Source organism: Bufo gargarizans, chromosome 4 (assembly GCF_014858855.1).
Source record: "Bufo gargarizans isolate SCDJY-AF-19 chromosome 4, ASM1485885v1, whole genome shotgun sequence".
In the NCBI taxonomy this organism is placed as follows: domain Eukaryota; kingdom Metazoa; phylum Chordata; class Amphibia; order Anura; family Bufonidae; genus Bufo; species Bufo gargarizans.
In genome coordinates, this window is record NC_058083.1 from 480423748 (window position 1) to 480490111 (window position 66364).

The following is a 66364-nucleotide window of genomic DNA, read 5'->3' on the forward strand; positions in this document are numbered from 1 at the left end:
GACCTCATGCAGGATCTTTCACTAGAGGTAGCAGATCTCCGGAAAACTGTCTCTCAGTTTGAGGTGACCGTTTCTGCTTGCGTTCATGGAGTTTGTTCTGAGCCTAAGATCTCGCTCCCGGATACGTTCTCCGGGGGTAGTGAGAATTTTGTTCGGTTTAGAGAGGCTTGCAAACTCCATTTTCGCCTACTTCCCCATTCCTCTGGTGATGAGGAACGGACGGTGGGGATCATCATATCGCTGCTCAGGGATAACGCTCAGTCCTGGGCCTTTTCGCTGCCGGTGGGGGCACGGCCCCTCCGTTCAGTGGATGAATTATTTTTAGCCCTGGGTCAGATATATGATGATCCGGATCGTGTTGCTCTGGTTGAGTCTAGACTACGTCTTTTATGTCACGGTAAACAATCCGCAGAGATATACTGTTCAGAATTTCGGAGATGGGCAGCAGATACTGGTTGGAATGATGCTGCACTCCGAAGTCAATTTTGCCATGGTCTTTCAGAGGGATTGAAAGATGCATTTGCCTTTCATGAGAGACCTACCTCCTTGGACTCGGCCATGTCTCGGGCCGTTCGTATTGACAGGCATCTTAGAGAGAGAGGAGAGATCACTCCTTCCTGTCATACTCAATCCCAGGACAGTGCGGCGGTCTCATTCAGTGCACAGGGGTCTCAGTCGCTGTCAATCCCTTCTGAGCAGAAGCCCATGCAGCTGGGGTTGATTGCCTCTGACAATAGAAGATTCAGCCCTCATGGGAAGGTTTGTTTCTGTTGTGGAGGTATAAATCATTTGGCAAATGTTTGTCCCTCTAGGAGATTCAGGCAGTTTTTTGGGAGTAATAAAGAAACAAAAAGAAAAAAATCCTTTAAAAATGTTCCATCTGTTACCATTGGCAGGGTTGAGGCGGAAATTGAAGGTTTTCCGTTTGCTTGTAGTTCCCGTTTTGTCCTGCCTGCCAGGGTGGCGCTAGAGAGCAAGAACATTTTTTGTGAGATTTTTGTAGATAGCGGAGCAGCTGTCAATCTCATTGATAATCAATTTGCGATAACTTATGGTTTCCAGGTATGCACTTTGGGAAAGGATATTCCTGTTTTTGCTATTGATTCCGCTCCACTTTCTCAGAAATCATTAAAGGGCATAGTTCACAATATCCGTTTGATTGTGAGTGATGCTCATGTTGAGGATGTGTCATGTTTCGTCCTTAGCGGGTTGCCTACTCCTCTAGTGTTGGGGCTACCCTGGCTCACTAAACATAACCCCACCATTGATTGGCAAGCGAGGCAAATAAATGGTTGGAGTGACTTTTGGAGAGAGAATTGCCTCACGACATCTGTTTCTGAGGTTTCTACTAAGACTGTACCATCTTTTCTCTCTGAATTTTCGGATGTCTTCTCTGAGAGTGGTGTAAAGGACTTGCCCCCACACAGGGAGTAAGATTGCCCTATTAATCTCACCCCAGGCGCCAAGCTGCCTAAATCTCGTTTATACAATCTCTCCCAACCTGAAAGGGTCGCTATGCGTGCTTATATCTCTGAGAGTCTGAGAAAGGGACACATACGACCCTCGAAGTCACCTGTTGCCGCTGGTTTTTTCTTTGTTAAGAAAAAAGATGGTTCTTTAAGACCATGTCTGGATTTCAGGGAGCTGAACAGTATCACAATTCGTGACCCTTATCCGCTTCCTCTGATCCCGGACCTGTTTAACCAGATTGTTGGGGCTAAAGTTTTCCAAGTTAGATCTAAGAGGGGCATACAACCTGGTCAGGGTCAGAGAAGGAGACGAATGGAAGACGGCCTTCAATACCCCTGAGGGCCATTTTGAGAATTTGGTTATGCCTTTTGGTTTGATAAATGCTCCAGCCGTTTTTCAGCATTTTGTGAACAGCATTTTTTATCATTTAATGGGGAAATTTGTATTAGTGTATCTGGATGACATTTTGATTTTTTCTCCTGATTTTAAAACTCATAGGGAACACTTACGTCAGGTCTTGCTCATCCTGCGGGAGAATAAATTGTACGCTAAACTGGAGAAATGTGTGTTTGCGGTTCCAGAAATTCAATTTCTGGGGTTTCTTCTCTCCGCTTCTGGTTTTCGCATGGACCCCGAGAAGGTCCGCGCTGTGCTTGAGTGGGAGCTTCCTGAGAATCAGAAGGCGCTGATGCGTTTTTTGGGCTTTGCCAATTATTACAGGAAGTTTATTTTGAATTATTCCTCTGTTGTTAAACCACTCACTGATATGACTAGAAAGGGGGTAGATTTTTCCTCCTGGTCGGTAGAGGCGCGTAAGGCCTTTTCTAATATCAAGGAGAGTTTTGCTTCCGCTCCCATCTTGGTACAACCTGATATTTCTCTACCCTTCATAGTTGAGGTTGATGCTTCTGAGGTGGGTGTGGGTGCGGTCTTGTCTCAGGGTCCCTCTCCTGCCAAATGGCGACCGTGTGCCTTTTTCTCGAAGAAACTCTCCTCCGCAGAGAGAAATTACGATGTGGGAGATAGGGAGTTGTTGGCCATCAAGTTGGCTTTTGAGGAATGGCGCCATTGGCTAGAGGGAGCCAGACACCCTCTTACCGTGTTTACTGACCATAAAAATCTGGCCTACTTGGAGTCAGCCAAGCGTCTGAACCCGAGACAGGCCAGATGGTCTTTGTTCTTTTCAAGGTTTAATTTTGTTGTCACGTTCCGCCCTGGGGTTAAGAATGTGAAGGCGGATGCCCTGTCACGTTGTTTTCCGGGAGGTGGAAATTTTGAAGACCTGGGTCCCATTTTGGCTGAAGGTGTGGTGGTCTCTGCTCTTTATCCTGAATTGGAGGCAGGGGTTCAGGTAGCCCAGTCAGAGGCTCCTGATCTTTGTCCTCCTGGGAGGTTGTTTGTGCCTCTCGCTTTAAGACACAAGATTTTTAAGGAACACCATGATACTGTCCTTGCTGGGCACCCGGGGGCAAGAGCCACAGTGGATACTCATCGGTCGGAGATTCTGGTGGCCGGCGCTTCGTAAGTCGGTTGAGGGTTTTGTGGCAGCCTGCGAGACCTGCGCTCATGCCAAAGTCCCTCATTCACGGCCATCAGGTCCTCTCCTTCCCTTACCCATTCCTTCCCTTCCTTGAACACATCTGTCCATGGACTTCATAATGGACCTGCCTCGTTCCTCGGGGAAGACTGTGATTCTGGTGGTGGTGGACCGTTTTAGCAAAATGGTGCATTTCATCCCTTTTCCTGGCTTGCCCAATGCTAAGACGCTGGCGCAGGCATTTATTGATCACATTGTCAAATTGCATGGTATTCCTTCAGACATAGTCTCTGATAGGGGCACGCAGTTTGTTTCCAGATTCTGGAAGGCTTTCTGTTCTCGCTTGGGGGTTCGGTTGTCATTCTCTTCTGCTTTCCACCCGCAGTCGAATAGCCAGACAGAGCGCGTCAATCAGAATCTGGAGACATATCTGCGCTGTTTTGTGGCGGAGAATCAGGAGGATTGGTGTTCTTTTTTGTCCCTTGCTGAGTTTGCTTTAAATAACCATCGTCAGGAGTCCTGTGATAAGTCACCATTTTTTGGTGCATATGGGTTTCATCTGCAGTTTGGGACATTCTCTGGAGAGGGGTCTTCTGGTTTACCTGATGAGGACAGGTTCTCCTCGTCTTTGTCATCTATTTGGCAAAAGATTCAGGATAATCTAAAGAGCATGAGTGAGAGATATAAGCGTGTGGCAGATAAGAGACGTGTGCCTGGTCCGGACCTGAATGTTGGTGATCTGGTGTGGTTGTCTACTAAGAATATCAAATTGAAGGTTCCCTCCTGGAAGTTGGGTCCTAAGTTTATTGGGCCTTACAAAATCTTGTCTGTCATCAATCCTGTTGCCTACCGTCTTGATCTTCCTCAGACTTGGAAGATCCATAATGTTTTTCATAAGTCCTTATTAAAACCTTATGTCCAACCCATTGTACCCTCGTCTTTGCCTCCTCCTCCGATTGTGGTTGATGGTAATCTTGAATTTCAGGTCTCTAGGATTGTGGATTCTCGTGTTGTCCGCGGTTCTCTTCAGGACCTCGTTCATTGGGAGGGTTATGGCCCTGAGGAGAGGATGTGGGTCCCAGTGACGGACATTAAGGCCACTCGTCTCATCAGAGCTTTCCATAGGTCCCATCCTGAGAAGGTGGGTTCTGAGTGTCCGGAGTCCACTCGTAGAAGGAGGGGTACTGTCATTTTGTGTTTTCTTGTTTCCTGTACACCTTCCGCGACAGGTGTTTGTACTGCCCTGGCATTTCAGAGTATCCGCAATCATTACATGTATGGCCAGCATTAGGAGTTTCTGCTATTCTCTGCCAAAAAATGTGCAAAAAAAAGAGGGGAAAGGCGTCTGCCAGGACATAGGAGCTCCGCCCAACATCCAAACCCACTTAGCTCGTATGCCCTGGCAAACCTGATTTCTCCATTCACATCAATCGATGTGGATGAATAAATCATTGCCGGAATTTTATTTGATTTTTTTATATACAAAGTGTTTGCCAAAGCATATGAACACCGCCCCTTAGCTCATAAGTCTCGGCAAACGTATCTTTTTTACTGCAGAGGAGAAATCTCGTCTTGCAGCGCCGCATACACCGACTTTTGTGTAATCTGACAGCAGCGCAATGCTTCTGTCAGAATGCACATCAGTGCTGCAGCTGGTTGATCGATTGGTCCACCTGGAAGGTAAAAAAAAAAAAAATTAAGTACAGGAAGCCGCTGCAATTGATAGAAAAATATCAAAACTGATTTTTTTATCGTCGCAGCGCTTGTGTAGTGATTGTGCAGTGCTAAAAAATAAATACATTTTTTGTCACTGCGGCGGGGCGGGCGTGGGTGAACGCACGTGTGGGCGACCGATCAGGCTTGATCGGGCAAACACTGCGTTTTGGGTGGAGAGCGAGCTAAGGTGACACTAATACTATTATAGATCTGACTGTGATCAGTTCTGATCACTTAAAGATACTATAAAAGTACCAATGCTGATTAGCAATTCAGCGAATCAGTGACTGCGGTGCAGTGGGCTGGGCGCTAACCAACGCTAACTACCTACCAAAGGGGCCTAAACTAACCTAAACCTAACAGTCAATACTGGTAAAAAAAAAAAAGTGACAGTTTACACTGATCACTTTTTTCCCTTTCACTAGTGATTGACAGGGGTGATCAAGGGGTTAATTGGGGTGATCTGGGGCTAAATATGTAGTGCTTGGTGTATTCACTATGATGTGTGCTCTCTGCTGGGACCAACCGACAAAAAGGACCCAGCAGAGAGCACAGAAGCCATTTAACACCTTATATTTATAAATATAATGTGTTATATGGCTGGTGGTTCGTTATTTTAAAAGTCACCAACCTGCCAGCGCTGATCATTGGCTGGCAGGCTGGTGACTCCTTGTGCGCCTTTTGCCGACCCGCACTGCGCATGTGCGGGCCGGATATGCGCGTCATCCCTGCGTTAGGCGGTCGGGAGGTGGTTAATAAATACTTGGCAAAAGAAAGACAGCCGAATGAAATACACCAGTCTAGTTTTATGGCCAAAAACAGATGAGCTTGATAATTGGAGTTGGGAGAAATAACTGTCTGTGGAATAACAGCTCGACTGACAGGGGTTTTCTGGAAGTTCAATATTGATTGCCAATCCTCAAGTTAAGTTATCAATATCGTATCTGTGGGGGTCCAACTCCTGGCACCCCCACTGCTCAGATGTTTGAAGAGGCTATGGTCTACTCACAGCCTATCAAACACAGCGCCTTACACCGTATAATGGCTGTGCTTGGTATTACAGCCCAGGTCTAGTCAGTTGAAGGGGACTTAGCTGCAAACAAGTCATATGGCCAATGAATGTCACGTCACTGGCCTAGGGCAAGCGCTGCGACCTCTTCAAATAGCTGATCGGTGAAGGTGCCGGGAGCTGGACTCCCCACGATCAGATACTGATAGGCCATCAATACTAAACTCCTGACCCCTTTAACGTTATATAGGCAGCAAAAAACCATATCACCTGTCTGATCAAATGACGCACACTGCAAATGTGACAACGCAATAAAAAATATTTCACAATCCCAGAGATACACCTGGATTTTTATCTATTTACACAGCACGTATTCAATGTTCTCCAAGGATCACCCCCATTTTCAGTGTTTTTATTTTTCAGAATAGACTTTGTGGAATCGCTGTCAGAATTCTTAACAAATTACAAAAAAAAACAGCAACATCGTCTCAACACTTGTGAGTCAATACAAAAATTTAGAAAGCATGAAAATCACATTCCTCAACCAGAACGACTAGCCAAGTATATCCAAAATATCTATAAATATTCTCAGTACATGAGATGCTTAGTATGCACAGGTGTACATTCAACTTGTGATTTTTCTTTTTTGTATCCTAAAAAAGGGAAAATATTGCTTGCCGATCTAACGCTACGTACAATGGATAATAAAGCAACAAAGGAAGCGTCATAAAGGTGTAGACAACATACTGTGCAAACAAACAATCTACATTCTATGCAAATACCCTGACGATAGAGAATATATCATTGTGCTATGCTAATTCACTTCAGTGCAAAAACAATGACTTCACACAAAACCTCCTTTATTTGTATGAACGCTGACTTTTTTTTTGCATTTAAGTTAATAGAATGAAGCGCAACTACCCTGAAAATCGTGAGAAATGCACTAGTGTGTGCCGTGGCTGACGAGCATGGAAGAAGTGAGTGACAACTGGGTGACGATGACATGATCATGACGCAATGGTGATGAAACAATGGCAAATGTTTTGTTAATGGGAGGAGGGCTTGATTTTAAATTAAGATGTAAACTTTTTAAAATAATGGGAAAATGTGTGAACACATAGGTATATGTTTTTTCATTAAAATTAAATTAAAATTTACATATGACTGCAGTCAAAGGGGCTGTCCCATCTAGTCGACATCTTCTCTAGCCAGGGACCCTCTGATGATCGGGTTGTGATCACCAAGGAAAGCTGTGAGTGTCTACACGTCTCTCCTATGGCGGCCACTGCAGGAGAAAAGCGGTATTACACATATGAATGGCGAGCTGAGCAATACAAGGTCACGCTAAGTCCTCCAGAGCAGTGCACACAACAACTCTTTGTCTAGCTAATAAGGGGGGCGTACTAAGTGAAGCGTGTCTTATAAGGATAATTTAGGATGAATGGAGATATATTTTACATTGTAATACTGTAGTGTATATGGCTGGGACAACATGAACAAGTCAGTAATCTGTACCTGCCCACCCTGGAGGCAGATGCTTGGTAGGCTGTTGTATTTGCAGCATATAAGTAATCTCGGAACATAGAGCATAGAAGTAGAGGGGAAATGAAAAGCTTAGAAATATTGCTTAAAGGCGTTGTCCAAGTTCGATAAGATCTTGTGAAATAACAAATTAAGTCAAACCCCTTTTCTCACCTTCGCTGATGTCATCTTCCCGGCTGCAGGGGTGACGTACCGTGCAGCCAATCACTGGCCTCAGCAGTACACAGGACATAACTGCTGCAGCCAGGAAAACAAACATGACCGGAGTGTAGTGCTGGATGTGGCAGGGAAGGAAAGGGGCGAGTATCTCTTCTTTTGTCCTTTTTAGCACATCTAAAAAGGCTACCCGAGTTTTTATTGAACTCAGACAACCCCTTTAAGACTAGAAATGGGCTGAATAATGTCTGACCCAGCAGTAGAAAATCTGTATGCATGTCGAGCTATCTGTCTATGAGTCAGGAATAAATACTGGCCCTATACTTGCTGCCACTTCTGGTGCATGTCCCCCCCGGTGTGTATACTGTACATGCAGGCAGCACAATATTTATGACCTGTATTCAGCAGCCAGTGATTAGTGCAAGGGGATCTTGGGTAATCAAAACTTGAACTGGAAAATGGAAAAAATAAAAAAAATAGTTTTTTTTTTTCTTTTTTGTTCTGTTCCATTTTTGCGTTCACATCTGGATACTGAATTACAGTTTAGTCACTTCCTTGCCATTATATTATTATGATAATGCAGCCTGTTGGTTTGCTAGAGCATTTTTACATTGCTACGACAAATGTATTCATATCTTGCTCTTGAGGACCTTTCACCTCTTCTGACATGTCTGTCCCCCATGTAATAACAATTCTTTAGCATCTATTCTAATGCCTCAGTAATGTCCCTGTATTTATAATTTTTTTTGTTTAAAATTATTTTATTATTCCTGCAAAAAGTTATGAATGAATTGCTAGCAGTTTACAACGAAGGTCTGGCTGGTTGTTACCAGTTTGGGGGGGGGGGGGGTGTCTCTGCACTCAAAATAGGTAGCACTGATTGGATAGTGTCGGACTGTACCCCCTTCCCAACTAGTGACACCCATCTGGACCTTCACTGCAAACTGCTAGTAATTCATTTATAACTTCTAGAAATAATAATAAATATACATAATATATATAAAAAATATATGCGCCAGAATTCTTAGTTACTAAACAGACAAGTCAGTAGGTGCAAACTCTGTAAGTAGGTGCACTGGGACTCCAAAAACACAGATTTTTCTTTTTTTTTTGCGGCATAGGTATGGAAATTTGTTGATTTGGCTCTCTACGGTCCAATATTCCTATTTTAATAGTTCAAAGACTGAGAGCAGAGCCAGGAAGTGTTGTCTTGGACATAGGTACCGAAGCTGTCATCATAGATGATTGCAGCTTCAATCACCAGTAACATATTTTTCAGATTTAAGGTTATTTAATATGGATAGTAAGTTTCCAGCTCTAGGGAAATGCAAATTCATATTTCCAATCTAACAGTTTGCTGCAATGTAAGAAAAAAAACCTATATAACAATCCAAATGTGAGATACATCTTTACTCAACATTCACAAGAACAGTGTTCCCGTTACTGACTGGCTTTATTGTGGGCACCATGAATGGGTAAGTATGAAGACGATGCACAGATGAGAGATGACCTCCTAAACGCCATTTCATCCTATTACGCCAAGTAAAAATAAAAAAGTTACAAATAATGAAAAATAAAATTGAAGAAAAAAATGAGCTGCTGCGTTATGAAAAGATTATTCCAAGCCAATAAATTTTGATTTTACAGACAGCCACCTCTGATATGGCAAAAACAGAATGGCCGACGGTGGCTCCGTTAGTCCTGCAGTCCCACAGAAATCACTGCAGAGGGAGTGAAGGCTGTCTCCTCACGTGCTGGAGGTTCGCTCTCAGTCCACTGCTGACATTAGACTCTTCCCAAAAGATCAACCAAGTTTAGTAAGCTGAAGGTCTCCAGTGATCTTAACAGTGTCAATAGAAGAAAGTAGTTCAACACGATGGTAAAAGTCAAAAAGCTGGTGTCCATCAACAAATAGCCTGAAACGAGGATGCTCGCAGAGAATCTCTACCTACAATGAAAAACAGATACAGGAGTTAAAACATGGTGCCGTAAAATTGAAAATTGCTTAATGGGGAACCAAGTCAAAACTATTTTCTAATATATCATAGACAGACTATACAACCCTTAAAGGGGTTTTACTGTTACACAAAAATTTAATTACACCTGCATTCAACCATACGGCATTATATACAGCAAGTCAGATGCATTTTGCGGGCCGCAGCACGACCACGGGCCACACACGCCAGTGTGAAAGAGGCCTAAGTCAGATGCATTTTGACTCCTCCGGCGTGATTGCGGTCTGTGACCTACACCCTGTGTTTACGTCCCAGCTCAAGACTCACGGGGAGAGTCTGTAGCATAAGGTACAGTCCTGATCAAAAGTTTAAGACCACTTAAAAAATTGCAAAAAATCTTATTTTACATTGTTGGATCTTAACAAGGTTCCAAGTAGAGCTTCAACGTGCAACAAGAAGAAATGGGAGTGAGACAAAACATTTTTTGAGCATTCAATTTAATGAAAACAACGAATAAACTGAAACAGGCTGTTTTTCAGCTGATCCAAATTTTAGGACCACATGCCTTTCAAAGGCCAAATCTGTGCAAAGATGTGGATTCATTGTCATTTTCTGTCAGGTAGTCACACGTTGTGATGGCAAAGGCAGAAAAACTCTCCCTTTTTGAACGTGGTCGGGTTGTTGAACTGCATAAGCAGGGTCTCTCACAGCGCGCCATCGCTGCTGAGGTGGGACGCAGTAAGTCAGTCATTTGGAATTTCTTAAATGATCCTGAGGGTTATGGAACAAAAAATTCAAGTGGAAGACCCCAAAAAATTTCATCAGCACTGAGCCGGAGGATCCAATTGGCTGTCCGTCAAGACACTGGACGAGCCTCGACCCAAATTAAGGCCCTTACTGGTGCTGACTGCAGCCCCATAACCATCAGACGGCATCTGAGACTGAAGGGCTTCAAAAACAAAAAATGTCTTCAAAGACCTCGTCTCCTTGAACGCCACAGAACTGCTCGTTTGGACTTTGCAAGAGAGCACCAAACATGGGACATTCAAAGGTGGAAGAAAGTTTTATTCTCTGATGAGAAAAAATTTAACCTAGATGGTCCTGATGGTTTCCAACGTTACTGGCATGACAAGCAGATCCCACCTGAGATGTTTTCTACGCGCCACAGTGAAGGTGCCATAATGGTCTGGGGTGCTTTTTCCTTCAGTGGAAGCTTCGGAAGTGCAGGGGCGTCAAACGGCCACTGGCTATGTCTAGATGTTGCAGAGAGCATTCTTCATGACTGAGGGCCCTCGTCTGTGTGGTAACGACTTTGTTTTTTTAACAGGACAACGGTACAGTACACAATGCCCGCAGGAAAAGGGACTTCTTCCAGGAGAATAACATCACTCTTTTCGCCCATCCTGCGTGTTCCCCTGATCTAAATCCAATTGAGAACCTTTGCGGATAGATGGCAAGGAAAGTTTACAAAAATGGACAACAGTTCCAGCCAGTAGATGGCCTTCATGCGGCCGTCTTCACCACTTGGAGAAATGTTCCCACTCACCTCATGGAAACATAGAAACATAGAATGTGTCGGCAGATAAGAACCATTTGGCCCATCTAGTCTGCCCAATATATCTGAATCCTATGAATAGTCCCTGGCCCTATCTTATATGAAGGATAGCCTTATGCCTATCCCATGCATGCTTAAACTCCTTCACTGTATTTGCAGCTACCACTTCTGCAGGAAGGCTATTCCATGCATCCACTACTCTCTCAGTAAAGTAATACTTCCTTATATTACTTTTAAACCTTTGCCCCTCTAATTTAAAACTGTGTCCTCTTGTGGTAGTTTTTCTTCTTTTAAATATGTTCTCCTCCGTTACCGAGTTGATTCCCTTTATGTATTTAAAAGTTTCTATCATATCCCCTCTGTCTCTTCTTTCTTCCAAGCTATACATATTAAGGTCTTTTAACCTTTCCTGGTAAGTTTTATCCTGCAATCCATGTACTAGTTTAGTAGCTCTTCTCTGAACTCTCTCTAGAGTATCTATATCCTTCTGGAGATATGGCCTCCAGTACTGCGCACAATACTCCAAGTGAGGTCTCACCAGTGATCTGTACAGCGGCATAAGCACTTCACTCTTTCTACTGCTTATACCTCTCCCTATACATCCAAGCATTCTGCTGGCATTTCGTGCTGCTCTATTACATTGTCTTCCCACCTTTAAGTCTTCTGAAATAATTACTCCTAAATCCCTTTCCTCAGATACTGAGGTCAGGACTGTGTCAAATATTCTATATTCTGCCCTTGGGTTTTTACGCCCCAGGTGCATTATCTTGCACTTATCCACATTAAATTTCAGTTGCCAGAGTTCTGACCATTCTTTTAGTTTTCCTAAATCCTTTTCCATTTGGCGTTTCCCTCCAGGAACATCAACCCTGTTACATATCTTTGTGTCATCAGCAAAAAGACAAACCTTACCATCGAGGCCTTTTGCAATATCACTTATGAAGATATTAAACAAAATTGGTCCCAGTACAGATCCCTGTGGAACCCCACTGGTAACATGACCTTGTTTTGAATGTTCTCCATTGACTACAACCCTCTGTTGTCTGTCATTCAGCCACTGCCTAATCCACTCAACAATATGGGAGTCCATGCTCAATGACTGCAGTTTATTGATAAGTCTTCTATGTGGGACAGTGTCAAAAGCCTTACTAAAATCTAGATATGCGATGTCTACTGCACCTCCACCGTCTATTATTTTAGTCACCCAGTCAAAAAAATCTATAAGATTTGTTTGACATGATCTTCCTGAAGTAAACCCATGTTGTTTTTCATCTTGCAATCCATGGGATTTTAGATGTTCCACAATCCTATCCTTTAATAGGGTTTCCATTAATTTGCCTACTATTGATGTCAGACTCACTGGTCTATAGTTGCTCGATTCCTCCCTACTACCTTTCTTGTGAATGGGCACAACATTTGCCAATTTCCAATCTTCCGGGACGACTCCTGTTACTAATGATTGGTTAAATAAATCTGTTAACGGTTTTGCCAGCTCACCACTAAGCTATTTTAATAATTTTGGGTGTATCTCATCAGGCCCCTGTGACTTATTTGTCTTCACTTTAGACAGCAAACTTAGAACATCTTCCTCTGTAAAGACACATGCATCAAACGATTTATTAGTCATCCTTTCTAGTGGAGGTCCTTCTTCTTTTTCTTTTGTAAAAACTGAACTGAAGTATTCATTAAGGCAGTCGGCTAGCCCTTTATTCTCTTCTACATACCTTCTGTCCTTTGTTTTTAATTTAGTTATTCCTTGTTTTAATTTCCTTTTTTCATTTATATATCTGAAGAATGTCTTATCCCCTTTTTTCATAGACTGAGCTAGTTTTTCTTCTGCCTGAGCTTTAGAAGTTCTTATAACTTGCTTGGCCTCTTTCTGCCTAATCTTGTAGATTTCCTTATCTTCATTGCTCTGGGTTTTTTTATAATTACAAAATGCTAGCTTTTTATTTTTAATGATTTGGGCCACTTCTGCTGAGTACCACAGTGGTCTCTTCCTTTTTTTGCTTTTACTGACAAGTCTAATGCAATTTTCTGTTGCCTTCAATAATGCACCTTTTAAGTAGTCCCATTTCTCCTGGACTCCATGTAATCCGTTCCAGTCTGATAAGGACTCATTTATGACTAATTTCATTTTTGAAAAGTCTGTTTTTCTAAAATCTAACGCTTGCTTGCATCAAGCATGCCGAAACGAATTTTTTAAGTGATAAACAATAACGGCGGAGCTACTCATTGCTGAGTTCATGTTTGGAAGTTGGATTTCTGTTTTGGGGGGCTTTATTTTTTTTTTTGGAGGTGTGGTCCTAAACTTTTGATCAGCGGAAAAACAGCCTGTTTCAGTTTATTCGTTGTTTTCATTAAATTGAATGCTCAAAAAATGTTTTGTCTCACTCCCATTTCTTCTTGTTGCATGTTGAAGCTCTACTTGGAACCTTGTTAAGATCCAGCCATGCTAGATATGATTTTTTGCCATTTTTCAAGTATACTGTGTCTGTATATTATGTCATTGTATAATACTGTTGAGGGGGTCCTGACAAAGTCTTCTATTTCTCCTCCTGGGTCGGCCCCTTCTGAGTTCAGGCCCCAAAGCAGCCGATCCCCCTATAGCTAAGCCCCTGCTTGCAGCCTTTTAAAGCCACTTTTCTGGAGCAAGGGAGATAATAAATCTCCCCCCTATAGGCCTCTATAGAGGCGTAGCTTCTCTTCTCGGTATATGTCAGGCAATACTTCTGATACATCCAATGGAAGGCTCTAACATGATGTGAACAGGGCCCTAGCTTTGTGCATGTGCAGATAAACTGCCGACAACTAAAAAGTGCTAACACCTGGGCTATACCTGGCCCCGCAGTATAAGGCCTCATGCACACAAGGCGCAGCAAAGATCTGTCCCATCATGGGTGTCCTTGTTTATGTGAGGATCCACTTTTCCTTTAGAACCTCTGAAATTACGGAGAATATGGGCCAATGTATGACATCCATTGAAGCATGATGTGCTGTACACGACCCTACTGGAATACACTAACACCATTAGTGATCCAAGTGGTATGATATGGTTATGATCACAGACCGAAAAATACAAAAAACACACATAAAACGTGTTGATTAGTAACAAATGAATTAGAAAACCTATTTAGTATTAGTAAGGCTATATTCACATGACAGTGATGAAAAAACAGCCGTTACAAACGGCAAAAAGGTACGTTTTTTTACAGCTGTTTTTCCACAGATGCCTTTCTGAAAAAGAGTCCCTTGAATTGCATTGGGGCTGTGAAAATAGACAAAATTGGACATGTCATATTGTGTGACAGCCAGTATTCATGGTCCGTTAAAAAAACCGGACATGTAAGTATACTCTAACATTTTTTAGTCGTGTGAATAAGACCTAAGCACGAGCACTGTTGTGGAGTACAGGGGAGGTTACTAGGTGGTATAAATTACAAAAATAAAGTGCTGAAGAGGCAAACCTTCATCTCTGTACCATTCTGGCGCTGCCGGCGAGAGATGTATTCACTGCAGGAGAAAAGGCTCTTAATTCAGTCTAATTTGTGTGCGAAGTGCGTTCACTTCACACGATGTAACCGCTCTCACAGAGAGAGAGGAACCTACTGAAAACGCCATGAAACCTCCAGCTATCACTTATAATAACCCCAGTGTTCAAACATGTATGTATACAGAACAGATATACGACAGCACATACACTGTACAACACAGCACATACGCTGTACAACACAGCACATACACTATACAACACAGCACATACACTGTACAACACAGTACATACACTGTACAACACAGCACATACGCTGTACAACACAGCACATACGCTGTACAACACAGCACATACGCTATACAACACAGCACATACACTATACAACACAGCACATACGCTGTACAACACAGCACATACGCTATACAACACAGCACATACGCTGTACAACACAGCACATACGCTGTACAACACAGCACATACGCTGTACAACACAGCACATACGCTGTACAACACAGCACATACACTATACAACACAGCACATACACTGTACAGCACAGATATACAACACAGCACATACACCTCACAACACAGCACATACACCTCACAACACAGCACATACACTGTACAACACAGATATACAGCACATACACTGTACAACACAGCACATACACTGTACAACACAGCACATACACAGCACAGATATACAACACAGCACATACACCTCACAACACAGCACATACACTGTACAACACAGATATACAGCACATACACTGTACAACACAGCACATACACTGTACAACACAGCACATACACTGTACAACACAGCACATACACTGTACAACACAGCACATACACTGTACAGCACAGATATACAACACAGCACATACACTATACAGCACAGATATACAACACAGCACATACACTGTACAGCACAGATATACAACACAGCACATACACTGTACAGCACAGATATACAACACAGCACATACACTGTACAGCACAGATATACAACACAGCACATCCACTGTACAGCACAGATATACAACACAGCACATCCACTATACAGCACAGATATACAACACAGCACATCCACTATACAGCACAGATATACAACACAGCACATCCACTGTACAGCACAGATATACAACACAGCACATACACTGTACAGCACAGATATACAACACAGCACATACACTGTACAGCACAGATATACAACACAGCACATACACTGTACAGCACAGATATACAACACAGCACATACACTATACAGCACAGATATACAACACAGCACATACACTATACAGCACAGATATACAACACAGCACATCCACTATACAGCACAGATATACAACACAGCACATACACTATACAGCACAGATATACAACACAGCACATACACTATACAGCACAGATATACAACACATACACTGTACAACACAGCACATACACTGTACCACACAGCACATACACTGTACCACACAGCACATACACTGTACCACACAGCACATACGCTGTACCACACAGCACATACGCTGTACAACACAGCACATACGCTGTACAACACAGCACATACGCTGTACAACACAGCACATACGCTGTACAACACAGCACATACGCTGTACAACACAGCACATACGCTGTACAACACAGAACATACGCTGTACAACACAGCACATACGCTGTACAACACAGCACATACGCTGTACAACACAGCACATACGCTGTACAACACAGCACATACACTGTACCACACAGCACATACACTGTACCACACAGCACAGATACTCCACCGTATGGTAGAATGAGGAGAAAGAAATGCTCACAGAGCGCTGTAGATGGACTCTATAGTACGTCTATGAAGAGGAGAGACAACGCTCTCTGGGAGTGCTTCTATCTCCTTGTTTCAGCGATTGGCGGGGGGTCTCACAACTTGGACCCCCACCAATCAAAACCTTTCACATGTTGCCATAAGTACAGGTACACTGTAAAAGGTTTGGCTGATTTCCTATACTGATGACCTAACGTCAGGATAGGTCATCAATATCAGATTGGCGGGGGTCCGACACCTGGCACTCCTGCCGATCAGCCGAATTGAGCGGAGTGTAAGGGTGGGTTCACATCACCGTGATGGATTCTGTCATTGTTTTCCGTTATAACATGGTTATAACGGAAAATAACGGAATCCATAAGACGGAAGTCAAAACGGAAGCCTTTAAGAGGCATTCAGTTTTGATCCTTCATAAAACAAGTCCACGGGCAGCAGAACGGATCCGTCCTGGTTTCCAATATTCTGGAGTCCAGTCCTGCATAACGGAAACGGGACGGATCCGTTTTGCTGCCCATAGACTTGTATTATGACGGAATGCAAAACGGAAGCCTTTAAAAGGCATTCCGTCATAATAGAAGTCTATGGGAACCATAACGGATCCGTCTGGTTCCCGTTATGCAAGACGGAAAACTAAGTTCTGTTGACTTGGTAACGGAATCCATAACGCAATTCACATTTTACCACCAAACGAAGTGTGAACGAATTTCATAAGCGGAAATCTCTAGTTATGACCATTTTATAATGGAAAACAATGACGGAATCCATAACAGTGATGTGAACCCGTCCTTACCACAACTGCTTCCCCCCATTCAAATGAATAAGACGGCGTAGTTGTAATTACACTGCTCGCCGCTGCGGGGGTCCTGGACAACCCTATTAACACCGCACTGCCAGTTTTTTCCTTTATTTCCCTTCTCTCTAGGCCGGTCTTATAGCTGACCTAATCTTATAATGCTGACAAATCCGCACAAAAGGAGCTTACATGACACCTGTCATATGCCTCCTACACATATAAGTGGACCAGGCAGTATACTGGCCCTTTGCCATCACTTTATATTATGGGAAAACCTCCGAAATCTTTGAGGTGCTCAAAGCCTTACTATCAGGTCAATTTTCATTGGATGCTGAATGAAAGGAGCTGTTCTTCTCTAAATCCAGGCTTGTCGGGCAGAACACTTCCATAATAAGATGCCATATGGAGGCACTATATGATGGAACACAAGGAAGAGATTTATCATGAGGGGCATTTATTTAAGCCCGTTCTGTAGGAGTCTGTGTTAACGTAATTTGTAACAAATTTATCAAATGTTGTACAATAAATTTGGTGCATCTTTAAGTCTAACGCTTCTGTCCTGAGATGTTACTCAATATTCTAGGCCACCCCTTTACTGGAGTAAGACTGAAATACGGAGTAAGACTTTACAGTTGATAAATCTTGTCTTAAAGGGGTTGTCCAGGTTCAGAGCTGAACCTGGACATACCTCCATTTTCACCCCGGCAGCCCCCCTGACATGAGCATCGGAGCAGTTCATGCTCCGATGCTCTCCTTTGCCCTGCGCTAAATTGCACAGGGCAAAGGCATTTTTCTGAGTTCCGGTGACGTACCGGGGCGCTCTATGGGGCTGACAGGAACCCCGGTGACGTCACCGGCACTGATGGGCGGGATTTGGCTCTGCCCTAGCCAGTAAAACGGCTAGGGCAGAGCTAAAGCCCGCCCCTCAGAGCCGGTGACGTCACCGAACACACTGCTGGGCGGAAGTTACCGCCCGGCAGTGTGTTATTGAAAACACAAGAGCCTGTGCCCTGAGCGATCTAGCGCAGGGCACTGGAGCGCATCGGAGCATGAGATGCTCCGATGCTAGGCTCAGGGGGGCTGCCGGGGTGAAAATAAGGGTATGTCCGGGTTCAGCTCTGAACCTGGACAACCCCTTTAAGGCCTCATGCACACGACCGTATGTGCTTTGCGGTCCGCCCCCAAAAAAAGGATGACGTCTGGAATCCGTTTTTTTTTTTGCGGCTCCGTTATTTCTGCGGATCCATTGTAATAATGCCTATCCTTGTCCGCAAACTAGAAAAAAATAGGACATGCACTATTTTTTTTGCGGGGCTACGGAACAGATATACTGATGCGGACAGCACATGGTGTGCTGTCCGCATTTTTGGCAGACCCATTGAAATGAATGGGTCCGCATCCTATCAGCAAAAAAAACGGAACGGACAAGGAAACAAAATACGGTCGTGTGCATGAGGCCTAAAGGGGTTCTCTCACTTCAGCAAATGGCATTTATCATGTAGATAAAGTTAATACAAGGCACTTACTAATGTATTGTGATTGTCCATATTGCCTCCTTTGCTGGCTTCATTCTTTTTTCCATCACATAGTACACTGCTCGTATTCAGGGGTTATGACCACCCTGCAATCCAGCAGCGGTGGTCGTGCTTGCAGACTATAGAAAAAAGGCGCCAACCTCTCTGGTGGCCAGGACCGTGGGAGTGCACATAGGCTGGTGCTTTTTCCTATAGTGTGCAAAATGCAAATGCAAAATGTCACAAAACTGTTGCACTACAGAGACCAAAAAGTTGCAAAAGTTCTGTTTTGCGACTTTTTAAATCCAGAATTCTGGAGCGCAGGGCTTGATAAATTCTCCCCAAACTGCTTGCTGCTCTGTAGTACCGAACCATATGGCCTAAGTACAGAATATACTGGTGGCAAGTTATAGCCATCCATAGGAGCCTATATAGCAATATTTGGAAAATATTACCCAATATTTTACAGGTGTTGCCACTAAGGCTATGCTGGGAGGATCCAATTCCGCCAGATGTGAGCAAAATATCAGACGCTTTTAGCATCTATCGTACACTGGATATTGCAGAGGACGGAGGTTTTTATTTATAATTGACATAGAAGTAAAGAGAAACTTTTTTTTGTATTTTTATTTTCTATCCTTTTGGTTCTACTTGCTTGTTCTGCACTGTTGAAACCCCGCTGACTGCAATTTCCACCAATCACCATAAATAATATGTTCACTATAATGTACAGGTTATAATGATTACAGGGATGTGAAATACTGTTTTGTAATATTTAATAAAACAAAACAGTAATACCATAAAAATCCCATCTTTACAGCAGAGCTTTTCTATGGAGGAGTGGATAAAGTGCTAACTGTACTGAAGGTCTGAGATTCAAATCTCACCGAGACCTGTAAAATAACATCTTTATAGTAAAAGTTATGGCAGAAAAAGATAATTTTTACTTTCCAGCTTTATTATTTTACATCAAAAGTTACAATTCGGCAAAGTTGTTGTTACAAATAAATTTAGTTTTTGTAACATACTTAGTACGAAATATCACAAACAGTATTTGCTATGCTTGTAATCATAATAACCCGTACAATATAGCGAACACATCATTTATGGTGATTGGTAAATGGTGCCATTTTTTCGATTCATTTCAGCGAAATGCTATTTATTTAGTGTTATTACTGTGAAGAAAAAAAGCCTTTTAAGCACAGAAAATGCTTCTCTTCCCACTGAGTAGGTCTGTAGTTTAATGGTGACTCCTCTGCTTACCATACAGAAGGTCTGGGGTTCAAACCCTCATGTATGTGCTGGAAGAGGGCCAATCCTCCAACCCATAACCAACACAGCTTCATTAGTATTCCTCGCACTGAAGTGAGCACTAATGAGGCTCCGGCCCGGCTTTCTTGGATCTATGATGCTCCGGCTGGGAAGGGAAGGAGAGGCAGAGACCTGATGCTTCAGACTCTCCCCGTGAGTCTTGCTCTGGGATGTAAACACAGGGTGTAGGTCTCACAACGCAAATACGCCGGAGGAGTCAAAATGTACTTAACATGCACTTCATTATCTGACTTATATAATGCAGTGAGGGTGAATGCTGGTGCTATTTATTTTTTTTTTTTGTTCAACAGGAAAACTCCTTTAGGCTACTTTCACACTTACGTTCTGAGCAGATTCGTATGGGGTCTGCACAGACGGATCCGCTCATATAATGCAGACGATGGGATCCGTTCAGAACGGATCCGTCTGCATTATATTTTAGAAAAAATTCTAAGTGTGAAAGTAGCTCAGACGGATCCGTCCAGACTTTACATTGAAAGTCAATGGGGGACGAATCCGTTTGAAAATTGAGCCATATAGTGTCAACTTCAAACGGATCCGTCCCCATTGACTTTCATTGTAAGTCTGGACGGATCCGTTTGCCTCCGCACGGCCAGGCGGACACCCGAACGCTGCAAGTAGCGTTCAGGTGTCCGCCTGCTGAGCGGAGCGGAGCCCAAACGCTGCCAGACTGATGCATCCTGAGCGGATCCGCGTCCACTCAGAATGCATTGGGGCTGGACGGATCCATTCGGGGCCGCTTGTGAGAGCCTTTAAACGGAACTCACAAGCGGAGCCCCGAACGCAAATGTGAAAGTAGCCTTAAATGGTTGGATAGGCAACTTATAATCAAAGGCCTTATGGCTTACCAATACACGCAGTTGTGATACTGCTAATACAGAAGGCAGTGATGTAATATATGATAACATTTATGATAATTCTTCTATATGAATAGTGTTGCTAATTAGAATTGCTTGCAGAGGTAATTTACTACTCAGCTGCTCGACTCCGGAAGTGAAGAGAAGAAGAGAATAAGCCTCTGGGCAAAGAAATTCTCTGTAAAAGCTATTTGTTTCAGCAATATTTTTATTTTATTTTTTTAAAATTGTGTCGGGTAATTCACTGGAAAGATTTATTTCTCTTGCAGAGATGTGAGTGATAGCACAATCCTCAGAAATACTGCTAGGACACTTGTCAATTTACATTAAAGGAGTTATACGGTAATTTATATTGATGACCTATCCTCTATCCTCTGGTCCGACACCAGGACCCCATGATCAACTGTTAGAAGAGGGTGGCACTCTTCCTAGGCCACGTGACGTCACCGCACATCGGTCACATGGCCATAGAAGTAAATGGGGCTGAGCTACAATACCAAGCACAGCCGCTATACTATGTATGGCGCTGTATTTGGAGAGCTGCTGGGAGCCTACAGCACTCACCAGAGCTACGGCGCCTCCCTGAAACAGCTGATCGGGGGTGCCAGCACTCGGACCCCCGTCAATGTGATAATGATGGCCTATCCTGAGGAAAGGTCATCATTACCTTTACCTGGATAACATCACACTTCGTACTTGCAGTCCTATGTGCAGGCAGCATGTTATAGAGCAGGAGGAGCTGAGCAGATTGATGTATAGTTTTGAGAGAAAAGATTCAGTATAAGGTTCCATTCACACGTCCGTAGTGTATTGCGGATCCGCAATACACCCGGCCGGCACCCCTATAGAACTGCTTATTCTTGTCCGCAATTGCAGACAAGAATAGAACATGTTCTATTATTTTCGGAAGCTGCAGACCGGAAGATCGAGGCCACGCACCGGAAATGCGGATAGCACACTGTGTGCATGTCCGCATCTCTTCCGGCCCCATATAGAATTAATGGGTCCGGATTCGTTCCGCAACGTTGCGGAACAGATCCGGACCCATTCTACGGACATGTGAATGGACCCTAACTGTATTTTTTCCATTCCCGCTCATTAGGAGTCCAGTGGGCGGTCTTATCAGTGATTGACAGCCGTTCTTGTATCATTGTGCAGGCAGAGGTCTCTGCCAATGACTGACCAGACCGTCCACTGGACTTCTAAGCTCAGAATGAGCATTGATCTAAATGAAAAACTGAAATTATATCCATCTGCTCAGCTTCTCCTGCTCTGTAACCTGCTGCCTGCAGATTGGACAGCATTGTGGCACATTTTGATTTATGAATTATTTATAACAATATACATGGACTACCGAGACTTAGTATTATCGACGATGCATGAAGTTGACGTGACCAAAATTAGTCTTTGCACAATAAACGTCAGAACTTTAGATTTCTGCTGCAGGGGTTGTACTATGAACGCCTAAGATCCAACCATGGACACCCGCTATGGTTTTACGTGTAGTTTGCGTGGACACAGTTTTGAAATTCATGTGGAAAAAAAACAGAGGTTGTGTGAACGTTAGCATTGACTCCCACTGAAGACAATTGGTAAAGGAGTTGTACACATCAAAATCTGTGTGGAAAATCCGCCAAGTGAATGTTCACTTAGGGTATGTTCAAATGGCTGAAAAAAAATCCATTATTATGCAAAATTGTAGAAGAATTTTCCCCACTGCACTGAAAGTGTTAAACTCAGAAGTGCATTGCAAGTGAAGCTGCACTTTACATGTACCAAATGTTATTGTAACGCTTGTAGATAGGGACAGACGCGGACAGTGAGCCCTGACCTGGAACCCAGCACGCTTTCCCTACCTACTAGCAGTTCGAGCCCTAGGTAGCTAGACCGCAACTGGTCGATGGTCCCTATGCTACTAAGGTGCAGAGACAGACAAACACCAAGAGACAAAAACAAAACAAAGGGATAGTCTTAAAAATATGAGTCAGAACCAGGCAGACAATGCAGTACAGAAACAAGAGACAGAGAGTGGTCAAAAGACAAGCCGAGGTCAAAAACACAAACAAATCCAAATGAATCCAAGAACCTACCTACTGCCAGTTCAAGCCCTAGGTAGCTAGACCGCAACTGGTCGACGGACCCTATGCTACTAAGGTGTAGAGACAGACAAACACCAAAAGACAAAAACAAAACAAAGGAATAGTCGTACGAAAATGGGTCAGAACCAGGCAGACAACACAGTACAAAAGCGAAAGACAGAAAAACCCAAATATATCCAAATTAATCCAAGAACCAGGAACCTAGCTAGTGAGCCCAAACCAGACTATCACTGGCACTGGTATATGGCCAGGAAGGGGTTTAAAAACAGCACTGAGTAATAGAGCACACACAGTCCGAGCCACACAGGAATAGAGCAGCTGAGGAATCGGTCCACCTCTAATCTCCCCCAGCACACACCTGCTGCAGGGAGAAACAGAGCATTACATCCTGTTGCTAAGGACGCTATCACGTCACTAAGGGGAGCGGCTTAGCAGTGCGTCTCTCCCGATGCGGTTGTGCCGAAGCTGGAGATCTTGCCGCTGGAGCCTTTACAAATGGAAGTGAGTCAAATAACACAGAACAGCAGCAGCAGTGGGAAAAGCAAATATCAGACACCTTGGGCACCTTTTCTGGCACCTGAGAAATGTGAATGGCCTGAGCAGAACTGATATCTGTCAGCACATATTAATGGGCATCTGTCCGCAGATTTGTACCTATGACACGTGCGCTTGGCAGCTGAAGGCATCTGTGTTGGTCCCATGTTCCTATGTTCCTGCATTGCAAGTTTTAATATATGCAAATGAGCCTCTAGGAGCAAAGGGGGCGTTGCCATTACACCTTGAGGCTCTGCTCTCTCTGCTACTGCCGCGGCCTCTCCCCTTTGATTGACAGTGCCGAGTAGTGTAAATGTCATCACACCTGGCCCTGTCAATAAAGTGGAGAGGGTGCGTGAGCTGGAAAGAGAGCGGAGCCTCTAGGTGTAATGGCAACACCCCCGTTGCTCCTAAAGGATCATTTGCATATATTAAAATTTCATTTTTCTCAGCAATGCAGGCACATATGAAAATGGGACCAAGACAGATGCCTTCAGCTACCGAGCGCACATGTAACAGGTCAGCCAGTGTCATAGGTACAAATCTGCTGACAGATGCTCTTTAAAGCCAATCAGTTAAGACTGCCATAAAAAACACTAAATGTTTGTCATAATGTTAATATGCTGGCACTTTTATGGGAAAGCAGGCAGCTGTATGGCCACTTGTAAAAATTCCCGCACTATTCATATACGGTCTTATCACTCACCCTGAATGGCTGATCAGCAATAAATGGAAAATAAGGGATTGCAGACTCCTCTTCTCCCCACTCTCCCGATACACAGGAGTTCCTGAGCAGTTGCTTATCGGTGAATTCTGCTTTCATCTCAATGGCCACATCCGCTGGTGGATATTCTGAGTCTCCACATGTCAACTGGATTTCGAAACTGAAAAAAAAAAAAATGTCTCAAATGTTTGAGGAAATGAACATTAAAGGGGTTGTCCGACCCCATGACATATTCTGCAAACCGCTTACAATGGTAAGAAATAATAAAAGAAGTAAAGTTCTGACCCCTCCCTGGTCTCCCTCCGGTCTTTGTTCACTGGGCTCCAGCAATGATGTGGCATGTTGACATGTGATCACTGCAGCCAATCAAGGGCTGTAGTAGAGATTTGTCGACACCACTGAGGTTACCGCTGTGGCCAGTAATCGTCTCCAGTGGTCTCATGTTGTGTCGACACATCATCGCTGGAGGACTAGCGGGAGACAAGGGACGTGTTAGCACCGCAGCAGCAGGGGAGTGGTAAGGTGAGCATTACTTTATACCATTGTAAGCTGGGATCATGGGGTTGAACAATCCATTTAAGGCCTCTCACACGGCCGTAGTGCCCCAGCCCGCATACGGCGGTTCCGCAATACACGGGGCACCAGTCGTGTGCATTCCGCATCACGGATGCGGACCCATTAATTTTTACTATTTTCATAGGCCTGACATATACGGAGGATTTGGACTACCTCTCTAAAATAAATGGCTTTAGGCTATATGCGCACTAGAGAAGCCGTGCTCAGGTTTCATAATGTGATTTGCTCTTCATGCGTTGCAAATAAGGGGCCTGTGTTGCGGAGTGCAAATTGCAGTCCGTAATGCACAGGCACCGACCATAGGGCTGCCGTATGCGGACGCGGACCCATTTACTTTTGAAGTGCGGAGGCACGGAGGGAAGCCCCACTGAAGCACACCATAGTGTTGGGCTCGTATATTGCGGACCCACTGTTTTCAGGCCGCAATAAGGGCCTAGTCGGCATACGTTCATGTGCATGAGCCCTAAGTAAATGAAGTGGCATATACAGTAACAGTATAAGGAATTCCCAGAGCACGGCTGCTTCTATCCCATCAGCAGTATCTTACAGTCCCACAGTTCACAGATACAGCCGGGGCACATCAGACTCACCTCTCTGGGTTCATGCCGACGATTCCCATTATGAGGATCTTCTTCCCTGGTCTCAGGCCGCCTTTTATGTGACCACAGAAAGGAACTGTCTGAAATAATAATCAGTTTGGTTAAAGAAGATATATATAACTGATACACACAGGAGCACTACATCATATTTATCATACTGTTCAAATCCTAGAAATATTGAAACTCCTTTTATACCTTTAAGGGGCTGTCCAGCCCTGCATCAATTTTTAATCCCTACAGCGGTGACGTGTCCCCACAAGCAGCACATCACTGGTCACATGCCCCTTGGGGGACCCATCACTGCTGGGGCCAGTCATTGGCTGCAGCAGCCCATGGGATCCCTGTCCATACCTGATGTTGACATGCAGAGCTGGAAGACACGATCAGTGGAAGCGAGGGTCGGGAGTAGCTAAGTATGCCTCATCTGACCGGCACTGCAAGGTGGGGGAGTGGGGTTAAAAATTCACATGGGTCAAAATTCATTCCCATAATTCAGTGCAGGAATCTAGTTGCATGTCTCTTTTAGGGCCCTTTCAGACGAGAGACATTTCCATTTGGGTGCTGTCTGAGCACCCGGACTGAACACTAACCCATTCAATGAAATGGGTGTCCTCACATGACCATCACCCCGTGTCAGGAACATCACAGCATGAGAGTATGAATGGGTCTGCAGGAAAAAACGGGTGCAGTCCTCTAAAATGCATCTGAGTGTCCATTCTGCGGAAAAGAATAGGCATTTGTAACATAGTGCAGGACCTGTAGAAGGGGAAAATGCAGATGCACACAGACGGTATCCGTGTCTTGCGGATCAGAGATTTGTGGACCGCAAAAATGGATACGGTCATGTGTATGAGACCTCAAAGAAATCAAACAACATTTGAAAAGGATAGCCACACGTCATGTGAACAGGCGGTAATTCATACCCTAATAAACCACAGTGTGCAGCGGCAACAATCAGGTCTTGAATCCTCACAGTGTAGCCTATAGTAAATACAGCATGGGCAGAGCACAACCGGTCTACTGCACCGCACTAAGCATAAATTGAGTATAAGGGCCGTTCCGGAATAACCAGAGCACCGTCCGCTTATAATTACAGGTGTACGACAGGTATAATTATCTATGTAGATGTTTCAAGACAGGACTTCATCCTGAGGTTTTTCATCTTTTTAAGAGCTGTGGGGACTCGCTCTGGTAGACAGGATTAGCGGACGCAGTATAGAGGCAACAACAAGTTTGTTGGATCAAACAGTTCAGTGTTTTATTCACACTTCAGGCAAGTGACAAAACAAGCAGTCATAAAGTCACCTTGTGGTGTTGGTAATTCACACCATGCTGATAGCAGCACCAACCTGTTTTCACGCCAAACAGGTAACAAGCCTTAATCCAGACACAAGGTTCCGATATCCCAACACAGAGACACAGCTTCTGAGCCCAGCTGCCTATTTAAGGACAACCAGGTGCTGCCAAAACCCAAACCGGCACTTAAAATCCGGTCCGGTATTTGACCTTACCTGGCTGCAAATCAGCCCATCAGCACATGCTGGGAGGAAAATACCTGTTTTCCCAGACAAAACCTCTGTGTCACAGAGCACATACATGGAAGAAAGCTGCTGCTTGTCTATATGTTTTATGGAATGCATTACTGTAATGATATGCTGATATTGGGCTAGGTTACCCTAGACCCTAGAGCAGGGGTGGTGAACCTATGGCACATATGCCAGAGAGGCCACGCACAACCCTCTCTGTGGGCAGGACCAGATTATAGACAAGCAGGCCTGGACTGACAATCTGGTGGCTGGCCAGTCCGCTCTTTAAATGTGAGGCGTGGCGATGCGTCCTGGCTGTCGGTGCGCCCGCTCGCCACCAGCTCTGTGTGGGCTGTCGGAAACACGTGCGCTGGAAGGAGTGCTGACGTCAGACACTCTGCTGCACTTCCAGCTCCTGCCCTCCTCTCTGCAGCCTCAGCGTGTGGTGGACTCCCATACAGTATGGGACCCCTGGGTCGAAGTAGGTAGGCCTGTATATGGACTCCATATTATGGAAGTCCTCCATTGGATAATGTTTTTAACTAGATGATGAGCTATGTATTATACTTATATATTTATATAGATTATGTAAGTAGATTATGTAAGTAGATGATGAGCTATGTAATATACTGCCTTGTATAAGGATGATGTATATATGGATGTTGTAAGGAGGTCATGAGCTATGTATTATATTGCCCTGTATATGGAATCCATAAACAGGGCAGTATAATACATAGGACATTGTCACGGCCCAAATCGCTGTGCAGCCATGTTATGCTTGGGGGCTAATGAGGTTTGCGTGCCAGGGCTGGCCATGTTAATGTATGAGTTGTTTTTGCTAAACTAAAATATCAGTATTTAGGTAAAATTTAGGTTAAATTGCTGTGTTGGCACTTTGCAATAAATAAGTGGGTTTTGGGTTGCAGTTTGGTCAGTCGGTCTCTAAGTTGAGGAGGTGAACTCGGAGCTTGCTTCACTGGGTTTATATTCAGCCCCAAATTCAACTAAAGGGCTCATGCACACAGCCATAGTTTTAGTCCGATCCCTGATTTTTGCAGGTTGGATGCAGGCCCATTCATATCAATGGGGCTGTAATAATATGTGACGAATACCGTACCTCCCGACTCCCCTGACGCCAACCACATTGAGCTCACGAGATACGGTATAGTCACTGGTTACAAAGACATGATGTTACGCCGTCCTGGGAGTACGTAAGGTCCGCTTGGTACAGTTTACACAAACGCCTCCTGTCCACGCGGGCACAGAGAGGCCACAAGCTGAGAGAGTCTTTTCATTGCCCCAGTGAAACAGCGCTTCCTCAGCCCGGGTAGACTGCCACCAGTTTCTCGTTTGATATAAGCCCGGTCCGCTAACAGGATTATATAGGGTGAGAAACCAACCCGCAGTAGCGTTTAACTATGCCGAAACACAGATGTGGGATTTCGTGGATCGAGACACCAGAACAGCATATATATTTAATTGCCTTTAGGGCGCACTAGATAAACACTATACACACAGAGAATATATACAGTGGTCTGAGGTTACAAATACAGATGATGTGGTACAAACAGGGTTAAACAGAAAAGGGTCAGTTACCAGTAGTCCTTTGGGTGTTGATGAATAAGGTGTTGCTGTAAGGCTTGGCTGTAGTCACATAGGGGCACGTTACACGACGTGACCCCCCTCCAGAGAAAGACGCTGGACACTGCTTGCCTCATTTTCAACTGTAGTCGGCCCCTCCCCTCCCTGACTCTGGGAGGGTTCCCCCCTCCGTGCTGGTCCTGGCAGCCCAACGACCTGTGGGGAGATCTGTGTATCTCCCCTTCCTGGCACCCTACTACCAACCTACGACCAAGGGCATGTCTGTCGTGGCCCCAGGGTCGCAGATATATAACTGACTTATGCCTGTGATGGACGGGCGATTCATAATTCCTTATGAATCGCCGGTTCCATGATGTCTGAGGGATCTGATTGATCTGGGCAATGGTTGAGACCACCTACAGAGAGGTTTTTCCTGTTAAATTAGCTGGGTTCCTGGCTGGCTGGGTGAAGGTGTGAAATGTACGCAAGTGGCCTGCTTTCCAGGACCCCCTGCTGAGTTCTCTGCTATCTGACAGCAGATGGCTGCATTTCGTTACCCTGTATTTATACCTGTTTACTGACAATAACGTTGAATCAAATCAAATCAAAATCATGGCTGACATTAAATCATAATTTCCATATTCCTCACAGGGGCCACAAAAGATGTGGACAGCACACCCGTGTGCTGTCCGCATCCATAAGTCCGTTCTGCGGCCCCGCAAAAAAAAGGAACATTTCCCATTCTTGTCTGTTTCGCAGACAAAAGTAGGTCATTTCTGCAGGAGTAAAAAAAAAAAAGAGCGGCATGCACTTGGCCAATATCCGTGTTTTGCGGATCCACGATTTGCAGACGGCAGAACGCTTACGGCCATGTGCATGAGCCTAAATCCTGAAATCCGGAGTACTCACTAGGATGGAAACTAATCCGCATGGCAGAAAAATTTAATTGTTGTGGTGATGATGGTGATCCTTACAGGAAATATTTGAAGCGCGCTGAATCATTCTATAGTTCAATGGATCCTATAATCCTGAGCATTTACGAGCAGCAATGATTGCCACATTCTGCAATTTTCACTGAGATCATCGCAAAAATCTATCTCTAAACACACGGTAGAGGCCATGTCCACATTTGCCACAATTTCTTTTTTTTTGCTTCAATGCATAGAAAAATAATAAAGGAACTTTGCACATGGTCTTGTTTTACATATGGACCATTCTGTGTTTACAGCTCCTATGCATTATCGAGTGTTTCCATGGTTACAGACTACCAACCCACTGTGTAGTCTGATCCTGCAGTCATACTTCCTTCCCTCTGTCTGTTCCATGCTTCTTGCTATCTTGATGAACATAAGTTAGCAAGAAAAAGGGGTACAGATTAATGTATGACTGCCGGATAAGACCACTCAGGGATGTTTAGAAATCATGAAGACACACTAGTCTGCATATGAGTTGTATACACAAGACGGGAGGATATTTTTAATTAAAGGGGTTTTCCGATATTTTTATCCTCAGGGGGTCCGACACCTGGGGCCTCTGCCGATCAGCTGTTTAAGAAGGCACCGGAACTCCTTAGCCTTCTCTTCGCTTTTCCTAGGCCAGTGACGAGACGTTCATTGATCACATGGCCCAGGAGCAGCTCTGCCCCATTCAAGTGAATGGGGCTGAGTGCAATACCAAGCATAGCCACTATATAATGTACAGCGCTGTGCTTGGTAAGCTGCGAGAAGTCAGCAGTGCTGGCAGAAGCACCGGTGCCTTCTCAAACAGCCGATCGGCAGAGGTCTCAGATGTCCAACCCCCACCGATCAGATACTGATGACAGACTCACTCTATCCAATCAGTGCTGCCATTTTCACATTTTGCAGGTACACCCCCCCAACTGGTTACCTCCCCTCTGTACCCTTACTGAAGGCTAATAGCAATTCAATCACAACTTCTAGTGCAAATAATAAAGGAATTGAACTTGATAAACTTGTGCCTTTTTAACCCATATAGCGGTATTTTTTCTACCATAGACTTTTTTGCAGTATATGAAACAAACCCTAAGTTCTCCTTAGCTGCCACGGGAAACACCAAAGTTTCTTATTTTTTTCCGTATAATGAACCAGAACATGTTTTTGAAGTGAATGCAGATGATTTGCAGAGTGTAATTTGTCTCCCCACAAACATCATTCATGCTGCATTATATATTCTTCTGATCTTTGCACGCTCAGAATCTACTTAGCATTCAGTCCAATGACAAGTCTAAGTGAGTCATTCCTGCACACGAGACAGATTTACCATCCTGGACCTGTGCGGTCTACACAGCGTAAAGCTCTGTTCACATTAAATTCTGCCATTTATCTGATCCATACATTTAATTTTTTTTTAAGTTGTTCGTCTATATTCAGTCTGATCTTCACATTGTCGTCATATCACATTTTTTGTTGTGAGCTTCATGTAACTGCAGCAGCATTTTTGAGAAAATTGTGATTTGCTCATGACCTGTGAAGGCACCTTTAAAGGGTTATTCCATGAATCATTTTCATAACAAAATTTCTAAAATGATGTTAAGGTCATTTTCAGTGTTTCTAGTGTAATGTGTCCCCCATAGTAATACTGGGGGTGGGATCTGGACAGAATCTGCCTCCTTCTCCCTCTGGCAACTGACAATATAGTCCCTTTATACCAGCCCTGGGGTGTTCTCAGCTATACTGCTGTGCTACTGCAGATGCTCTGCTCCCTCCCTGACAAGCAGGGAAAAAAGCAATTTTTGATGGGTGGTAAATCTTTCTCGCGGGTAGTCTCTGGACAGAATCAATCTCCTTCCCCCTCTGGCGGATGACAATATAGTCCTTTCTTTTTTGCCCTGAAGTCTTCTCAGCTATACCGCCATGCTACTGCAGATGCTCTGCTCCTTTCCTGACAAGCAAGGAAGAAAGCAATTTCTGATGGATGGTAAATCTTTCTCGCGGCTGGTCTCTGGACAGAATCAATCTCCTTCCCCCTCTGGCAGATGACAATATAGTCCCTTCTTACTTGCTCTGGAGCCTTCTTAACTATGCTGCCGAGCTACTGCAGATACTCTGCTCCTTCCCTGACAAGCAGGGAAGAAAGCAATTTCTGATGGATGGTAAATCTTTCTCGCGGCTGGTCTCTGGACAGAATCAATCTCCTTCCCCCTCTGGCAGATGACAATATAGTCCCTTCTTACTTGCTCTGGAGCCTTCTTAACTATACTGCCGAGCTACTGCAGATACTCTGCTCCTTCCCTGACAAGCAGGGAAGAAAGCAATTTCTGATGGATGGTAAATCTTTCTCGCGGCTGGTCTCTGGACAGAATCAATCTCCTTCCCCCTCTGGCAGTTGACAATATTGTCCCGTCATATCTGCCCTGGAGTCTTCGCAGCTATACCACCATGCTACTGCAGGGGCTCTTTTCCTACCTTGACAAGTGTGGCAGAAAGCAATTTCTATTCTATCTACCATTGGCTTTCTGCAGTGAACAAAGCATTGAGGGTGACTACCAGCACTCAGCTCAGTTGGGTACACATTAAACACCAGGTGGCGCCATACTACATAAGCAGTTGTCATATCATCACTAGAACAACAAAGAAAAACATGGCAGAATTTTTCAAAAACAGCCTTACCCTTGTCCTCAGATTGTGTGTGGTATTGCAGCTCTGCCCCATTGACTCCAATAGAGACGAGCTGCGATACAAGACACAACACATGGACAGAGGTGGTGCACTTTTTTCAAGAAAGCAGCCATCTTTTCTAATCCAGAACAACCCCTTTAAGAGCATGTACATGGCAAACATATCCTACGATCTATACAATAAATATGATATTGTCTGCTAAAGAAAGCTCTGACTTACCAGTCGCGGGAAGATGACCTCCGCTTGCACCGGTGACCCTAAGGGGCTGCTTAGTCGTCTGCTGTCCATCTGCTGCAGAGAAAACACATTACAGACATCATTATAATCTACATCTATTATAACGCCCATGATATATGGCACATATCAGCCATGCACTAGTGAAAGAGAATACGCTTTTATGTTTTTTCCTGTTTGAATGCTTGACCTTCATCGTCACAGAGCCGGCCTCCAGGGGTGATAACAGGCATTACCGCCTTTGCACCTGTTCTAATAGATTACGGCGCTTGGAATATGATCCCTGAAGAAAGTAAGTGACCCTCCGCAGTCCGCCGAGGACAGTCTCATGAATTTGTAAGTGAAAGCTGAGAACTCATGCGGAAGTCAGCACCACTAGTGCAACAGGGGGGTGTTGCCTCGTAAAGGGAATTTCTGGGGTTAGTGAATAAGGCCAAATTATTGTTATTCTGAGGGTATGCACTTTAGGTGGAGGGGGGTCATCTTACTAAATATAAGTGCTGGAGAACCCTGGCTTAATTTGCACCCAAAAAGTGGCATACACCACATTTTTTCTGTGTTTCTGAGACTTTTTGTGGACTGTCTGATGGTAAGGTGGGCTTAACGGTACAAAGTGTGGCTTAAAGGGGTTTTCCAACTTCAAAGTGTTCTTTAAACTAACCCCCTACAAGCAGGACCTGTTAAAAGAAGCACACTTACCTTCTCCCCAATGCTCAATTCCGCCCCCATGGTTCAAGTCATGTCTTCACTTCGCTTTGGTCCTCGCATGTAAACTCCTGGAACGGACGGGTGTCACCTGCGCCACTGCAGCCAATGACTGGTCACAACGGTGTTGTATCCCCCAAGCTGCACATGATCGCAGTGAAGCGCTGTCCAGGGATATTTCACCTCGGCAGCAAGTCATTGGCTACAGTGCTGCTCATCGTCTGTGCCGGGAGTTTATATACGGGGCCCGAAACGCAGTGAAGACAGCGGTGCACCATCGGCGCCGGAACCGAGCGCCGGAGAGCAGGTAACTATTCTGCCCTTGCCAGGCCCCACTGAGTGGAAAATACTTTAAAGATGTGCCAACAAGTGCCAAAATTCTGTTGCACATTATATCAACCAACAAGTGGGGTAAACTTAGACAGAAGACCCTAAAAATATTCCAAATGTATCATCCAGCATCAGCACCTTCAATAAATTTGGCATATCTTCAGACTGCCCGGCTCAGTTTCTACGTCTATCTAACACGATTAGTAAATGTGACCCTTTATGTAGCTATTTCTCATGGTTTTTAGGTTGCGTTTGCTTGTTCATGGGGTAATAGGCAGCACTGTAAGGCTCCATTCACACGTCCGCAACGTGTTTTGCGGATCCACGGAGGCGCAAAACACGGAAAGCGGCAATGTGCGTTCCGCATTTTGCGGACCGCACATCGCCGGCACTAATAGAATATACCTGTTCTTGTCCGCAATGTTCTATTTTTTTGCGGACCCGGAAATGCAGATCCGCAATTCCATGTCCGGGCAGCACATTGTGCTGCCCCATAGGAATGAATGGGTACGCAATTCCGTTACGCAAAATGCGGAACGAAATTGTGGACGTGTGAATGGAGCTTTACACAGGAAGATCATCGCTAACAAGCGTTCCTACAAACACTTGTTAGCAATGATCTAGCCGACCATCTGCAGGTCTAATACAGGCCTTAGTAAATTAAAAAAAAATTAAAAAACACTCGCTGATGGAAAATCCGACTAATTTATTTAGAGATGCACAACTCTTAAATACTATGTACAGCTTTGGGGGGTGCATTTTTTTTATTTGTTTTTGCATTGTACTCATTTTGAGCTAAAAATTATTTTTTTAATTGGTCCTTATTAAAAATATGGCATACAGAGCTGACATGCTGTAGTAGCACCCCTTGGATTTTCTGTCTTTTCCGTCATTTGGGGAAAAGACTGACTCCTTATCTCTGCTCTCTGACATTATAAACACTCATTATAGCTCAGTTTTTATGTTAGTGATAAGAATGCGGCTTAAATAAGTGTTTATGACCTCTCAGTAGTTTAAAGATGAGGGTTATTAGATGACCGGCACAAAGTGAAAGTGAAAGTACCAGTCACACAGCTAGACAAACAGTTAACCCTTTGTGACATAATAGCTCAATATTTTTAATAAAGGCCAATTTGAAAAAATTATTTTTAGCCAAAAATGGGTAACATACAATCATAAACAAAAATTGTCTCCTCAGGTGTACATAGCCTTTAAATAAACTGTGGATGGAGTAAATTTCCGGTGTAACGCGCACTGGTATTCTACATAAATGAGTCAGGTGCGGAGCTCCCACCCGATACCTCTTGAGAATTTCTAGGAAATGGAAGGAAGGAAAAATTAATTTTATTCCCTAAAATACCTTTTTAGCCAGAATAAGTTATGCCAGTGAACAGTCTGTTTTAACACTTTTGTGTTAAAGGGGTTTTCTAGGCTTTTAATATTAATGACCTATCTTCAGGATATGTCATCAATATCAGATCAGTGGGGGTCCTACACCCGGCACCGCCGCCGATCAGCTGTATGAAGAGAAGGCTCGCGCCGTGCGCATGTGCCGTCTCCTGTCTCTCTTCCTGCTCACTGTAGATATAGCAGTGGCGAGCAGGAAGAGAGACAGGAGACGGCACATGTGCACGGTGCATGCCTTCTCTTCATACAGCTGATCGGCAACGGTGCCGGGTGTAGGACCCCCACTGATCTGATATTGATGACATATCCTGAAGATAGGTCATTAATATTAAAAGCCTGGAGAACCTCTTTAAAAAAGACAAAAGTATTGTAGCAGTGATACCTTTATTGGCTAACCAAAAAGACTTCTGTTTGCCAGCTTTCAGAGCACAGAGGCTCCTTCATCAGGCGGTTTACAAAAAAAACACAGAGAAAGAATGCACCAAACAGATGTAACACTGACTATGCTGGCAAGACACAAATAAAGGTATGAAATAAAGGTATTATTTACAAAAAAAAACTTTTAATACAACTGAAATTTTTAACACAAGTATTTAACATCACATACACTTTTCTGTCAGGCATCCCGCGATTTTGGCCAGTGAACAGTCGTGTTCTGCACCAGATGGGTGGTTGTCTAGTAGAGGTCAGTTTTATAGACCATATTCGCGTCACATTTCACTAGATGGCAAATCCTATTACAGTATGGGCACAGAACCTCAGACATCATATTCTCCTCCTGACCGCTCGTTCTTTGGAGTCCATAAGCCTATTTAGTCCCTAAGGCCTCATGTACACGACCGTTGTTTGGGTCCGTTTTTTGGCGTCTCGGATGCGGATCCATTCACTTCAATGGGGCCGCAAAAGATGCGGACAGCACTCCGTGTGCTGTCCGCATCCGTTGCTCCGTTCCGTGGGCCCGCAAAAAAAAACTGAATATGTCCTATTCTAGTCCGTTTTGCGGACAAAAATAGGCATTTCTACAATGGGCTGCTCGTTCCGCAAATTGCAGAAAGCACACGGGCGGCTTCCGTTTTTTGCAGATCCACGGTTTGCAAAAAACGGAACAGTCGTGTGCATGAAGCTTAAAACTGATCCTGATACTGGACCGTCTCATCGTGTGGACTGCAGAAGAGACTGCTTTTTGCATATTACACTACATGTAGCCAATAATAAAGTAATGACCCCAGATTATTACAATACTGTCAGCACAAGTTTCCAAAAATAGGGTCTTTGCCGCATACACACTGATAGACTATCCTTAGGATAGGCCTTCATCATGTAATGGTTGGAGATCATACAACCGGAAACCCTACCAAGCAGCAGGATCAAGGGGCTGCCATGTTGGGAGTGGTCCAGTGCCGGGGCGCCTATCCTGTCAATGTGTATACAGTATATATATTATCTGCTTGTGATCTGTCTCTCTACCAGGACCTCTGTCATATAAATTTCCACTGGCATGAGAAAATATTTCCTACAGAGCAGATCACTTTATAAAATAAAAATCGGATAACCCCACCACAACCTATTTGACACAAGCCTTCAAGGCTTCGGGCCCGAGGCCTCGATGACTTTGGAGAAGGTGAATTAGCAAAGCGTGGATTGACCTATACAGTTCTGGATAACGTTTCAAGTATCTTAGCATGCAAGGAATTTTCAGCATAGAAGAGCGAGGGTCAGCTATCTTCACCCGGCCGGATCACAGCTCCACACACCCTCCAACTTTCAGAGGGACGTAATATGGCATCTAAAGAGGCGTATGGGCTAAAACTGGAACTCTGAGGCACAAGGAAGCATAAAAGACTTATTTTCCTGATCCCATACAAATATACCAGAAAATACATTTAGGCAATACTCCACCAGACACCAGAGATGTTCTACAGGAGAATATCTCCATAATCTGGTGCCATACGGAGTGTCTCCATACAGGCAAAAATGAATTAAAATCAAGCTAGAAGATTGATGGAACTATTACAGAAAGGAGCAGGGTTAGGAGCAGGCACAAAGAAGTGATTGCAATAATTGCCCAACCCACAGCAGTGCAGGTGCAGATACAGGACCAGTTTTTGGAACTCAGGATTTACGCCCATTGCTTTAAGCCTAAACAGTATGGCCGCAGCCGAGCAGCACTGAACGGCTTATACTGGAAGCTGCTTTAAATTCAGAAAGCGTTAAATCCCTCAAACAAGCCATGATAAAGCCCAGATTTCTCCTCACAAATGCTGGCCACAATTTTCCTTCTGATCTCTCATGGACAACACCGACATTTTACTAGTCACCACTTCTACAGGCTGCTCAGATGGACCGGGTCACAACTGGTACCTTATCTATAAAATGTTTAAAGGACATCTGTCAGCAGATTTGTTCCTATGACACTGGCTGACCTGTTACATGTGCGCTTGGCAGCTGAAGGCATCTGTGTTGGTCCCATGTTCCTCTGTGCCCGCATTGCTGAGAAAAATAAAGTTTTGATATATGCAAATGAACTTCTAGGAGCAATGGAGGTGTTGCCATTACACCTAAGGAATCTGCTCTCTGTACAACTGCCACACCCTCTCCATCTTGATTGACAGGGCTGAGCAGTAAAAATGTCATCACACCTGGCCCTGTCAGTCAAAATGTAGAACCCCCTAGGTGTAATGACAACACCCCCGTTGCTCCTAGAGGCTCATTTGCATATATTAAAACTTTATTTTTCTCAGCAATGCGGGCTCATATGAACAGGGGAGCTTTAGATGAAAATATTAAAGGGGTTCTCTAGGAATTTGATATTGATGGCCTATCCTCGGGATAGGTCAGCAATATCAGACTAGAGAGGGTCCGACTTCCGGCACTCCTGAAGATCAGCTGTTCGAAATGGCTGTGGTGGTCAGTGAGTGCTAAGGCCTATTATTAGGCCAATGATGTCACTATACATCGGTCACATGGCCTAGTTTGGACTCTCACCATTTTAAACCAATCCCTCTGGTTTCCATCCTGTACGTAGCACTTCCTCTTGCTGTATCCAACCAAACCCATGATGCACTGCCCGTCTCATTTATAGCTCCTCCCACCCAGCCATTTACATAGACACTCCCCTATCACTGCCCCACCCATGGACATGACATCACAGGAAACAGCTGCATGGACATGGTCATGTCACCACAGCCCAGAACGGGGGATAGGAGCAAAAAAGGTAAAAGAAATACATGACAAATTTATAGTGACTTTCTTAAATTATTATTCTAGAGGATGTTGAAGTAAACCGGAAAACCCCTTTAAGGGTACTTTCACACTTGCGGCAGGACGGATCAGACAGGCTGTTCACCATGTCGAATCCGTCCTGCGGCTATTTCGCCGTGCCGCCGCTCCGTCCCCATTGACTATAATGGGGACGGGGGCGGGGCTCCGGCGCAGCACGGCGAAAGCCCGCCGGACTAAAATTACTGCATGTCAGGCTTTTTAGTCCGGCGGCTTTCTCTGTGCACCGCCGTGCTGCGCCGGAGCTCCGCACCATCCCCATTATAGTCAATGGGGACGGAGCGGCGGCCCGGCGAAATAGCCGCAGGACGGATCCGACATGGTGAACAGCCTGTCGGATCCGTCCTGCCGCAAGTGTGAAAGTAGCCTTAGTGTAGCGTGTAATGTATTCACCGACACAGATCGGAAAAGGAAAGCTTCCAGAAATCAGTATCACAGGGAAAAACCGACACATAAAAGAACCATCATCTGTAGGTGCTGGGGGTTGTAGTAATAAATCTGCCCCGATGTCTCCCACTCAGTCACATATACCGTAGACACAGAAATCCCGTCTCTGTCCTGTATATGATGCAAATACATTCCCTGTTGTACTAATCAGGGCACTTTAATTATTGATGTATTTTCGGGAGCCGGCCCCAGGGGGGAGACTGATTTAATTACTACGGTTTAATTACACAAGAAGGATAGAGATGAGTTTGATCATTTATGAGGCACATAAACTACGAGTGGCTCGATATGACGGTAAAGATGGCCTGGTGACAGTGGGTTATGCCACCACAATACCTTCCTTCAGCAGGAGTACAAGGTCGAATTGGCTGCCATATAAAATTAGAGGCAGAAGACCCTGGGCCTCGTGTATCATGGCGTCCTTGACAAAAAAAATTGGGGCAAGTATGTCATTAGACATTGGGCTCAGATCTTTTGTCCCATTCATGCAGGTAGATTTCCCCCTCATATAGTCTGGAGAACAAGTCGCAGCATCATCCTATGGCTATGTTCACACAAAAAAATCTAGTGCAAAATCCCATGCAGAAAAAATTGAGGCTGACATGCTGGGTTCTTCCCCGGATTCACGATCCACACGTAAATCCGCATTTAATGGGTTTGATCCGTAAGTGGCTACCTGTGGCAGTTTCTGCACCAAAAGTCCAGCAAGAATAGATATATCAAATACATACATGGGAAAATCTGCGCTGTATAAACTACCACGTGGACGTATATATTCAAAGGGGTTTCCCGCCTCAACCTCTGTGACATATCGCTAGATGTTAGATAGGTGAGGGTGCCACCTCTAGGACCTACTCCTAAATAGAGAACAGGGCCTTGAGGTAAAGGGCAGTGCACTGCGCATGCGCAATATCCTCTCCATTCACTACTATTGGACAGCGCCCAACTATTTTCCGAAATCCTTTAGAGGTTGAATGAAGGGCGGCCGCACATGCACGGCTGCCCTCTCTTTAATTCGGGGGCCCCAATCTGGAGATGTGAACGGGTCTCAGTGGTGTGGCCCGCCCCTAACGAAATGTCACAAGTGTTGAGATGGGAAATCCCCTTTAAAGGCACATGCACACGAACGTGTCCCGGCCGATCCGTGCATTGGGACTGCAATTTATGGTCCACAGTGAGCGGGCACCATCCATGCGGCTGCCGCAAGACTGATGCAGACCCATTCAACTCGAATGCGTCCGTGATCGGTCCGCACGGCAAGAGGCATGGACCGAAATCCCCCGGAAACACTCCATGGTGCTTCTCTGGGGTCTCGTGCCTCTTTTCCGCACGGCCCCTTCCAGATTGCGGACCTATTCAAGTGAATGGGTCCGCATCCGAGATACGGTGAGCACACAGCCAGTGCCCGTATAGTGCGGACCCGCTGTTTGTCAATAGGACACTTATTTTACGTCTGTTTTGGTGAAATCCATGAAAAAGACGTTGTGTGACCATACCCTCCGTGTACCAGATCGGTTGTGCCGCGATATCACACAAATACCATGATATGACCACAATCACCCAAATTTTTGTCCTATCCCTTTTATGCGAACGTTCTAGAAATTTGTCACTGACAGTAAAATGTCAGTGATTCCAAAGGGAAGTATATCTGGGCTTTGCTAACAGAGGCGAGTCTCAAGTACGGGGCAGCCCCTCTATTTCTCCGTAGTGGAGGTTTTCGCCCTTTTTTGCCATTTCTGTGTAATATACGTTGTATACAATGTTGTGACAACTGACAATATGTCAATCAAAACCTTCAGAAGGGCTCCATCACACGGTCGCATTTTCTCGTGAGTTTTTAGCGACATTTTTTATTTAGTGTCATTTTTATATACATTTTCGTGGTGTTTTTAGGTCCTGTAGAAAAGCCTAATGCCCCTTTCACATGAGCGAGTTTTCTGTGACGTGACGTGAACGCACAGCACCCGCACTGAATCCTGAACCATTCATTTCAATGGGTCGGTGCACATGAGCGTTTTTACACATCAGTTCTCCATTGCGTAAGAATCGCGGCACGTTCTATATTCTGCGTTTTTCACGCAGCCCTGGCCCCAGGACTTCAGACGCAATGTGTTTTCCACTGTTGGTTGCTAGGAGATGTTGTTTGTAAGGCTACTTTCACACTTGCGACAGAGGATTCCGGCAGGCAGTTCCATCGCCGGAACTGCCTGCAGGATCCGGCAATCCTGACGCAAACGGATGACATTTGTCAGTGCATTGAAATACCGGATCCATCTCTATGGTGTCATCCAGAAAAAACGGATACAGTATATTATTTTTTGGGCACTTTTAAAGGTCTGCGCATGCGTATACCGCAAAACCGGAACCTTTTTGCCGGAACACTTAATGCCGGATCAAATACATTTCAATGGAAATTGATGTCGGATCCGGCATTCCGGCAAGTGTTCAGGATTTTTGGCCGGAGAGAAAAATACAGCATGCTGCTGTATTTTCTCCGGCCAAAAAACATAAGAGGGACTGAACTGATGCATTAGGATAAGGGTCCATTCACACATCCGTGTGTGTTTTGCGGATCCACGAATCCGCAAAACACGGACAGCGGCAATGTGCGTTCCACATTTTGCGGACCGCACATTGCCGGCACTAATAGAATATGCCTATTCTTGTCCGCTATTGCAGACAAGAATAGGACATGTTCTATTTTTTTCAGGATCGGAATTGCGGACCCGGAAGTGCGGGTCCGCAATTCCGGATCGGAACCGCACATCATTCGGCCCCATAGAAATGAATAAGTCCACAATTCCGTTCCGCAAAATGCGGAATGGAATTGCGGATGTGTGAATGGAGCCTAAAACTGATCAGTTTTTCCCAGTATTGAGCCCCTAGGACGGAACTCAATACCGGAAAACAAAAACGCTAGTGTGAAAGTAGCCTAAACCTTGTTTTTTCACGCACATGAAAAACGCATCAAAACTGATTGCACCCGCGCGGAAAAAAAACTGAAACACTAAACGCAAATGCGGACAAAACTGACTCAATTTGCTTGTGAAATGGTGCGAGTATCACTGAACGCACCCTGATACAATCCCTATCATTCGTGTGAAAGGAGCCTGAGGGAAAAAAAACACCTAGCAAATGCTGCGGTTTATATAAAAAATGTCGTTAACCCAAAAATCCCAGCAAAATAACTTAAAATTGACAGTGCATTTTTTTTTTAACACAGACTTAAAAGTAAGGCTACTTTCACATTAACGTTTTCAATTCCGCTATTGAGATCCGTCATAGGATCTCAATACCGGAAGAAAACGCTTCTGTTTTGTCCCCATTCATTGTCAATGGTGACAAAACTGAACTGAATGAAACGGAGTGCGCCAGAATGCATTCCATTCCGTTTGGTTGCGTCGCAAGCAGCATTTTTCTGTCCGCGATATGGTGCGGAGCAAGACGGATCCGTCCTGGCACACAATGTAAGTCAATGGGGACGGATCCGTTTTCTCTGACAAAAGAAAACGGATCCGTTCCCCATTGACTTTCAATGGTGTTCAAGACAGATTTGTCATGGCTATAAAAGACATAATACAACCGGATCCGTTCATGTATGTATGCGGTTATGTTATTGTAACGGAAGCGTTTTTGCAGATCCATGACGGATCCGAAAAAAACGCTAATGTGAAAGTAGCCTAACTTCTGAATGCAAAAGATAAACATTAAAAAAAACTCATGAAAATGTCTGAAACCAGCCTTTGGCCTCATGCACACGACCGTTGTTTCATTCCGTGTCTGTTGTTCAGTTTTTCGTGATCTTCTGCGGACCCATTGACTTTCAATGGGTCCGTTAAAAACTCGGCTAATGCACCGTTTGTCATCCGCGTCCGTGATCTGTGGTTCCAGTCCGTCCAAAAAATATAACCTGTCCTATTTTTTTCATGGAAAACGGTTCGCGGACCCATTCAAGTCAATGGGTCAGTGAAAAAACGCGGAGGCACACAAGATTGTCATCCACGTCCGTGTCCGTTTTTTTCCTATCATTTGCACGGCAAACTTGACTTAGACTTTTTTTTACTTTCCTTCATGTCTGGTGATCCTCCAAAAATAAAGGAAGACACACGGAAACGGAAACGGATCACGGAACAACGGAACCCCATTTTTCGGAACGGAGCACAACAACGGTCGTGTGCATGAGGCCTTTTTAAGTGTTTTGCTGTCCGTTTTTCACTGATCCGTTGTTCCGTTTTTTGTTTCCATTTCCGTTCCGTTTTTCCGTTCCGTTTTTACGTATGGCATATACAGTATACAGTAATTACATAGAAAAAATTGTGCTGGGCATAAAATTTTCAATAGATGGTTCTGCAAAAACGGAACAGATACGGAAGACATATGGATGCATTTCCGTATGTGTTCCGTTTTTTTTGCGGACCTATTGACTTGAATGGAGCCACGGAACGTGATTTGTGGGCAATAATAGGACATGTTCTATCTTTCAACGGAAAGGAAAAACGGAAACGGAATGCATACGGAGTAAATTCCGTAGTTTTTTTTGCGGAACCATTGAAATGAATGGTTCCATACACGGACTATATATGGAACGCAAAAAACGCCCCGTAAACGGGGGAAAAAAAAGTGGTCGTGTGAAAGAGGCCTTGGGATATGTTCACAAGACAGCGTCAAATTCTGCCTCGTATTCTGCGACAGAAGCCGCAGTTTCTCACTTTCAATGCTGATTAGCCGGTTTAGCCGCATTGAATGGCGCTATACTCTGAGTGGACACCACCAGCTGCAGCTTCCAGGGGCGTCTGTCCGGACACCGCGCCAAGAAGGGACATGTGCAGCGCTGCCTCTTACCGCAAACAACAGAAAGAGGACACCGCACAGCCGCCTGCGGAATTTTTTTTTGTGGAGTCTGTGCAAAATTGAGATGGCAAATTTCACTGTGTGAACCAGCCCTTAGGGGTTAGTGGTGTTTTTTGCACCTGCGTTAAAGGCCAGCTCCAGAGGCTAGATGAAAGTTTACAGGAAACATGAAATTCTGGGTTTTGCCGTAAAAACCGCATGTGGTATGCAAAAAAATAAAAATAAAAGCGGTTTCTATGGCGTGAACAAAAGATGTCAGAACAAATCGGGTACGAAAAGCAGATCTGTAAACAGCAACAACATAAGTGACATTCTCCGCATAGTCAGACGGGCGGACAGGGATTTGCCAGCAGCAAATAAACCAAGTATTTGGTGGCACCCACGCGTTTTATACATTTGGTGCACACTATGGAAAACTCGGATACGAGGGAAGCAGCGCGTTATGGTCCGGCAGTGTTGGCGAATATATTGCAGCTACTTGAACACACTGTGCCCAGCACGCTGCACCAGAACAGCGGTGTAAAAACGTAAAAATACCCCCTCTCCTTTTTTTTCTGCCACCCAAGAAAATTCCATTAGTATCGGGAAAGGAGGATGGGCGCGATACATGTGGCGTCCATATCCACAGTCAGCGCTTATTTCTCCATTACATCTGAACGCTGATGTCACTGATGAATCCCCCCATAGGACTACAACTACCGTAATAATGGTCAGCGAAGAACACGAGTCTATGGTAATTCTCCGCAATTTATCCATCGCAGCAATACACAAAACACACAATATGGCGCATGTACAGCGGGTGTCTTGTGTCTGAGGTTCAGCTATTGCAAATAGTCATATCGCAGGTGACTGCGCCGAGATATCACGAGAGACCGCCAAATGTCACAAGCGATATGTCACCGAGGAAGGAAACCTGTAATAAGAGGGGCCGTGCGGGTCAGAAACGCGTCAGTCACTTGTGTGTGAACCAGGCCTCAGGGAGAACTGAATGGGATAGATAGATAGATAGATAGATAGATAGATAGATAGATAGATAGATATGAGAGAGAGAGAGAGAGAGAGAGAGAGAGAGATATGAGATAAATAGATGGATAGATAGATATGAGATAAATAGATGGATAGATAGATATGAAATAAAGAGATAATAGATAGATAGATAGATAGATAGATAGATAGATAGATAGATAGATAGATAGATATGAAATAAATAGATCGATAGATAGATAGATAGATATGAGAGCTGCTCTGATCGCTGCCTCTCGCTAGCTAGCTCGCTCGCTCGCGCTCGCTCGCTCTCGCTCGCTCGCTGCTCGCTCTCGCTCGCGCTCGCTCGCTCGCTCGCTCGCTCGCTCTCGCTCGCTCCTCGCTCGCTCGCTCGCTCGCTCGCTCTCCGCTCTTCGCTCGTCGCTCGCTCGCTCTCGCTCCTCTTCGCTCTCGCTCGCTCTCTCTTCGCTCGCTCGCTCGCTCGCTCGCTCCTCGCTCTCGCGCGCGCGCGCGCGCGCGCGCGCGCGCGCTCGCCGCTCCCTCGCTGGCTCGCTCGCTATGCGCTCCCCCTGCTCGCTCGCTCTGCCCTCCCGCTCCTCGCTCGCTCTCGCTCGCTCGCTCTCGCTCTGCCCTCCCTCGCTCGCTCGCTCGCTCGCTCGCTCGCTCTCGCTGCTCGCTCGCTGGCTCGCCCGCTCGCTCGCTCGCTCGCTCGCTCGCTCGCTCGCTCGCTCTGCGCTCGCTCTGCCCTCTCGCTCCTAGATAGATAGATAGATAGATAGATAGATAGATAGATAGATATGAGATAGATAGATAGATAGATAGATAGATAATGAGATAGATAGATATGAGATAGATAGATAGATAGATAGATAGATAGATAGATAGATAGATAGATATTAGATAGATAGATAGATAGATAGATAGATAGATATTAGATAGATAGATAGATAGATAGATATTAGATAGATAGATAGATAGATAGATAGATATTAGATAGATAGATAGATAGATATTAGATAGATAGATAGATAGATAGATAGATAGATAGATATTAGATAGATAGATATTAGATAGATAGATAGATAGATAGATAGATAGATAGATAGATAGATAGGACATAGATAGATAGTATGACAGGGCGGCACACTACACACATGTACAGGCAGATGTCATGGATGTGCGGCTCCCATTCCTCCACTGGTGACAGGTTACTGGTGAGGACGTGGTGCTCTTGGCAGCGGATAAATGGGCAGAAGATGACAGGCTGGCGGCAGAGCTGGCAGTAGGCTGCAGGCAGGGCACCACCCCGGTACCTACCTACACCCCGTCTTGTTCTGCACCCCTCAGGAAGGCACTTACCATAGTCTCCCTTTCTACCAGGGACCCCGCCATTTTGCTGTGGGTGCAGTGGTGCGGGCTGCGGAGGGACTGGATCAGCTGGAGCCCGGCGGGGAGGCGGCGGCTGCGGGCACAGGAGGGCAGGTCTGACTCTGAGCCCGGCTGAGCTCGGATCACACCACAAGGAAGGATCCGGGGCTGACCTGGCAGACTGGAAAAGCTGACAGGAGGGAGGCGGTGATGGCGGAGGAGGAGCCCTGCACAAGTGGCTGCTTCTCCCTATATCTCCAATGTGTGTGCTGTGGCCGGGCATGTGTGAGGTGGGCACCTCTACTGCCAACACTGCTCACAGGTGAAGCTACAGGCCTGGCATGTGTGAGGAGGGCACCTATACTACCAACACTGCCCACACAGGTGAAGATACAGGCCAGGCAGGTGTGAGGAGGGCACCTCTACTGCCAACACTGCCCACACAGGTGAAGCTACAGGCCTGGGCATGTGTGAGGAGGGCACCTCTACTGCCAACACTGCCCATACAGGTGAAGCTACAGGCCCGGCATGTGTGAGGAGGGCACCTCTACTGCCAACACTGCCCACACAGGTGAAGCTACAGGCCCGGCATGTGTGAGGAGGGCACCTCTACTGCCAACACTGCTCACAGGTGAAGCTACAGGCCGGGCATGTGTGAGGAGGGCACCTCTACTGCCAACACTGCCCACAGGTGAAGCTACAGGCCGGGCATGTGTGAGGAGGGCACCTCTACTACCAACACTGCCCACACAGGTGAAGATACAGGTCGGGCATGTGTGAGGAGGGCACCTCTACTACCAACACTGCCCACACAGGTGAAGCTACAGGCCGGGCATGTGTGAGGAGGGCACCTCTACTGCCAACACTGCCCACAGGTGATGCTACAGGCCGGGCATGTGTGAGGAGGGCACCTCTACTGCCAACACTGCCCACACAGGTGAAGCTACAGGCCCGCCATGTGTGAGGTGGGCACCTCTACTGCCAACACTGCCCACACAGGTAAAGCTACGAGCCGGGCATGTGTGAGGAGGGCACCTCTACTGCCAACACTGCCCACACAGGTGAAGCTACAGGCCGGATATGTGTGAGGAGGGCACCTCTACTGCCAACACTGCCCACAGGTGAAGCTACAGGCCGGGCATCTGTGAGGAGGGCACCTCTACTGCCAACACTGCCCACACAGGTAAAGCTACAGGCCGGGCATGTGTGAGGAGGGCACCTCTACTGCCAACACTGCCCACACAGGTGAAGCTACAGGCCCGCCATGTGTGAGGTGGGCACCTCTACTGCCAACACTGCCTACACAGGTAAAGCTACAGGCCGGGCATGTGTGAGGAGGGCACCTCTACTGCCAACACTGCCCACACAGGTGAAGCTACAGGCCGGGCATGTGTGAGGAGGGCACCTCTACTGCCAACACTGCCCACACAGGTGAAGCTACAGGCCGGGCATGTGTGAGGAGGGCACCTCTACTGCCAACACTGCCCACACAGGTGAAGCTACAGGCCGGGCATGTGTGAGGGGGGCACCTCTACTGCCCACACAGGTGAAGCTACAGGCCGGGCATGTGTGAGGAGGGCACCTCTACTGCCCACACAGGTGAAGCTACAGGCCGGACATGTGTGAGGAGGGCACCTCTACTGCCAACACTGCCCACAGGTGAAGCTACAGGCCGGGCATGTGTGAGGAGGGCACCTCTACTGCCAACACTGCCCACACAGGTGAAGCTACAGGCCGGGCATGTGTGAGGAGGGCACCTCTACTGCCCACACAGGTGAAGCTACAGGCCGGGCATGTGTGAGGAGGGCACCTCTACTGCCAACACTGCCCACACAGGTGAAGCTACAGGCCGGACATGTGTGAGGAGGGCACCTCTACTGCCAACACTGCCCACAGGTGAAGCTACAGGCCAGGCATCTGTGAGGAGGGCACCTCTACTGCCAACACTGCCCACACAGGTAAAGCTACAGGCCGGGCATGTGTGAGGAGGGCACCTCTACTGCCCACACAGGTGAAGTTACAGGCCCGCCATGTGTGAGGTGGGCACCTCTACTGCCAACACTGCCCACACAGGTAAAGCTACAGGCCGGGCATGTGTGAGGAGGGCACCTTTACTGCCAACACTGCCCACACAGGTGAAGCTACAGGCCGGGCATGTGTGAGGAGGGCACCTCTACTGCCAACACTGCCCACACAGGTGAAGCTACAGGCCGGGCATGTGTGAGGAGGGCACCTCTACTGCCCACACAGGTGAAGCTACAGGCCGGGCATGTGTGAGGAGGGCACCTCTACTGCCAACACTGCCCACACAGGTGAAGCTACAGGCCGGGCATGTGTGAGGAGGGCACCTCTACTGCCAACACTGCCCACACAGGTGAAGCTACAGGCCGGGCATGTGTGAGGAGGGCACCTCTACTGCCCACACAGGTGAAGCTACAGGCCGGGCATGTGTGAGGAGGGCACCTCTACTGCCAACACTGCCCACACAGGTGAAGCTACAGGCCGGGCATGTGTGAGGAGGGCACCTCTACTACCAACACTGCCCACACAGGTGAAGCTACAGGCCGGGCATGTGTGAGGAGGGCACCTCTACTACCAACACTGCCCACACAGGTGAAGCTACAGGCCGGGCATGTGTGAGGAGGGCACCTCTACTACCAACACTGCCCACACAGGTGAAGATACAGGTCGGGCATGTGTGAGGAGGGCACCTCTACTACCAACACTGCCCACACAGGTGAAGCTACAGGCCGGGCATGTGTGAGGAGGGCACCTCTACTGCCAACACTGCCCACAGGTGATGCTACAGGCCGGGCATGTGTGAGGAGGGCACCTCTACTGCCAACACTGCCCACACAAGTAAAGCTACAGACCGGGCATGTGTGAGGAGGGCACCTCTACTACCAACACTGCCCACACAGATGAAGCTACAGGTCGGGCATGTGTGAGGAGGGCACCTCTACTGCCAACACTGCCCACACAGGTGAAGCTACAGGCCGGGAATATGTGAGGAGGGCATCTCTACTGCCAACACTGCCCACACAGGTGAAGCTACAGGCCGCGCATGTGTGAGGAGGGCACCTCTACTGCCAACACTGCTCACAGGTGAAGCTACAGGCCGGGCATCTGTGAGGAGGGCACCTCTACTGCCAACACTGCCCACACAGGTAAAGCTACAGGCCGGGCATGTGTGAGGAGGGCACCTCTACTGCCAACACTGCCCACATAGGTGAAGCTACAGGCCCGCCATGTGTGAGGTGGGCACCTCTACTGCCAACACTGCCTACACAGGTAAAGCTACAGGCCGGGCATGTGTGAGGAGGGCACCTCTACTGCCAACACTGCCCACACAGGTGAAGCTACAGGCCGGGCATGTGTGAGGAAGGCACCTCTACTGCCAACACTGCCCACACAGGTGAAGCTACAGGCCGGGCATGTGTGAGGAGGGCACCTCTACTGCCAACACTGCCCACACAGGTGAAGCTACAGGCCGGGCATGTGTGAGGAGGGCACCTCTACTGCCCACACAGGTGAAGCTACAGGCCGGGCATGTGTGAGGAGGGCACCTCTACTGCCAACACTGCCCACACAGGTGAAGCTACAGGCCGGACATGTGTGAGGAGGGCACCTCTACTGCCAACACTGCCCACAGGTGAAGCTACAGGTCGGGCATGTGTGAGGAGGGCACCTCTACTGCCAACACTGCCCACACAGGTGAAGCTACAGGCCGGGCATGTGTGAGGAGGGCACCTCTACTGCCCACACAGGTGAAGCTACAGGCCGGGCATGTGTGAGGAGGGCACCTCTACTGCCAACACTGCCCACACAGGTGAAGCTACAGGCCGGACATGTGTGAGGAGGGCACCTCTACTGCCAACACTGCCCACAGGTGAAGCTACAGGCCAGGCATCTGTGAGGAGGGCACCTCTACTGCCAACACTGCCCACACAGGTAAAGCTACAGGCCCGCCATGTGTGAGGTGGGCACCTCTACTGCCAACACTGCCCACACAGGTAAAGCTACAGGCCGGGCATGTGTGAGGAGGGCACCTGTACTGCCAACACTGCCCACACAGGTGAAGCTACAGGCCGGGCATGTGTGAGGAGGGCACCTCTACTGCCAACACTGCCCACACAGGTGAAGCTACAGGCCGGGCATGTGTGAGGAGGGCACCTCTACTGCCCACACAGGTGAAGCTACAGGCCGGGCATGTGTGAGGAGGGCACCTCTACTGCCAACACTGCCCACACAGGTGAAGCTACAGGCCGGGCATGTGTGAGGAGGGCACCTCTACTACCAACACTGCCCACACAGGTGAAGCTACAGGCCGGGCATGTGTGAGGAGGGCACCTCTACTACCAACACTGCCCACACAGGTGAAGCTACAGGCCGGGCATGTGTGAGGAGGGCACCTCTACTACCAACACTGCCCACACAGGTGAAGATACAGGTCGGGCATGTGTGAGGAGGGCACCTCTACTACCAACACTGCCCACACAGGTGAAGCTACAGGCCGGGCATGTGTGAGGAGGGCACCTCTACTGCCAACACTGCCCACAGGTAATGCTACAGGCCGGGCATGTGTGAGGAGGGCACCTCTACTACCAACACTGCCCACACAGGTGAAGCTACAGGCCGGGCATGTGTGAGGTGGGCACCTCTACTGCCAACACTGCCCACACAGGTGAAGCTACAGGTCGGGCATGTGTGAGGAGGGCACCTCTACTGCCAACACTGCCCACACAGGTGAAGCTACAGGCCGGGCATGTGTGAGGTGGGCACCTCTTCTGCCAACGCTGCCCACACAGGTGAAGCTACAGGCCGGGCATGTGTGAGGAGGGCACCTCTACTGCTACCATATCCCACACAGGTGAAGATACAGGTCGGGCATGTGTGAGGAGGGCACCTCTACTGCCAACACTGCCCACACAGGTGAAGCTACAGGCCGGGCATGTGTGAGGAGGGCACCTCTACTGCTACCATATCCCACACAGGTGAAGCTACAGGCCGTGCATGTGTGAGGAGGGCACCTCTACTGCCACCATATCCCACACAGGTAAAGATACAGGCCAGGCATGTATGAGGAGGGCACCTCTACTGCCACCGCTGCCCAAACAGGTGAAGATACAGGCTGGGCACCATCCATCCTTGAAGAGAATATACTTGCAAATGCCATCTTCATCCCTCAGGCCTCTTTCACATGACCGGTTTTTTTCCGTTTACGGGCCGTTTTTTGCGTTCCGTATATGGAACCATTCATTTCAATGGTTCCGCAAAAAAAAAAAAAAAAGATTGTACTCTGTATGCATTCCGTTCCGTTGAAAGATAGAACATGTCCTATTATTGCCCGCAAATCACATTCCGTGGCTCCATTCAAGTCAATGGGTACGCAAAAAAATGGAACATATACGGAAATGCATCCGTATGTCTTCCTTATCCGTTCCGTTTTTGCCAAACCATTTATTAAAAATGTTATGCCCAGCACAATTTTTCCATTATGCCATACGGAAAAACGGAACAGAAACGTAAACACAACGGGAAAAAAAAAAAGAACAACGGATCCGTGAAAAACAGACCGCAAAACACTGAAAAAGCCATACAGTCGCGTGAAAGAGGCCTTAAGGCTTAAGCTGTCGAAACTCCCACAATTTCTAACCAGGGTCACAGGGCCCCCAGGACAGACAGCTAGAGTGCCCTGATAAGAATAGCCACAGTGCCTCCATGACAGTGCCAATCATAGTCCCCATTGTGACAGCCGCAGTGCCCCATGTTATATTATAATGACAGCCACAACACAGTCTTTATCAGTGCCAATCGAAGTGTCCTCATAACAGAGCGTCAGTGTCCCCATAAGAGAAGCAGCCCCAAGAAAGTGCAGTCATTGCTGGCAGTGTGAAAATAAAAGGGTCTGTCTGAGATAAATGATAACTCAGTACATGTGATAAAATACTCCTTTTCTCCCTTGCTGCTCCCAGTGCATCACTCTGGTCTTCTCCGCTGGTGTTTTCTTTCCTGGCTGCAGCGGTGACGTCCCTTATACTGCTGAGGTCAGCGATTGGCTGCACAGTGACCTGGTGTGTACGGGTCTGCAGGACCGGAGCATGGCGCTGGGAGCAGCATTGCAGTAGGACCTCTGTACGTTATATTTACTGCTGCTGAAGCTTTTATTTATCTCAGACAATCTCTTTAACCCCTTTTTGACGGAGATCTGTACATGTATGGCATGGGATTAAAGTTCCTGCAGTCTAGCGATATACAGTTGTGTTCAAAATAATAGCAGTGTATTTAAAAAATTGAATAAAGCTCAAAATCGCTTCTGTTTCCATTCACACAAATGCATTGGGAAAACTACACATTCTATTCTAAATCAAAACATGAAAAATATATCAAATTTGTGTTGTTCCTCTAAAAACAAAAAATTGAAGAAAAGTGAATATTAGACTGTTTAAAAAAATAGCAGTGTTTGTATTCTTCTTTACAAACTCAAACATTCACTATATAAACTAAAAAGTGTTTGAAGATTTTGCTTTCCTTTGAATCACTTTACTAATACTTAGTTGTATAACCGCTGTCTCTGAGAACTGCTGGACGTCTGTGCTGCTCGGAGTCAACCAACTTCTGGCCCCTGTGATCGTATTCCGGCCCAGGATGATTGGATTACATTCCACAGTTCTTCTCTATTTCTTGGTTTTACCTCAGAAACTGCATTTTTGATGTCACCCCACAAGTTTTCTATTGGATTAAGATCCGGGGATTGGGCTGGCCGCTCCATAACGTCAATCTTGTTGGTCTGGAACCAAGATGTTACACGTTTACTGGTGTGTTTGGGGTCGTTGTCTTGTTGGAACACCCATTTCAAGGGCATTTCCTCTTCAGCATTAGGCAGCATGACCTCTTCAAGTATTCTGATGTATTCAAACTGATCCATGATCCCTGGTATGCGATAAATAGGCCCAACACCGTAGTATGAGAAACATCCCCATATCATGATGCCTGCGCCACCATGCTTCACTGTCTTCACAGTGTACTGTGGCGTGAATTCAGTGTTTGGGGGTCATCTGACAAACTGTCTCCGGCCACTAGACCCAAAAAGAACAATCTTACTTTCATCAGTCCACAAAATGTCTCTTTAGGCCAGTCAATGTGCTCTTTGACAAATTGTAACCTCTTCAGCACATGTCTTTTTTCGACAGTGGGACTTTGCGGGGGCTTCTTGCAGATAGCTTGGCTTCACATAGGCATCTTCTAATTGTAACAGTACTCACAGGTAACGCAAGACCTTCTTTGATCTTCCTAGAGCTGATTGTTGGCCGAGTCCTTGCCATTTTGGCTATTCTTTTATCCATTTGAATGGTAGTTTTTTGCTTTCTTCCACGTCTTTCAGGTTTTGGTTGCCATTTTAAAGCATTTGCGATCATTTTAGCTGAGCAGCCTATCACTTTCTGCACTTCTTTATATGTTTTCCCCTCTCCAATCAACTTTTTAATCAAGGTACGCTGTTCTTCTGAACAATTTCTGGAAATACCAATTTTCCTCTGAATTTCTGAGAAATGCACTGTAACCAGCATGTACAACATTTGCTGCCTTCCTTCCTTAAAGGGAACCTGTCACCAGGATTTTTTGCATAGAGCTGGGGACATGGGCTGCTAGATGGCCACTAGCACATCTGCAATATCCAGTCCCCATAACTCTCTGTGCTTTTATTGTGTTAAAAAAACGTTTTGATCGATATGCAAATGAACCTGATATGAGTCCTGTATCAGGAGATGAGTCCAGCGGAAAGGAGCCCAGCACCGCCCCGCGTCCTCCAAATCTCCTCCTTGCTGGCTGACGTCACAGAGCTGGAGCGTCAAAACCTCGCGATGCGCGAGCTAGCGCATGCGCAGTGTCGGCATCATGTTCATTCCCTGTGCTGGCATCAGCACAGGGAACGAACTACGCATGCGCTAGCTCGCACATCGCGAGATTTCGGCGCTCCAGCTCTGTGACGTCAGCCAGCAAGGAGGAGATTCGGAGGACGCGGGGCGGTGCTGGGCTCCTTTCCGCTGGACTCATCTCCTGATACAGGACTCATATCAGGTTCATTTGCATATCGATCAAAACGTTTTTTTAACACAAAAAAAGCACAGAGAGCTATGGGACCTGGGTACTGCAGATGTGCTAGTGGCCATCTAGCAGCCCATGTCCCCAGCTCTATGTGCAAAATCCTGGGGACAGGTTCCTTTTAAATAAGGGCAATAATTGCCACCTGTTTTTCAAAGAATGAATGACCTCACTCATTGAACTCCACACTGCTATTATTTTGAACTTGCCCCTTTCAATTAGTGATTGAATTACACAGAATCAGCAGCAAGCATGTGATGACTGTTGGGTCTGTTGGAATTCTATTACTCTACTACACCTGCTAGTAAATTATTTGCCATGTAGAAATATCATTTCTACCAAAAACAGTGATTGATCAGGTTAGTGATGTCTGACTGCTATTATTTTGAACGCAACTGTACCATCAGTGTCCCAAATCGGTCAATGCCTTTAATTTTTTTCACGGTGCCATACAAATGTCATGTTAAAGGTGTTGTCCGGGCTTTTTTATATTGATGACCTATCCTCAGGATAGGACATTAATATCAGATTGGCGGGGTCCGACACCCTCTCCGATCAGCTGTGCAGTGTGCATGTGCCATCTCCCTTCTCTCTTCCTACTCTCCGCTGTATGTCTAAGGGACAGCAGCAGGCAGGAAGACAGACGAGAGATGTCACATGCCCACAGCGCATGCCGTCTCCTCATACAGCTGATCAGCCGGGGTGCCAGGTGTCTGACCCCGCCAATCTGATTATGATGACCTATCCTGAGGATAGGTCATCAATAGTAAAAGCCTGGAGAACCCCTTTAACTTTTTCACTTTTCATGTTTTACTGATTTTCTACGATAAATCATTTGTTTTTGTGTTGCCAAACTCTGCCAAATTTGTTGAGGGGTACGAGCTGTAGCTGCTCGTACCATTTTGTGTTACATACAACTATAGCTCGCTTTATTATTCCATTTTACTTTTTAGGCAAGATGAATTCTTGCACAGTTTTTTAGGTTTTCTTACTGTTTTCACAAGCAATACCACATTTTTATAGTTTTATATATTTTTATATTTTACTAATTCTGTGCAATAAAAAAACACTGGCCCAGGTTTACTAATATTTCTGTGTTAAAAATGAGTCTACTGAGTTCACATCTAGGGTTTCTACGCTTTTTTCCTACATGCTCAACAAGGAGCGAGGCTTAGCAGAAAGAGGCAGAGCTTCCTGGGAAGGAGTTGGGCCCTAAGATGCACCAAAATTCTGGCATAAAAATCTGTCTCAAAATAAGCCAACCAATATTTGTTACAGAGTCAAACAAAAGTGTCTCTCCCATTGGTCATCCGGCCGCAGCCCCTGTGATAAATCCGGTCTAGGGCTAGACAGCCGGTCTAAGTTTATGCCATCTTCAGACTTATTAAATCTGGGCCACTGTAGGGTTGTTAAGATAATTTTGATTAGATTTCAATACCATAAAAAAGTATTGTGATACTCGATATCACGCAAAAAAAAAAAAAAAAAAGCTGCGTGCATTCCGAATTTAATGGAACATCATTAAAAAAAATATATATATATGTGATTCACCATTTTTTAGTCACCTTGTCCCCCCCAAAAATAGGATCGGACTGCTCTATTATGGGCCGCATTTTTGGGGGGGGGGGGACAAGGTGACAAAAAAATGGTGAATCACATAGTTTTTTTTTTTTTCTGTTACTGTTTGCACTTTTTGGACGTGGTGATATGAAATATGTTTAATTTTATTGTTTATGTATCTTTTATATAAAATTGGGAAAGGGGGCAATTTAAACTTAATATTTTGGTGTTTGTTTGTTTTTTAACTTTTTTTTTTACTTCTTATTTAATAACTATTTCCCTCTTAGGGGCTAGAACCTGGGCTCTTTCATCCCCTGTCCTATTCACTGTAATAGAGCTCTATTAGAGTGAATAAGACCTCACACTCTCCCTGCTGCCCTGTGCATAGTACACACAGCAGCAGGGAGATTACCATGGCAGCCAGGGATTCAGTAGCGGGATGTCACGCTGTCAAAGACTTATAAAAGTTATATGTTACAATTAACCCCTTAATGACCAGGACATTTTCCTTTTTTTTTTTTTTTCATTTTTGTTTTTTACTCCCATCCTTCTCAAAGCCATAACTTTTTTTATTTTTCCATTTACATAGCCATGTGAGGGCTCGCTTTCAGATGCCAACAAAAAACACATTTGTGTGCCTGAGCCCTAACACAAAGGAAGATTTTCACCAAAGCCTGGAGAACCCCTTTAACTGGTATTTAGAACATGGTATCAGTGAGATAGTTCCAATCCTTGCTGCTAAGCGTCTGTCTCAGTAGGCCTGAAATATACTTACAAAAATAATAATGCTTCAAGATGGAAATGTTGGATTGCTGCAAAACTCAGCACACATTTATGTATCAGGCAGATATGTAACTGATTACAGATGTGGTCTGATTAGACACTGGATCTTTCCACTGCAGGGTGCAAAAGTGCTTCATGCACTGCCCTATAACAAAGGGTCTCAGAGGCTACTTTTGGGTGGTGTACCACTTGGTGAGAGATTGTTGACTGCTAGACAGGTGTGGCGTCCCCCCGTGACGCTAGGCGAGCAAGTCACCGTTGCGGCCTGCTTTTGGCTGCACACCCCGTCGCCAGATGTTGTGATCTGCACGATGGGGAGCTGCAGCGGTGGCTGTGTAGGGACGGAGGCGTTGGGGACCAGATAAATAGGTTTTGTATGTCGGACCCAGGCATTTCAAGCGGTGTTTACAGGACCGGATAATCCCTTAAAATGTACATTGATAGATGTTTAATATGAAATCCTTTTCCTTTATTAAAAAATGGCGGGAGCGTCCATGAATCACCTTTAGAAAATAGCCTCTTATTAGAGATTTTAATTGGAAATGATACAAGTAAGGTTGCATAATGTCTTTAATATCTTGTTATTTCCCCATAGCATGTCTGGCATTACACTGTCATTTTAATATATAACATCTGATAATTATATTCTCCACCAAATGCTGACATTTGTATAAGTGCGGCTTTGGAACTTTTTAGTGGCACACCTTGATGAATATTCATAATAGTATTTACAATCTTTCCAAAAACTGAATTTTAGGGTCACTTTAAGGTACATTGTCAAGTGGTATTAAAGTAGGCGTATCGCGTTTTGTGGCGCCTAGAGTGCCGTCCTTAGTGGTAGATCTTGATGACAAACATTTATAACTAACATAAAACGTATGGCAGCACACCATTACACATGCAAACTAGGGATTAGGGATTATTCTGGATTAAAGTGGTACTATACCGACTATACGGCACATGAAAAATGGAAGCTCTTTGAGCACATTTTTGGCCAAACATGAAAAAGGTTTGGTCAATTCGGCAGGCAATTTATACAGGTTTGGAGATTCTTCTCTCTTAGTCCTCTTTCACACGGGCGTCACGTTTTGGCTCCGGAGGCGTCCCGGGTGCAATGCGGCCAACCCGCGCGAGTAGCTACGCGATTGCAGTCAGTTTTGACTGCGATTGCGTTCCGTTCAGTTTTTATTGCGTGGGTATCACAGAAGTTCAGTTTTGGTTTCAAGGTTGTGTAGATTGTATTATTTTCCCTTATAACATGGTTATAAGGGAAAATAATAGCATTCTGAATACAGAATGCATAGTACAATAGGGCTGGAGGGGTTAAAAAATATAAAAAATAATTTAACTCACCTTAATCCACTTGTTCGCGCAGCCGGCATCTCTTCTGTCTTCATCTGTGAGGTCAAAGTAAACTTATATATGGATTATTTACATATAATCACTCACATGAATCTTTGAAATCGTATTTTAGTGATCTGGATGAATTAAAACTTAGCTTTTATTATAGCTCTTATAAGATAAATGAGATTTTGTTCCTCAAGGTGAAAATAAAGAGGTAGGTAATCATAGATTGCTCGCAGTGACCCACGATATAACGGGACTTGTACTGAGGGCAATACTGAAATGTCCACAAAGGCAAAATGTGAAATGACTGATGTATTCCAAACGTGATGTTTCAAGGTCTAGACAATTAGGGTGGTACACATCAGTGTTCAGGCCGCAAGTGGTCAGGTTTGGTACACACAGGCGCCAATATCTGACACGTCAAGGTGGACATATAACAAGTATTAAACAACAAAAAATCTATATGCACAACGACAAACACAACACAAATAATGACATGGATGTATGTATATATCCGTGTTACATATTGCACACTCACACATCCACAGCATATAGGTGCACGGCTTGAAAAAAAGACACACCACCAGGTGTCCTACCGTACAGGTTTGATGTACTCCAGGCACCTGTGTTCTTTATGTCTTTATCAGGCAGGGTGGTCCTTTTCGGCAGTTGGAAGGTATTTGAAGGGAATAAAGACGATGATTTTTCTTTTCTATCCCTAATTGGCCCTCACAGCCCTACAATAAACCTCCAAAACTCGCCACGGGGTGTCCCACTAGTTGGGCCCCCGTCCGGAACCTAGCCCTGGAATTGTGGTCCCTAAAAAGGCCCTACAAGGATCCCTACATGCACGTTTCTGGGGTAGGGGAATGAACCCCTCCCCTCATCAGGGGATATAATTTCTAAGGGCCGGAAAATACAGAAAGAGGGTCACCAGAAATGGTGGCTCTCCTATAGAGTAAGGCGCACAGGTGGGTGTGCAACCGGCAACGGGAATGAAGGAGAGGAGACAGGTAAAGTAAAGTTTCCTCCCTTCTGTCACTAAAGTGGAGCGCACGGATAGGTGCACAGCCGCAGTGTAAAGTGGAGCGCACAGATAGGTGCACAGCCGCAATGAAGATAGAGAAGGGGGACAGATGAAAGCGCCCCTTGTCCTCTTGTGGTGCACAGGTTGGTGCCGCAGGCATATGTCTTACCTGGTCTGGAGGAGTACGCGTCCGCTCTTTTAAAGGTTCGCGCCGGGATATCGGCACGTCGCACGCCATGATGACGTCAGCCCTTCCCTTAGTGCGGCGGCAGGCGGTGATGACGTTTTGCCCTTACTTTGCGTCTCATGCCCATACGCCGAATGGGCGCTGGGCATGCGCAATAGTGTGCGTACATTATATTTCCAATATCATTGCATTAGTGCCTGAAATGATGTATCCAGGCCATAATGCACAAGGATAATTATTGGATTCCAGTATACAGCCTCCATAGGTCAATATTTATATTTATATTATACCAGCAAACCATCGTACTGGTAACTTCACTCCCATAATGGGGCTGCATTCAAAAAGGTGCTGTTGTTTTATTTATATGTCGTTAATCAGATGCTGCTATTAGCGACATGCGAAAGAATAAGAAAGATAGAGTATACATCGGGCGCCGGACAGATTAGTATATGTTGTGCAGGCGCACAGTATAGACCTACAAATATAGAAATATGGACAAAGCATAGATATATGTATTTTCTTGTCCGTATGTACGGGCGTATTGATATATAAGCTCCGTATAGGGGTGGATCTGTGGGCAGCGGAACACGTGTCCAACAGATTCACTCAAAAACCCTGATATGGGTATACAACATGAATTATTTAGTGGTATTTATTGCGGTCTTGTTGATTTCATTTTTTAACAGTAGTCGGCAAACAATGACACCAAGCAATTAATGGGTATTACATCCCATGTCTCCCATGCAGCCGAAGTTTAATAAGGCAGGGTGAGGCAGTTTTAGGTATATATTTAATTAAATCTGTATGAAAAACAGATTGAAGGGGTATTCTTAAAGGAAGCAACCAAAGTGGAGGGACTCATTCAAACCTTTGGGGGATACCGTGTCCAGTTGGAAGGTCCAACGTGCTTCTCTTTGAAGTAGGAGACGGTCCCAATCACCGCCACGTATTGGTGGTGGGATTTTATCAATTCCAATGGCTTGGATGCAGTTCGAGTCTCCACCATGGTGTTCATTAACATGTCGGGCCACTGGGGTGTCGCGTTCGTTCGTGATATCGCCCAGGTGTTCTCCTAGACGTCTACGCAACTCCCTCTTGGTTTTGCCGATGTATTCGAGTCCGCACACGCATGTGATCTTGTATATGACACCGCGTGTGCGGCAATTGATAAAATCCTTGATAATGAAGGACTTTTCTAAATTTGAGCTATGGAAGGTCTTACTGCTCTGTAGAATTTTGCAAGCTACACAGCCACTACACCTATAGCAGCCGTTGATCTTGCGATCCAGCCATGTCGCTGCTTGGGTCGCCGGGGTGTAGTGGCTGTGCACCAGCATATCTTTTAGGCTGCTCCCTCTCCTGAAGGTGATTTGTGGGTAATTAAAAATGACTTTGTTGATCTCAGGGTCCATCAGTAGGACAGGCCAGTGTTTTCGGAGGACATCCCTAATTTGTCCTGACGCGTCATCGTAGGTCGCAATAAGGCGGATCTTCTTTTCCGTCTCCTCCTTTCTGATTTTAGGTACTAGGAGGTCGGGGCGACTTGCTGTTAATGCAGTTTGATAGGCTTGTTTAAGGACCTTATTGGGATATCCCCTGTCTAAAAACCGATTCTGTAAGGCCTTAGCCTGGTCGACGAACTCTGACCTGCTGGAACAGTTGCGTCTGAGGCGCAAATACTGACTCTTTGGGATCCCTCTTTTTTGGGAGAAGGGATGGCCACTGTTCCAGTGCAGGACAGAGTTCGTCGACGTCGGCTTCCTATATATAGTGGTGTCGAGTTCGTTAGAGCCCCCCCTGGATATCTTAATGTCCAGGAATGCCAAACTATCACAGTTAGCCTCAGAGGTAAAGTGTAACCCCACCGTGTTGGTGTTAAGTCCACGGACAAATTCAAAAAAGGAATCTTTCGTGTCATTCCAAATGACAAAGATGTCGTCTATGTACCGTGCCCACATAAGTATGGGCCCGGTACATGACGACATCGCGTCCCCAAAAACTGTGGTTTCTTCCCACCAGCCCAGGAGCAAATTGGCGTAGGACGGCGCACAGGAACATCCCATCGCCGTGCCCCTGAGCTGGTGGTAGATCCTGCCATTGAAGAGGAAAAAGTTGTGTGTCAACAGGAATTCCAGTATTCTGAGCACAAATCGACTATGGGCCCTGTACTGTATACCTCTTGTATTCAGATAGTACTCAACCGCCTTAAGTCCTTCCTCGTGCGGGATCGAGGAATACAGGGCCTCAACGTCTATGCTACCCAGAATACTCTCATCCGACCTCCTAGTACCTAAAATCAGAAAGGAGGAGACGGAAAAGAAGATCCGCCTTATTGCGACCTACGATGACGCGTCAGGACAAATTAGGGATGTCCTCCGAAAACACTGGCCTGTCCTACTGATGGACCCTGAGATCAACAAAGTCATTTTTAATTACCCACAAATCACCTTCAGGAGAGGGAGCAGCCTAAAAGATATGCTGGTGCACAGCCACTACACCCCGGCGACCCAAGCAGCGACATGGCTGGATCGCAAGATCAACGGCTGCTATAGGTGTAGTGGCTGTGTAGCTTGCAAAATTCTACAGAGCAGTAAGACCTTCCATAGCTCAAATTTAGAAAAGTCCTTCATTATCAAGGATTTTATCAATTGCCGCACACGCGGTGTCATATACAAGATCACATGCGTGTGCGGACTCGAATACATCGGCAAAACCAAGAGGGAGTTGCGTAGACGTCTAGGAGAACACCTGGGCGATATCACGAACGAACGCGACACCCCAGTGGCCCGACATGTTAATGAACACCATGGTGGAGACTCGAACTGCATCCAAGCCATTGGAATTGATAAAATCCCACCACCAATACGTGGCGGTGATTGGGACCGTCTCCTACTTCAAAGAGAAGCACGTTGGACCTTCCAACTGGACACGGTATCCCCCAAAGGTTTGAATGAGTCCCTCCACTTTGGTTGCTTCCTTTAAGAATACCCCTTCAATCTGTTTTTCATACAGATTTAATTAAATATATACCTAAAACTGCCTCACCCTGCCTTATTAAACTTCGGCTGCATGGGAGACATGGGATGTAATACCCATTAATTGCTTGGTGTCATTGTTTGCCGACTACTGTTAAAAAATGAAATCAACAAGACCGCAATAAATACCACTAAATAATTCATGTTGTATACCCATATCAGGGTTTTTGAGTGAATCTGTTGGACACGTGTTCCGCTGCCCACAGATCCACCCCTATACGGAGCTTATATATCAATACGCCCGTACATACGGACAAGAAAATACATATATCTATGCTTTGTCCATATTTCTATATTTGTAGGTCTATACTGTGCGCCTGCACAACATATACTAATCTGTCCGGCGCCCGATGTATACTCTATCTTTCTTATTCTTTCGCATGTCGCTAATAGCAGCATCTGATTAAGCACATATAAATAAAACAACAGCACCTTTTTGAATGCAGCCCCATTATGGGAGTGAAGTTACCAGTACGATGGTTTGCTGGTATAATATAAATATAAATATTGACCTATGGAGGCTGTATACTGGAATCCAATAATTATCCTTGTGCATTATGGCCTGGATACATCATTTCAGGCACTAATGCGATGATATTGGAAATATAATGTACGCACACTATTGCGCATGCCCAGCGCCCATTCGGCGTATGGGCATGAGACGCAAAGTAAGGGCAAAACGTCATCACCGCCTGCCGCCGCACTAAGGGAAGGGCTGACGTCATCATGGCGTGCGACGTGCCGATATCCCGGCGCGAACCTTTAAAAGAGCGGACGCGTACTCCTCCAGACCAGGTAAGACATATGCCTGCGGCACCAACCTGTGCACCACAAGAGGACAAGGGGCGCTTTCATCTGTCCCCCTTCTCTATCTTCATTGCGGCTGTGCACCTATCCGTGCGCTCCACTTTAGTGACAGAAGGGAGGAAACTTTACTTTACCTGTCTCCTCTCCTTCATTCCCGTTGCCGGTTGCACACCCACCTGTGCGCCTTACTCTATAGGAGAGCCACCATTTCTGGTGACCCTCTTTCTGTATTTTCCGGCCCTTAGAAATTATATCCCCTGATGAGGGGAGGGGTTCATTCCCCTACCCCAGAAACGTGCATGTAGGGATCCTTGTAGGGCCTTTTTAGGGACCACAATTCCAGGGCTAGGTTCCGGACGGGGGCCCAACTAGTGGGACACCCCGTGGCTAGTTTTGGAGGTTTACTGTAGGGCTGTGAGGGCCAATTAGGGATAGAAAAGAAAAATCATCGTCTTTATTCCCTTCAAATACCTTCCAACTGCCGAAAAGGACCACCCTGCCTGATAAAGACATAAAGAACACAGGTGCCTGGAGTACATCAAACCTGTACGGTAGGACACCTGGTGGTGTGTCTTTTTTTCAAGCCGTGCCGCCGTGCACCTATATGCTGTGGATGTATGAGTGTGCAATATGTAACACGGATATATACATACATCCATGTCATTATTTGTGTTGTGTTTGTCGTTGTGCATATAGATTTTTTGTTGTTTAATACTTGTTATATGTCCACCTTGACGTGTCAGATATTGGCGCCTGTGTGTACCAAACCTGACCACTTGCGGCCTGAACACTGATGTGTACCACCCTAATTGTCTAGACCTTGAAACATCACGTTTGGAATACATCAGTCATTTCACATTTTGCCTTTGTGGACATTTCAGTATTGCCCTCAGTACAAGTCCCGTTATATCGTGGGTCACTGCGAGCAATCTATGATTACCTACCTCTTTATTTTCACCTTGAGGAACAAAATCTCATTTATTTTATAAGAGCTATAATAAAAGCTAAGTTTTACTTCATCTGTGAGGAAAAGGACCTTTGATGAAGTCACTACACTCATCACATGGTCCATCACCATGGTGATGGATCATGTGATGGACCATGCGATGAGCGCAGTGACGTCACCACAGGTCCTTTTCCTCATACATGAAGACAGAAGAGATGCCGGCTGCGCGAACAAGTGGATTAAGGTGAGTTAAATTATTCAAATTTTTTTTTAACCCCTCGAGCCCTATTTTACTATGCATTCCGTATTCAGAATGCTATTATTTTCCCTTATAAACATGTTATAAGGGAATATAATAATGATCGGGTCCCCATCCCGATCGTCTCCTGGCAACCGTGCGTGAAAATCGCACTGCATCCGATTTTCACGCAGCCCCATTAATTTCTGTAGGGCCTGCGTTACGTGAAAAACGCACAAAGAGGAGCATGCTGCGATTTTCACGCAACGCACAAGTGATGCGTGAAAATCACCGCTCATGTGCACAGCCCTATAGAAATGAATAGGTCCAGATTCAGTGCGGGTGCAATGCGTTCACCCTTACGCATTGCACCTGCGCGGAAACCTCACCCGTCTTAAAGGGGCCTTAGGGAGCCTTCACACGTGGCAGATTTTGTGGCAGAAAATCAGTTCCATGCACCTTAATTGGGCCTGCAGAAATCCATCTGCTTGCCTCCCCAATCAAATGGATGGAGCTGATTTTCAGTCGCGGAATTTTCTGCCACAAAATCTGCCACGTGTGAAGGCACCCCTAGTTTTCTATGAAAGAATGTAGCTGGGCTGTGATTATTCCTTTTTAGCCATGATCTTTGATGTGTAGTTTTAATGTAGGTCGCTTGTGTTTCGGGTCATTTATCAACGGGACCCAGTTTTCGTTGTTAGAGTGGGATCAGAGAAATACCTTCTGTAAAAAGAAGGATTTTAATTTTAATTTCAAATTTTACATTTTTAAAGATTCTTTTGTATATCTCTTTAAATAAATACTTGTGAGAACATTTTAAGAAAGATCTGGGTAATTAACCATACTGGAGTGAGATGTATCCGGTTGTATTATCTCTAAAATAACAATGACGGATCCAGCACTAAAACCATTGTAAGTCAAGGCGGGACGGATCGGTTTTTCTTTTGTGTCCGAGACAACGGATCCGTCTCCATTGACTTACATAGTTTTTTATGCCGGATCCCTCTTGCTTCGTATCCCATGACGCACTCAATAAAGCTGCTTGCAACGCTTTTGTGTGTGTAAGATTGAGAAACAGCTCCCATTTTTTGAACACTGTGTGTGGATTAAATTAAATGTTCTGGACGGACGTTCTGCTGTTTGGCCACAAGAGGCTGCTGTTTCTTAGGCACAGCTGACTGACTGCATATATATTTCCATATTCATAAGAGGTGTGAATTTCTCAGAGCATGGAGAAGGAGCAGCCATCTTAGGAGCGAGCTGAGAGCTGAGTAACTGTGTGTGAGCAGAGAAGCTAATGGATCCAGGAGTGAGAGGACCTCCTCTGTGACCACAGCTGCAGCTGAGTGAAGCTGATCGTTGTCCAAGACCTAGATCCTGTGCGGGAAAAGGAGGATTGTTTCCAGGAAGGCTGACAAGAGCTAAGGAACAAGCTGCATACTCTGTGGGACCTCATGTTTGCCGGAGAGACTGGTTGTTCGGTTCAGAGACATCAGTGGATAAAGAGTAGACCCGGGTCGGTAAGATCGTGCACGCATCACACTGCAGTGTTGGCGCCTAGAGACTTAGACCAGGCCTGTAGTTAGATAGTCAGGGTCTCTGCTTTGTGTCAGGTCTAAAAAGTTGCTACTGGTACTACAAGGACTCCATTACTAAAAGGGACATTGCACATTTGGGAGCTGATAAACACCCCCACAAACTCCATCCAGTTCAGTGTTTTGCTCAGGAGTAATAATCAGGCACGTGCTACCGGACTAGTTATGGGAGGGGGAATAATATAGAGCACGGTAAGATTGTGAACTGTTGTGTTGCACCGCATGGCAGCCCGTACTAAGCACTCAACCAATTGTTTGTGTTTGTTTCAGGGTAGTAATAGGTACAGTGAGGCAGTTTTAGTTGTGCCCGTCAGTAGGTAAATCACAGCAAAATCTCCGCTGACATCCATCAGGGGGCATCGTGCTGTGCAACACAGGGATCTCAGCCTTCTGGCTGGGTGTATGTAAATTTATTTTATGTTCTCAGCTTTTGTGGTGGTGTTTATTATCACGTGTTTTTGCAAAAGCTGGTGTCAGAGTTGCTTTCCTCGTTCGTGACTTCGCTGTATCCTAGGGAGCCCACCCCGGTACACCGCTTACATGTGTGTCATGGGAACACAACCAAACGGAACAGACTGCATTCTGGCGCACTCCATTCCATTCAGTTCAGTTTTGTCCCCATTGACAACGAATGGGGACAAAACTGAATTCGTTTCCTCCAGTATTTAGACCCTTTGACGGATCTCAATACCGTAAAAGAAAACGCAGATGTGAAAGTAGCCTTAATCGGATTTGTGTATAAATACTGTTTCCTGGCAATGGATTGTAAGCCCCAGGGGAAGCTGAATTGCAAGTGAAACTTGAGTCGGGCAGATTGCTGTTTGTCAAGTGATTTGTAGTTTGTACTACAGTTTCAAAGTGCTCATTTGTGAGCTCATTCTTGAACTGTCCTCAAGTGTAGGTCTCCTTTTTCTTGTCTTACTGAAAAATTGAGGCATGGAAAGGAACAACTGGTGGGCGGAGTGTTGGCTGGGACAGACGCCTAGCAGCAAGGATTGGAAACTATTCTTGGGACCCACTGAGGGTACTTTCACACTTGCGGCAGAGGATTCCGGAAGGCAGTTCCGTCGCCGGAACTGCCTGCCGGATCAGGCAAT

General features: G+C 45.7%; 1 protein-coding gene across 1 annotated transcript; it reads right to left on the reverse strand.

The window, feature by feature from the left end:
- Positions 1–6128: 6128 nt before the first annotated feature.
- LGALSL (galectin like) lies at positions 6129–45812 on the reverse strand. The gene is made up of 5 exons (XM_044291999.1): positions 45631–45812; positions 32254–32325; positions 25281–25369; positions 24097–24274; positions 6129–9378 (listed from the first exon to the last, which is right to left on the reverse strand). Exons 1-5 carry the CDS (start codon positions 45661–45663, stop codon positions 9235–9237), a joined length of 516 nt encoding a protein of 171 aa, XP_044147934.1. The 5' UTR covers positions 45664–45812; the 3' UTR covers positions 6129–9234.
- Between the last annotated feature and the right edge of the window lie 20552 nt (positions 45813–66364).

Excerpts from the sequence above, each read along its gene's own strand:
- LGALSL (XM_044291999.1), bottom strand. The coding sequence starts at position 45,663 with ATGGCGGGGTCCCTGGTAGAAAGGGAGACTATG. Across the intron at positions 25,370-32,253 it reads AGGTCATCTTCCCGCGACTG|ACAGTTCCTTTCTGTGGTCA; the intron begins GTAAGTCAGAGC and ends TTATTATTTCAG. Across the intron at positions 9,379-24,096 it reads TTGCTGATCAGCCATTCAGG|GTAGAGATTCTCTGCGAGCA; the intron begins GTGAGTGATAAG and ends TTTTCATTGTAG.